Below are 60,948 nucleotides of genomic sequence, written 5' to 3'. Positions count from 1 at the left end.
AGTGTCCACTTTATATATGGTCAATTTAAGGGTGTAACCGGTATGGTCTGATCCGATTTTAAATAAAATTTAGGATCGAATATGTATGTATCAGTTTTATATTTTTAAAAATCGATTACGCACCGGTTATCATCCTAAGCCGATACTTCCAGTTTTACCGATTCTAATCCAATTCGGTCATGTTTTTGGGTTTTAATAGTATTAGTATTAGAACATAAAATATAATTAATATACTAATATATATTAGTATATTAATGTATACTAATTAATTCAAATGAAATGTAATTAATATACTAATATATATTAGTATTACTATATATTATGTATTTATCAAAAAGAATATATTGAAAATTTATTAGGTCATAAAATATTATTAATATATATATTTTATGTTTAAAACATATGATCAAATAAATTTTCATGTTTAAAAAATATAGAATCGGAACCAAATCGGTACCAACCGATTTTGAAATTAAGAGAACCGGTTCCAGACTGGACTGGTTCCACTGATTTATAAAAAAGATTTGAAATTCAAATATTATAAAAATTAAATCTTACCATATCAATTATATAAAGAGTATATAAGGAATTAAGAGAAGTTTGGATAATGAGTTGAGATGAGATAAATTGAGATGAAAATTAAAAGTTGAATAAAATATTATTTTTAATATTATTATTATTTTAAAATTTTAAAATATTAAAATATTTATTATATTTTATATAAAAATTTAAAAAATTATAATAGGATAAATTAAAAGAAAAAATATAAATGTAAGCCTACTGTTTGTGAAAGTTGACGCACACCTAATGCATTGAGTGGAAAAAAAAAAAAAAAATTTGGACGGTGTGCTGCGGCTTCCGGCTGCTCCCGAGCATTTCTCTTAAACCAAATTTACAGCACCCGACCATTTCACTTATTATGAGTCCAATAAAACAAAAAAAGTGGACAAGGGAAAGCAAAGTCCATCGTCGACATGGGGTACATTACATGCTGTCAAAAATCCATTTCGTCTTGTTCCTTCGCTATAATTTATTTTTGGAGATGGATAGATAGAGAGAGGTACACACCTTATCTTCGTACTGCTCTGCTTCCTTGCAAGGCTAACCCAAACTGCCAATGGAATATTTTTCTTTAATTGAATTTTTTCTCCATTTCTTCCCAACTCTCCCCTGCACTCAGGAATAGAGAGAGAGAGAGAGAATTTTATGAGTTTTCCACCGATTAAATTAAAGAAACTGCAAAGGTTTCTCCAAATCCTCGTTAGGCTAAGGCGCTGTTAATCTTCTGATGATGACAAGTTACAAGTTCTGATTGTGAGTGGCTGGCTAATGAAATAGTGTTTTTGCTCATCTAATCGCTGTAGAATCTGGTTTTCTTCTTTGAAATTAACTAATTACCTTTTCTTTTTTGGTTTTTTGGAGTTCGTTTTAGTTTCAGAAAGTAGAGGATGAATCACTGCGTTCCGGACTTCGAAATGGACGACGATTACTCACTCCCCTCTTCTTCTGGGGCTGCTCGTCCCAGAAAATCGTCCTTGTAAGTGGCTTTCTTTCTTTCTTTCTTCTTCTCTTTTTTTTTTTTTTTGGTATAAATTTCGATTATATCGGAATTTTTTGAACGGTTTTGACGGAGAATGGGAACTCAGGCCTGAGGACGAGATCATGGAGCTGTTGTGGCAAAACGGCCAGGTGGTGATGCAGAGCCAGAACCAGAGGTCTATGAGAAGATCTCCACCTTCCAAATACAACAACGCTGTGTTTCCCGCAGATCAATCGGCGAACAGGGAGATCCGATCCTCACAAGAGGAACAAGAATCGGCCACACACCAGCACCAGCACTTATTTATGCAAGAAGACGAAATGGCCTCGTGGCTTCACTACCCTCTCGTCGATGACGACCCTGCTTTGGACCACAATTTCTGCGCCGACCTTCTCTATCCTACGCCTAATCAGAGTAACAATATCACTAATACCAACGCCAATCTTGTAGTCCGTACGAACGACGTCACTGAACTCCGTCAGAAGGTGACAGGAGGGGCGGGGACCTCGAGGCCACCGATACCGCCGGGCCGGAGGACGGACCTGGCGGACTCTAATGTCCAGAACTTCATGCACTTCTCGAGGCCCAAGGGGAGGCTTGCTGCAGGAGTCGATAGTACGCGGCCGCCGAGTTCGAAGAGCATGGCGGTGGTGAGGGAATCGACTGTGGTGGACTCGAGCGAGACGCCGGTGGTGGGACCAGAATCTTGGACGAGAAGCGCAGCGGAGGCGTCGGACTTCGGTAATAGGGGCTGCCCGACCATGAGCTGTGATGCAGTTGCTGGTACGTCGTCTGCGGGAGCAGGAGGGAAGGAGATGATGTCGTGTGAGGTTACTTTGACATCATCATCCGGCTGTTCCAGCGCCAGCGCCGAGCCGGCTAGAAAGCCGCCAGTTGATTACAACCGCAAGCGTAAAGGAATAGAAGCCGAGGACGCCGACTGCCATTGTGAGGTCAGTTCAGTCACTACATCCCCTCTCTTTTTGTGTGTACCTGTGGACTGGCCTTGACTATCGTGCGCCGGAGTGACGTCAGTTAACTTAGACACACTCTTATTTCAAGGGATGCTACGTTCGGTGCATGGTAGAAATTTGGCCGTGAACGCGGTCTCGTCTCTCTTGTAGTTTTTTTATAAGTACACGTGGCGGCGGTGGGATGAGTATGTGTCGCCACGTGTGAGTTGAAGTACCGGAGTTTTATGCTTTTTATGGGGGGGAAAAAATATAGTGAAGGATGATTGGTGTGAGATGTAGGCTGCAGTGGCTCCTAACTGCAGGGTATCGATTATAACAAAATTCGAAAATGATTAAATTTTTTGGCGTTGACGGCGCGTATCTCGGGACTGGTTTCTCGACCCATTACCTGATTTGGCATTAAGAAATGAATGGTTTGTCGTTGGAGTGAATCCAGACCAAGAAACTCGTCATGTATATCGCCCATAAATGTGATGGTGCTGATTGCCGAGTAAATGCATATACAATCTGTCATTTTAATTACTTTTATTGAACTGTTGGGTCGCTTAGGTGAATGAACTGTGATACAACAACAACAAAAAAAAAAGGAGTAAAAGTAAGTTACTGTTTATGCATGTCACCCCCAACCATTTGAGTGTTGGAATCGTTTGTTTTAACCTATAATGGAGTGTAGGATTTGAAGTTTCATTGTGGCTGATTGGAATGATATCGACACTTATCATCATCCTCTTCGTTTCTGTGTAGTATAGAATCCTGGAAGGTTATAGTTCTTCATGGTCCAAATGGACCACTGCTTTTATATTTCTGTTTTGAAATTATGATTTCAGTATGGGAGTCCACATTCCCAAATTAATGGTCCAGTTTGGACCACTGCTTTTTCTACATCTTTCTTTGTTCCATTTCTTAATTTCCATCTTCTATCATTATCTCACAATTTCTACCATCATAAATATTAACATTCAAGTCTAGAAGACACATCGATCACAAAATCGATATGCGCATTAAATAGTGCATTGGGCATATTCCAACAATAAGTTTGGAAAAATCCCTATGATAGAAATGCCACCATATTTGTTAGTTTTTCATAGTGGGAAGGACCCTCCCTTAGGTATTAGAAGCATGATCTTATGAAATGGTTTGTAATATAATCTACTCTTGTACTAATGTTTTTCTCTAATGAAGTCACTTTAGAAAAAAAAAAAAAAAAGGAGTCTAGAAGACAACTCTTATATATCATAAGGTGGGGCACTCCATCTGGTTTGCTACAAAGAAGAACCGAGGCCAAGGCAGAGCCAGAAATTCGTCTTCGGGGGCCGAATTAATATGACGATTATTCGGTTGTGGGAAGAAATTAATATACATTACAAATGGAATAAAATATCATACTCATTAAACGCTGACAAAAGATCTTTATCAAACTTGATAATTAGTAATGTACTAATGTTAAATACTTCAATAGGAACTTAAAATGCATTATATATATATATATATATATTTTTTTTATGGAGGAGAAAAATAACCGATTGAAGTGATTAGGGGAGGATATGAGAAATACAAATGTTCTTTCTTTTTTTTTTTTTTTCTCCTCTCTAAATCTATATATATTTATGTATATATCTTCTTTTTTAGATTTTGGAGGTCAAATTTTTGGATTAAAAAAAGGAGATACTCTTTTTCTTTCAGATTTTTGTGGAAACAATGTCGTTAGAAGAGGTTATCATAGTTTTAATGAAGGTCAAGAGTTTTTTTTTTTTTTTTTTTCCTTTTTGGGGGGGAATTTTTCTCAATTTTTATTTTTAGCTAGAGGAGATTTTTTTTTTTTTGGTTTTTTTGTGGGCTTGGGGGAGGGGTCTTGACCCTACAAGCCTCAATGAAGGTAATGAAAAATTGAGATACCTTGTCAATTATTTGTTGTTTGTGCATGCTGTTTGTTTGATAACTTAAACTAGAGCATCAATGGCTTTGGGAGTTGGCTAGGCTGACTTGACATGCTATAATAACCTAACAATATTTAGGTAATTAGGTCTGTTTGTTTAAGGGTTGGCATTTTGATCTGCTTGCGGGTCATCCCACTAGATCCAGTCTAAAATGGTGTATTTGTGCATCAAATGCTAGAACCTGAAAGGAATTGGAACAAGCTCAGTGCCTGGACTTAACAATCGAGCAAGAATTTATTCCATTCTTGCAGTAGGAAATAAGCATGGGACCTTAATAATGAGCGTTTGCTATACATCTCCATCAATTATTTGTAGTTCTTATAAGCAACATATTTTCTGGCCAGAAGCTGAGCAATGTGGGAGCCAGAGGAAAGCTTTTAAATAGGCAATCAAGTGCACTACCTATTTGGTGCTGTTAGCTTCAGGAGAATCAAATTGTGATACCCGTCTAAGGGTTAGAAGAGGTGTCAGGCCAAATTAAGCCATATTTGAAAATACGGGGTGTATTTTGTGTTAATTATTGTGCATTTCATGTTTTAAAAGAACCCGGTAACTTCTTTTTCTAGTTAATGTTTTCGGATTAAATGATCTTGTACCTTCTTTTTTATTTCTTTAATCATCCTGGTTGACTTTATATATTCTGATTTTAAAAGGATGTTGAGTTTGAGTCTGTGGCTGCGAAGAAACAGGTTCATGGATCCACATCTACAAAGAGATCTCGTGCCGCTGAGGTCCACAACCTTTCTGAGAGGGTCTGTAGTTTACTATCATAATAGCATATTTGACAAAATATCCCAATTTCAAATGGTGATGTATTGCATTCGTGTGCAGAGACGTAGAGATAGGATAAATGAGAAGATGAAGGCTTTGCAAGAGCTCATACCCCGTTGCAACAAGGTCATTACACATATTTCAGGATTTTTTCCCTAATATTGAGAGACTGCCTTCTTTTTTTATACATTATGTTTATATGGTATTGACTTGTTATATATTTGTTTTCTTTCTAAATTTCAGTCAGACAAAGCTTCAATGTTGGATGAGGCGATTGAGTACTTGAAATCACTTCAGTTGCAAGTACAGGTATATTATTCTTATCTTGCTTCTTACACTTAAATGTTTCCCTAGATGGTCTAAGTGCCTTGGTGGTCATACTTTTATTTGCAAACTTCTTAAAGTATACGTGACTCTATTTTTGTTAGATTGATAATACTGTCATTGGATAATAGTGCCATAATTGGTGTGCATCCTTTTCTTTTTTCTTTTTATTTTCTATTTTTTTTTAATGTCGGGGAACCTCTCCAAGGCAGGGCCCTTCGGACCCACCTCTGCAGAGTAAATTCCGGTCCTGTGCACCGCACCCTTGGAAGTTTCCCTATACGGAACTGGTTAAATCGTTGGCTTTTCACCAGGGGGTGTGGCCCCAAATGATTGTTTGCACCCATGAGGTGTTGAACCTTGGATCTTGAAGGGAGTGATACCCCAAGACCAAGGCCTTCACCACTTGGGGCATAAATGTGCAATCTCCTCCTTCTGTCTCTATGCTTACATGAATTTTTTTCTGAGGGAATGTTCCTGTGCTCCCCAGTCCCCTGACTTGAGTTGGCTTTGTTGAAGTCATCCCGTTTGGAACTTCTACACTATTACCTCAAGCTTCAAAGAACTCAATTTGTCTAAAATGACTTGAGTTGGCAGTTGTTGTAGCCTTCAACCTTGACATAAGTCTCTTTAGTTTGTTGAAGATTAAGATACTTGTACCTTAGGTCACTAACCAGATCTTATAAGCCACTACTTGTGTGCAGACAAAAGTGAATGCACAATATTATATGAAATGGTTAGATCTTATAAGCCACTACTTGTGTGCCAGCAAAACATCGTATATCCTGATTTTGATCCTTGAATCTTCATTAGTCAATATGAGATTCTCTTTTATATTTGACCCTTCTCTAGTTGATCCGGTCTTCCAAATTCCCTTTTTTTTTCAGATAATTTACATCTTTACATATGCTTTTCAGTTCCAACTGTTGAACTGAACTCCCAAGTGCACCAGAATAAGTTTAGCAACAAGATTTTTATTAATAATAAACAATTGGAAAGAGAGACTTTTTTAATTAGGTATCATTTCTAACACAAAGTTAGCAGGAGTCGTTGATCTTTCATTAAATTTTGATCCCTCCTAACGGTAAACTTGAGCCTTCCCTCTCACAATTTCCTCCAATGTAAGATATATGGTGGTAAACATATTGCTCCATTAGTTTTGACAGTTTAATGTTACGGACCAAAATTGAGCTTTTACCTACTTTTGGGCTGGGGAAGAAAAGGTAGAGAATTGGAGTTTCTGAACATTAAACCTATCATCTTCCGCCTTTGAAAGTTGACTTGAACTTAAATTTTAAATATCCTCTGCATGAAGATTGGTTTTTATAGCTTTGCTTATGTAGAAATGGCTTGGTTCATTCTCCATACCTAGCAATTATAGAAGTCCTTCGATACAAACATGTTTTTTCCAGTACCTTATTTTATTTCATGTGGTTTCTTTCATTTGTGCAGTATTCCTTACAAAGATTACGTTGTATTCATCATATGCAGATGATGTCCATGGGTTGTGGCATGGTCCCCATGATGTTTCCTGGTGTCCAGCAGTATATGCCAGCAATGGGGATGGGAATTGGAATGGGCATGGGCATGGATATGGGCATCAATCGGTCTATGATACCGTTTCCCAATATGTTAGCTGGTTCAGCGTTGCAAACATCAGCAGCAGCAGCTCATCTGGGACCACGATACCCAATGCCAGCTTTTCATATGCCACCTGTTCCTGCACCCGATCCATCCAGAATCCAAGCAACCAACCGGCCACAACAAATGCTACACTCAATTGGCACACAGCACACAAGCCAGCCCCGGTTCCCAAATTTTGTTGATCCTTATCAGCAGTACGTTGCTACCCATCAGATGCAATTACCAATACCACAGGTATTTTAGCCACCTAATTTTACCTCTGCATTAGAGCTTGTATATGTTTATGACACTTCCTTGCCACCTTTGTATATTATACAAAATCACTTCCAGGGTTCTGTTTTCCAAAACACTGTAGGTCTACACAAGCTGATTCGAAGTTAGCATTACCAACCTGTTATCGTTCAGACTTGAGTTTCTCTTGCTTTTTGTTCTTTTAAGGATATTGGTTATTTTACCAAAATAGAGAGGAATCTGAACCCATTTGTAGCTTACCCTTTGGTATTGTTAGAACTTGATATCATTTACGTCCATTCATTTTGCAGAATCAAGCACTGGCCCAGCAAAGCACTAGCAAGCCAAACACCATGAAGGGGCCTGAAATTCCTGACAATCACCAATCAGGTAGGCTGGTTACATAAAGAATGGTTGATTTTGTAGTTAGGGCAAAGCAAAAAGGTAAAAATACAGAGCCATAGAGCGTATGTTACTTTTTACTCATGGTCTTCTGGCTTTCACTTTTAAGAAACACTAGTCATAAATTTATTAAAGGAAATAAACTTGATGTAACTAATTTTATTTATTTATTTATTATTCCAATTAAGTACTGAGTTTAATTAAGTTAAGATACCTTTAGTAATTATACAAAAAATAGAACCTTTGAAAGAGTGTCAGTGTCAGCAATTTATCTCCAAAATTTTTGTTGAACACCTTGATCTTCTCTCCACTTGCACTCTTCTAATTATATGGTAGTGATAAGAAGCCCCAGAAATATGTTACACTCCTTTAAACTTCAATAGGAAAATTAAAGGACTACTAATTTAAATAAAAATTAATAATTTAATGAGATAATATTCTTCATTCAATAATTTTAAATTAAAAAAGTATCAATTATATCAGATGTGAATATTTCATTTAATAAGTTTAACTTAATAACATATTTATTTAATCCTCATTTAATGAGGAGTGGAGGATATGGTTTCATGAGAGCAAAGCTCCATATTTTGAAAAGGAAAACACTACTCCCACCAAGGATGTACACCGATTTTAATAGGTGCTCTTAGGCACACATACAGCTTTGTGATGTTCATATGCTTTTGGAATGAATAGGCCTACTCCAAACCTTGAGTAATGTAGCAATTAAGTAAAATGGAACACACGTTTTTTTTTTTTTTTATAAGTAATAAAAGATTTTATTCTCAAGAAATAGGCATAAGCCCAAGTACACATGACGTATACAAAGAAAATACCTACTACTTTCCAAAAACGAAAGGAAAACTAAAACAGATTCTAGAAATTATCTTTCATTACAAAAGTTTAGTCCACAAACTCAAAGTACTAAAGAAAAAATCCCTAAGTTCTCCTAATGAACGTTCTTTGTTTTTGAAGCATCTCCCATTTCTTTCAAGCCATAGGCACCACATGAGACAAGAAGGAATCATCTTCCAAACATGAACAAAATTCTTGCTACCCTTCAATCCCTTCCACGCTACCAATAAATCTACCACTTCCTTGGGCATTACCCAAAGTAAACCAGTCCGATTCAAAACCTCATTCCACAAGAACCTGGCCACTTCACAATGAAGAAAGAGGTGATTAACAGATTCTCCATCCTTCTTGCACGACACACCAATCAGTAATGCACATACCTCTCCTTTTAAGATTTCCAGTTGTCAACACTTTGCCCAAGGATACCACCCAACAGAAAAAAACAACCTTGGAAGGAACTTTCCTATATCTTCAAGAAACACTTGATGGAATACACGTTTATTTTCCTATATCTTCAAGAAAGCCATAAGGTAGTCTTGAACTACGTCAGTCACGAACTATATGATCATTCAAGTTAATATTCATGATTGAATTCAATGAACAACAAGAATGATTCAATCCAAGTAACTATTCCCATCCAACCCGAGATATCATCTTGAAAATTATTTGTACAAGTCCAGAATGTGAAACCCCTATGAAAAAAAAGTAAGACTTGAAAAAATCTTTCAGGTGAGTCTCACGTTTTTCAAAGGGTTTCCATGTCCTAGACTTGTATCTAGCATGAGCAATGCTTTTTTTTTTCATCTTACATTTTGTCATTCTTAGTCATACTTATTATGTGGTATATTTTAAGCAACTGTCACATAAATGGTCGATAGAAGCGACTACTGCCACATGGAGATCATATGATGTAGGATAAAATAAAGAGGACAATTTATCGTATTACAAAGACTCTTATTTCTTTTGACTTCTTCCTTAGGGACATGATACATCAATATATATATATATAGCGAGGATCCCTTGCTGGCTGAGAATGGATGCACACAAGTTGTAGGAATCTGTGTTGTAGTTGGTGCCAGCTACTCTCTGAATGGTAATGCCTTGCCTTGTTGCATGCATCTCTACTCAAATCAAAAGGTGGATGGCATGGATGGAACCGTATAATACCACTAGTGATGGCATCTTTTTGTGGATTACAGGTCGGAAGTTTTGGTGTGATGGATTTCGTACAGGACTCTTCCCTGCTAACTTTTTGCAGCATACGAGAGATTAGAGAAGACTCCTTTCCGAGCACAGAAGTTTTCCCGGATGGTTAATACAATTATACAAATATATGCATGGCTCTTAACATGTAATGTAATTATCGATACCCACCTGTAAATTTATGACTTTTGCTGCCTTTTTCTGATCTCTTTTCTTTTTTCCCTCCCTAATATGAAAAAACTCTTAAATGTTAAATTTCGTGATTAGGAATTTCCAATGTCTAAGAAAAAAAAATATATATATATATATATATATATATATTTCCAAATATGTATACTGATATCAATCGCACATGAAGCTTTTCATAAATTATATAAAAGATATTTGTATGATAATTTATTTATTTTTGGATAAAATCTATCTGTCTCATCAAGCATGCCATTTTCTTCTTCCACTTGCAAATATTGCATACACAGGACCATTGAAGCTGGAAAGCAAAAAGTTGTCTACGAAACTATTCCATGGACTATGTTGACGCTAGCTTCTTTCTTCTTTTTATTTTATTTATTTATTTATTTTTATTATTTATGAGTTATAACCCATTAAATTAATGAGCTCTTGAGCTTTATCTGAATTTAGGATTGGCTTCATAGCATAAATTATCTTGTCCAATAGTTGTGGGGCTATTTCCTTATAGAGGATAAGGTTGACTCTCAAATAAATATTTTTGAGTAATACTATATATATTTTTAAGATGTATAAGTCTCGTATATTTTTATTAAAAAAAATAAGGTCTATTATTAAAAAATAAATTTTTTCATATTAGTCTTAAATTTATTTACCTTTTTAAAAGAAATGCACGGGATTTATGTATACAAAAATAGTATAAATAAAAGAACATCACGGTGTGTGGAGAGTGCCGGCTGATATATAGCCGGGCTCATATTGTATACAACATAAGGGTTAAATGGTATCCTAAATGACAGAAATTAATATATTACATCCATTAATTAGTAATTACAATGGATGATTATGGGTACCTGATAAGATCATTATCATTTTACTTAATTTTTTACCATCTTAATAGTCAGACTTGGAGGGAGGGATATTACTTGTCACTTTTCAATAATTTTAAAAATATAAAATATCAATCTTAGGGCAGGTTTGGGGGTGAAATGAAAATTTTGTGTTTTGTTTTAGTGTTTAAAATATTATATTTTAATATTATTATTGTATTGAGATTTGAAAAAGTTGAAATGAAATTTAAAAAAATTGATTTGTTTATTATATTTTATATGAGGATTTAAAAAATATGTAATGATGAGATGAGATGAGATGAGATGAGAATTTTGTGTCTCATCCCATCCCCCAAACTTGCCCTTAATAACTCGAAATAAAAAAAAAAAAAAAAAAAATAGTGGAAAGTGTATTTAAACCACGTTGAAAGCAAGTGGCAGTGCCATAAAGGCTCGTCACTGAGCTGTATTCATTTTCTTGAACGCGTCTCTCTCACCTTTGTAACTGACAGAAATGTCTCGTTTTCTTTTGGCTGCAGACTTCCTCTGTTTTCTGCAAATTTTAGTAATATTATGATCATTTTTATCAACAAAAAATTTAATTTTCAACTTATTTTGAGTATTATTATATCCGATAATTAAGCTGAATTAATATGTGATTAAAAATAACAAAATAATTCTGCTTAGAGCACTGACATTGAACTAGTCAAATACCAGTAAAACTTAAAGAAAAACTTTATTCATAAGCCTCATACATCACACACCACATTTTTTATTATTTTTTTAATTTTTTTCGCTCATCAAATATATGGTATATGAATGATGAGTAGAATAATTCTATTATTTTAGGAAGAATAAAATTAAAAAAATAAAAGAAATTGTGGTGTGGTATGTGGGAGCTTATGAATAGCAATGCTCAAATCCAAAATATAGCTAAGTTTTATATAAATGACTTGTATTGGACTAACTAAAAACCTTTAGTTTTGAGTTTGAGCTATAGTAATTGAATTTTCAAAGTTGGAGGCACTATTCATCTATCAAACCCATATTTTATTCTCAAATAATCAGGAAGGCTTTATTAAATTCTTTTAAAACTTTCATTGATAAACAAGGCTACATTATATCCAGTTTTCTAGAAAATATTTTTTGTAAACAAGGTTATATTATGTTGGATAATTAGGTTGATATAAAAAATAGTTGAAAAACAATAATTTTAAGTAAAAATTAAATTATTAATTAATATATAGTGTATTTATAAAATATACAAAAAATTATTATTAAAATATATAATATTATATTATTATTATTTTGATTTTAGAATTAATAGTCCAATGTAGATTAATATCTTCAATGGCTTTAACTTTGGTTTTGGCCAAAACCTTAACTTTAGACTTGACAATAGCTAGATTATTACCAATGCTCTTAATCTCATTTAGATGTTGAACTGAGTTAAACTGAGTTAAGATGAATTGAAATCTTTTTGAATAGTAATGAGTTGAGATAACAAAATAAATTTTGAAAGACCTATCTAATATGAGTTTAAATGTTAAAATAAATTTAAATGTATTTATAAAAAATTAAAAAGGTTATAGATCCCGTAAATAAAGATTTGTTAAATTAAAAAAGATTATGAATTTTAATATAAAGAAATTTTAAATTAAAATAAATTTAATAATTTAAAAATTATGTATTTAGATATTAAATTTAACTTAAAATTAGATTTATCCAAATGCGCCTTTAGACTAAAAAAAGGATCGTGCTACAGCCCCTGCTGGGGGCTCCCGCTGGGGGCTGTAGCATATATTGTATGTGCTTTTTTTTAAGTTGTTTTTTATATAATTTTTTTAATATCTTTTAATATTTTTAAAAAATAAAATAAATTTAAAACATCATTAAAAACACTTTTTTAATCAAGAAGTAAAAAAAAAGTTATTAAAAAATACTTCCTTAATCACGAAGTAAAATAAAAAATCATAAAAAAATATTTTATATTTTACTTCATGATTAAGCAAGTATTATTTAAAAATATTATAAATTTTTTTATTTTTTAAAAATATTTAAAATTATTAAAAACATCTATATAAAAAAAATTAAAAAATACACATGATAAAATACACTTGAGCCCCAGCGGGAGCTCAGCATTTTCCCTTAAAAAATAGGCAGATTTTGGAGTCATTCTGTTCACCGTACATGGTGTAATCAGACTGTCGCATCCACACGGATAAAGCTGCAAACGAGATCTTCACAGAGTGAGACAGAGAAAGAGCGTGATGGGTTCCATAAATTCTTCTAAAAAAAAAAGTCTAATATTAAAAAATATATATATATTTTTTTTACGTGCGTCCCAAATTTATCCTTTTTTTTTTTTCCAAAGGAAGTGCACTTATGAATGCAAATATAATTTCTATAAATTGTAGCATTATCATCATTTGACATATTCTTGTTTATATGATAATGTTGCTTTTAGCAAACAAGAGAACTCGATCATCAAGTCTTGAAGCCCACATAGAGACAAAGTGATAACTGGAGTCAGAAAAAATTGTAGTGATCCCAGCTAATAGATGTTATAAGTTTACACAATTTTGCTCTAATTTGCATGCAATATTTGCAACATAAAACATTAAAACTTTAAAATACTTGTTAACCAGGCCCAAAATTGAAGTATTCTCAAAACTGCACATCACATCAGAGGAGTCCTAGCCACAAACTTGTATGAAGTTAAACCAACCAAGCAAGACACGTGAGCTGCCAACCAGATTGGAAAATCTATATTGAAGCCAAAGTTAGAAGTTGATCAAACATACTGCTGGTTTTGTAGGATTTTCAACTTCCTGCAACAAATGTCATCTTCTTACTCAATTTCCCGCCGGTTGCAGCTACAGGTTGATGTTTGATAGAATCTGAGAACAGTTGAAACCGAGAAAGATGCTTAAAGTCCAGTGAATTCAGATTTCCAGATGACAATTGCACAGAAAAGCTATTCTCATAAATATGCTTATGGATGTAAGGAGGGTGCACTTAGGTGGCAACAGATGGCAATACCTTGTCAGTGAATATGCGGAACACCTCCACTTCCATAGCTTTATCAAGTTCCTAATCAAATGACACCGGTTTTAACTGACACTATCTTTCATGCTTGTTCAAACAATAATTTGAAGTAGGAATGATATCCTTATCAAACAAGAATCTAATATAGAAAAGACTGGTGTCTTCATTAAAGGATTGAGCTCCTTACATTCTCAGCATCTGGTGAACCATCAATATTGCGAATGATTTTCTGCAGGTTTTCATCCTTCAAAGCATCACGAATTTCACTGGAAGAAGCTGCACAAAGACTTCCAATTAATTTTTAACTAGTGGAAATTATCTAACCAGACATGATTTCAAAAGTGAAACTTTCTAGATAATTTCATCCATCCCAACATATTTTTTTTTTTTTTTTTTTGTTAAGCTCATACACCAGTAGGTCTTGAATACATGACCTCACCTTGTATCCCATTCTTGTGACGACATAAAAGAGGAGTCATTTAAGCCATAGTTCACTAGCACATTATAAAGTTTTTGCTCAACATACAAAAATATGTCCATACACCATCTGGTAGCTGCCCAATTAGCTGATACAGCAAAATCTTCATGATATATGGTATACCACAACAATTTAAATTCATTCCAGTGATGTCCACCAGATGTTGACCAAGAACCAAGCTATCAACGTATATTGTAACATGAGAGATACTGCCTTAAACTAGCACAAACAGACAAAGTTTTAATTATGAAAGAGACACCATGAAATATCAATAAAGAGAGCACCCCAAATGAGACAAATATTACTGATGACCATAAAAACATGACCAGATTTAAATGCAAAAAAACCAGTAGCCTTTAAAGCTTCTCCAATCTATACTCCTGTTGCAGAGCCCACATATAGATTGTCTATCCTCTTTCATTTTGCTAGTAGAATGATGCTCTAGTTATTTCACTTCAGAAATGTACTGTAGCCTATCCAACTCTCTCCTGATTCACTTTTATAATTGTTAATTCGTTCTCAGAGTTGCTTCTAGTTTCACAGACTTTGCTGCTTGCCAAATTTGATCAAAACAAGGATTAAATGATGATACGTCTCTCTTTACATTATTGACTTGCACTCTTATCTCCCACTTCCTATAATCTTGGCGCTTAGTGTGCACAGTCATAGTGGTATAAAGGCCAAATATTTATACCTCTGAGCTAGTAAAAAACTCATACCTATAGCTTCCAGTTGCAACTTTTGAAGCACATCACCTGGTTCTTCCACATTTAACGGTCTCTCTACAGGTGACTCCGGATCAGGAGCTAATGAACATGGAAAAAAAAAAAACAGAAGACAAAATAGCTCAGAGAAATGGAAACAAGCAAAGTTCAATAAACAAATGGTGAACGTGCATGTTGCTCCGTACACTTTCTCTCCGTATACTTTTTCTTTCCGTAAACTCTTTCCAACGGTGATCGTGGGCGTTTGATCGTGCGTGTTGCTTGCACGGGGAGGAAAATGGGTTGTTTGAAAGCCATTGTTATAGAATCAAAGTCATTTGAGGTGTCAAGGTATGGCCGCAGGGTGCTTCTTACTGAAAAAGGGTGGAAGTTTGTGAAAAATATGAGTTTGGAGTTAGCCACGGCACGCTGGTTCACCAAAGCTCTAGAGGATTGCTTGAAGGGTGGGAGAAAGGAGTTCTATACAGCGCATCAGGAAGGTGATAGGGGGTACATAGCATAGAGGTGCTCAGACTTCCTAGGTGCGCTCATGGTACTACTGGAGTACGGAGGCGGTAGTAGCCGAAACTGCGTGTTTATACTTGAAGACAGGGATGGAGGCAGCTGGCGGATTTTGAGGGAGGCTGGATGAGAAGGTTGCTCCGTTGGGTCGGCACCACCAACGACAACGGTAGCTCCTCTTAAGTCTTCTTCCCGGTCGTACATGGAGGCTCTCCAACAACCGAGGGCATTGGACCTGTCTCGTCAACCTGTCAGGCTGGATGTCAGGTCTGACACTTTGACTCGATTGAGATGGGCTGCACCGCTGCAACGGTCAGGAAGCGCTGCCATTTCTGTAGGGGTCTAGAGACTTGAGGGGGGTGGCAGAGGAGATGTCGGTCCAAACAAGGAAGTGGTCCTGCGGGCGATGAAGGAGATGAAGAGCCAATTGGATGAATTACAACTTAATGTAAGTTGGTTAATAAGGTGCGTTGAGGAGGAAAAAGGGGTAGGGGTGGGGGTGGGCTTGGGTTTGGTCGATGGGCCAATGAAAAGTAACAACAGGAGAATGGGCCACGTGGGTAAGCAGAATGGGCCGTCTGTGGGTAGTAAAGGAAAAGAAAAAAATATTGATGGGCCTAGACGTTGGTCTTCAACCTTTGGGCAAGTAGAACCAACAACTGCTGGGCCTGTTTAGAGGAGACATAACCTGAATGCCGTCTCCGAACGCTACAGGTCCATTGACGGATAGGTCTCAACCACCATTGTCGATGAAGAGCCAAGGAGCCCCGGCGAAGTCTCCGACATGCCGGGCTATGGAAGTTACCACTTCTTGAGCATCGATTGCTTCTGACGTGCTGGATCTAGCACAGAACAGGCCGAGGGAGGATGCCGGTGCTTCGACTGCAACACCACTATCGTCTAGACCGCCAGTGGTCGCAATCCCAATAGAGGGGGTCCTAAGAGTTGAAGCCTCTCCCATCTGGATGAAGAGATGCCTGTGATGGATGGGCTCCCAAAAAACACATGGGAAAATGATATAGTGGGCTCTTAGGGCAATCTGGTGGAGATGGCGATGATCCACAGTGCAGGTTTGACCAGTGAAGAATCCACTCAAGGCCACGCTTCAGACTCGAAGTTGCTATAGGCTATTTGTGATAGTGAGTGCTCGTTTTTTTTTTTTTGGGGGGGGGGGGGTACTGAACCAACCCCTTTATGCACACTATCCCTTAGTCCTAACCCAAAAAGTTTTATCTCAGAGTGGGTGTTCAAGAAGGTAGAGGAGATACAAGCTTGCATTGGGATTTCTTGTGTAGGCTTTGAAGAACAGTTTAGGGCCCTTCTTGTAGCCATTGAATATGGTCGAGCGAAGTCAGCCACAAAGCAAGATAGGGAACTCAAAAGGCTCACATGTACCATTACTTATGAAGCGAAGGAGGGGAGTGGCAGAAGGGATAGATTGAAAGGGTGGGGCACTCTTTGTACTCATGAAGCCTAAGAACCTTTCTTGGAATGTGCGGGGGCTTAATGATTGCAATAAGCGCCTTCGCATAAAATCCTCATTGCGGACGTGAAGGTTGATGTGGTGTGTCTTTAAGAAACAAAATTGTGGGTCATTGATAGAAGAATCATCCGTAGTTTGTGGGGGTGTTTGTATGTGGGTTGGTCATACTTGGCCTCTTTGGGAGCTTCGGACGGTGTTCTCTTTATGTGGGATAAAAGAGTGGTGGAGGTGATAGATGAGTGTGTTGAAAATTTCTCGATTGCTAGTTTATTTAAAAATGTTGTCGATAGATGGGAATGAGCTTATGTAGGCACGTATGAGCCTAATATGGATAGAGATAGGAGAAGGCTATGGGAGGAGTTGGCAGGTTTATATTATTTATGGGATTTGCCATGGTGTATGGGTGGAAATTTCAATATTACTCGCTTTCCCAGTGAGTAATCGGGGAATTATCGCAACTCTTCGGCCATGGAGGAGTTCTCTGAGTTCATCTTTGAGTTGGACCTCATGGATCCCCCCCTTATCGAGGGCGAGTTCACATGGTCAAATAGTCGGGGTTGGTCGACATTGGATGGGTTCCTTGTCTCTCATTCGTGGGAGGCCCACTTTCTAGAGTTGTTTCAAAAGCAGTTGCCCCGAGTTTGCGCGAATCATTTTCCTATTTTGTTAGACTGTGAAGGTATTCATGGGGGACGCCAGTATTACTAGTTCTTAGGGACTCCTAGTTTCGTTCTTGCAGGTAAGCTTAAGGCTTTGAAGCAAGATTTAAAGAAGTGGAACTTGGAAGTTTTTAGCAGCATTGACAACCAGAAGACTACCCTTATGAAGGAGTTATAGGAGTTAGAGGGGAGAGAATTGATGGGAGACACATCGGAGGAGGAGTTATTGAGAAAGAGTTCGGTTGTGACTGAACTGGAGAGGGTGTTGTTGATGGAGGAGACTTCGTGGCGAAAAAAATCCAGGACCCTTTGGCAAAAAGAATGTGATAAATGTACGTAGTTCTTCCATAAAGTGACTAATTCACATATGTGCAACAATGCGATTGAGACACTTTACTCAGGTACTCAAGTGCTCTCTTCCCCCTTTGAATTAGAAAATCATACTGTGCATTATTACGAGAACCTCCTCACGGAACCGGCTTATTGGAGGCCGAAGTTAGATGATTTTTTGTTTGAGTCTATTGATTCACAGAGTGCGAGTTGATTGGAAAGACCTTTTGATGAAGACGAGATTTATAAGGTCATTTGTGGTATGGCCAAAGATAAACCGCCAGGTCCGATGGCTTTTTGATGGGATTCTTTCAAGCTTATTGGGATATTGTGAAATGTGATGTTTATGCAGGTTTTCCTTAAATTTTTAGGAAGTTTGAGAAATGCCTCAATGCGACGTTCATTGTTCTCATACCGAAGAAACAGGGGGCTACGACAGTTGAGGATTTCCGCCTTATAAGCCTTGTGAGTGGAGTATACAAGATCACTTCGAAGGTTCTTGCTAATCGGCTTAGCCCGATATTGGAACAAATTATTTCTAAGCCTCAAAATGCATTTGTTCGGGGGAGATAAATCCTTGATTTGGTTCTCATTGCCAATGAGTGCTTGGATCATAGGTTGCGGGAGGGAGCTCCAGGTATTTTATGCAAGCTTGACATGGAAAAGGCATATAATCATGTAAATTGGGAATTTCTTTTATACTTGCTCGGGAGGTGTGGCTTTAGTGATAGGTGGATTTCATGGATTCGACATTGTGTCTCTACCGTTTGCTTCTCGGTGCTAGTTAATGGCACCCCAGCTGGATTTTCTAACAGTTCTTGTGGATTGAGGCAACAGGATCCATTGTCTCCTCTTCTCTTCGTTATTGTTACGAGGGCACTTGGATGAATGGTGAAGGTTGCTGTTGGAGGAGGTGATGATACCCTCCTTTTTTGTGAAACAGATCATGGTCAAATTCAAACTTTACGTGCACTTTTGTTATGTTTCAAAGCTGTGTCGGGGTTTAAGGTGAACCTTGGTAAGTCCGAGATGGTTGTGCTGGGCGTGGTGCCCAGTATCAACAACTTGGCAAGCCTTCTGGTTGATATCTTGATAGGGCATTTCCAGCTCTCTGTCGTATTGTAGCTAACAGGAAGGCTACTGTGGCGGATCTGTGGGTATTTTCCCATGGTTCTCACCAAAGGAATGTCCTATTTAACAGGGATTTTCATGATTGGAAATTGCACACCGTTTCAGAATTTTTTAGGTTGATATACTCCATGGGAAACACTACGGCACATGGGGATAGGATGTAGTGGAGATCCAATGGCAGCAAGAAGTGTACAGTCAGGGCGTATTACAAAATATTAGCATCACAAGGTAGTGTTCCCTTCCCTTGGAAGAATATTTGGAGGTCTCATGTGCCTTCTAAAGTAGCTTTATTCATATGGATTGCTGTTGGAAAGATTTTGACCACAGACAATTTGAGGAAGAGGGGGCTCATTGTGATGGAGTGGTGCAATCAGTGTAAAAAGCAGGGAGAATCAGTGGATCATTTATTATTGCATTGTGAGGTAACAAGGGTGCTGTGGGATGAGATTTTTAGAAGAATTGATGTCGCGTGGGTAATGCCATTGAGGGTGGTTGATCTACTGGCTTGTTAGAAGGAGATTCAAGGCTGTCCTCAAGTGGTGGCAGTGTGGAAGATGATCCATTGTGCATTATGTTGATGTATTTGGTCGGAAAGGAATGAGCGGTGCTTTGAAGATAGGGAGCGCACAATGGCATAACTTCATAATTTTTTTGTACACACATTATTGCTTTGGGTTTCAGCCATTGTGCTTAATGGAAACAATGCTCACGATTTCCTATCTTTAATCTATCGATCCTAGAATGTATTTAGGTGTTCTCTTGTATACTTCCTATGTACAAGGGCTATGCCTATTTCATTTGTATCAATAAAATTTACCTCATAAAAAAAAAAAAACAAAGTTCTATGAGAAAATATGTTTGACATAAAAATTATATTATAGGAGGTAGGAATTTTACCGAGTACTTGGGTTATGCCTACTTTTCTTACTAATAAAGTTCTTTTTTACTGATTAAAAAAATTATATTAATGGAGTAATGCAAAAGCAATGAAATATGATCATGGAAACTGATTGTTCCTTTCACTCCCAATTGTCCAATTAGTGGAGGAACAGCTATACATCATCATACAACTTCTAAGCAAATTAAACATGAATTTGTTTTACCATTAAGGGTGGTAGTTCAATGGTCCTTGGGTTACTCCAAAGTGGTTTGGCATGTACTAGGTCTTGGGTTCGAATCCGAATATGGATTTACCTTAGACTATTAGTATTAGCCGCCTAAAGATTTATTGAATTCCCTAGTGGGTCTGGGGTTTAAGCTAAGGCTCAAACCCGACTTGAGGAGGTGCTTGTGGCTTCCTGCTATCTAGGCCTCTCTTGTCTAGTTTCCAGTGGGTAGAGTGCTACTATGATCACTCCCACGTAGGGAAGCCATCTCCGGTCGCCCCCTCTGACGTTTTTCTTCATTAAAAAAACATAAATTTTTTTAACATACTAACAACTCTAAAACTGCCTTTGATATTATCCACTAGACACCAAAGAAAAAAGACTAGCGACCAAAAAATCTCTCACAACAAGCAGTGCACAAATGATGGTCAATTGTATGTTAACCTCAATAGGTGCCTTAGTATGGCAAATACTTTTCACAGTGCCTGAAGAAACCACCTAATGCAACATCCTAAGAATGTGGGCATCAGATATGCCATACATAGCTTTCTTCTTACTTATCAGAAAAAAAAAAAAAAAAGGATACGCCGTGCATCATTTTCTTCTTACTTATCAGGAAAAAAAAAAGAAAGATATGCCATACATCGTTTACCTCTAGCATGTTCTATCCACTCCTTCATAGGTTACTTGGTATGGACAATTTTTTTGATAAGGTACTGAAAAACCATAGAATGCAATGTCAAAGAAAGAGGGTATCAAACATACCATTCCTCATCAAGCTCGAGTAAGTTCTATCCTCTCCTTTACTACATCCTGATTTGAATGCAACAACTAAGAAAAGAGAGGCAACTGATTCCTACTCCAAATGTTGAACCCATCTGACAAACTTGAGATATCATAACGAGCCCCCTTGACATACCTAACTAAGAAAATGGGCATCCTTATCCTCAGTAAAAAGAAATGATCCGGGAATAAGTCTCCAAAGCAATCTCCCCATGATCATACATCATATGAAAACAGAACAAAGAACGATTGATAGTTTTAAACTTAAGATATGATGAAATAGGTTGCATCCCCATTATGCTTTTCGAAAGGCCTGGGCATGAGATCCCTCTCACTAAATCAAAAGACTGCTAACCCTAAATTTCTCTATGCATTTACAATTTTTTATAACTCAATCACAATCTTTTCAACAACTAAGCTCATCATCATTTCTCATAATTTGAGAACTCTAGATTGATTGTCGACATCTTCATGATAAGATTCAGAACCCTGCTTATACTAGCAGACAAAATGCAGCACGTTTTCCCAAAGTATCACATCTCCCATAGTTGTAAAAAATAATATTCTAGGGTCATAACTCTGAGCTAGTAGAAAACTCATACCTATAGCCTCCAGTTGCAACTTTTGTAGCACATTGCCTGGTTCTTCCACATTTAATGTTCTCTCTAGATGTGATTCTGGATCAGCAGCTAATGCACATGAAAAAAAGAAGATAAGATAGCTTTTAGAGAAATGGAATTAAACAAAGGTTAATAATCAAAGTTGAGATGAAAACTATACTAATGGAGTAATGCAAGAGCAACAAAATATGAGCAGAAGAATTGCACATATGCATACATTTATTTTATGAGAAATAAATTCCTTTAATGTGAAATGACTTTCAAAAGTCAGAAGGAATTTAAACACCATAAAGCTTTAATTTTGACTGTGAAGTGTATTTTCTAGCCTATGTTAAAGAAGCTTTCATTTTAGAAGTAAAGCTTATGTCTGGTAACACAATCTGTCTATTCCCCATGTGGGCTTGGTGTATTTTGGATAGATTTATAATTTTCATGGGCTTATTGGCCATTAGGGGCTCTCTAGTATGGGCTATGTGTTTTCTTGTATACGTCCAGTGTACTTGGTTACTCCTATTGTTATTAATATATATATAATATTTTTACTTATAAAAAAAAAAAAAAAAAAAGATCTTGAGGTTGAAACTTGAAAGGAATGCATTTGAAGGGAAAAAAATGGAAAAGAGGAAAAGAGGAAAAAAGGGATAAAGGGAAGGAAGTACATCATAAGAAGAGAACTGGATGTGGGGGCTAATTACCCAAAGAAATAAAGTTTTCATTTGGAAAATAAAATTCTTCAATTTCACAAAAAGCATCAGCAATTGAAAAACCAATAAGGTCTATGGGGGTGGGGGGTGGAAACTCCCTTAGTATTACACAGAAACCACAATTAATTTAATAGCCATGAACAAGATCTTATGAATCTATAATAGCAACTAGAAATTGAAAATTAAAACAGTACATTGTAAGTGCTGCACATGTAATCAGACTAATGTAACCCTCACTTGATTTTTCCTCAGAAGGAACTGGCTTAGCACATGGGATTTCTGCATCATTCATACAAGCTCATGTTAGTTCTCATTGTCAAATAATTCATTCTTTGCAGTTTAGTTTTTCATCAAGTCTTAATATTTTTTTATTACTTCTCTCAACCTTTACCCAGCAGCCTAGTAGAAGATACCCTTTTATTTCTCCATGGCGACTAATGGTATTATAGGCTCAACTCTATATAGCCTCGGACTCTACAATACAATAGTGTCACAAATCTAGGTCCCCATTTTGAAACCTAATACTTTTTTTTATTATTATTGGTAATCAAGAATTTTTATTCATAATAATCCATTTTGAATAATAATACTGCAACAAAATTGCTTCTTTGGACAACCCAAGATGACACGATTCAATCATCAACTGGGATTTTCTAATATAAAGACGCGAACCCTTGAGTGTAAGACACTGAATTTGTAAAATCAGCAACCTCCTCCAGTTCTTAAGATTTTCTGCTTAGGAACTTCCATGTCATTCATCAAGAGAGAAATGGAAGTAATACAAAAGAGTGGCATACCTTTGTGCTTCTTGAAACAAACCACGGAGCAACTGCGACCGGAAAAAAAACAAGAAAACACAGACATCAGTGAGAATTGAAAGTATTTTCCGACAAAAAGAAAAAAAAAGAAAAAAAAAAAGATGTTTAGCAGCTTCTATGGCTTACTAAGGCACTAGACAAGCGGGACACTTGTACTTCGATTGTGTTTCATTGCAGATTTCACATAGTCGGGGACCCATTTGACAGCTCCACTTCTAGCTATCAAAGTGAGCATTTTTTCCGAGGAAACAAACAGATAAAGAAGATGAAAATCAGAGCTGTAACTAAAATCATAAAAACAAAAGAACCAAAATTTTCCTTGGGTTAGAATACACATACATAATTCAAATAAATTTTTTAATAAAAAATCTTATTTTTGAAAAAAAAAAAAAAAAAAAAGATATAAATATGGCGAAGCTGGGAGACTCGAACTCTTTGTTTTACCCACTAGGTTGCCAGCGAGAGAAAACAGGCCTTCTGGTTGAGTCCCTACCCTTTGTTTTACTTTTAAAACATAAATAGAGACGTGGCAGCATCCTGACCGTCAAGGTCAATACAGAACCCCTTTTACCACTCTTGTCTCTTAGAGAAGAGAAGAAACTAATCAATCGAAACCGAGAAGGAAAGCATGGGTCAAGGAACTCCGGGTGGTCTGAATCGGCAAGGTCTACCGGGCGACCGAAAGCAGGACGGCTCCGACAAGAAGGAGAAGAAATTCGAGCCGGCGGCTCCTCCGGCCCGAGTTGGTCGCAAGCAACGCAAGCAGAAGGGCCCCGAGGCGGCGGCTAGGCTGCCGACCGTGACCCCGCTGACCAAGTGCAAGCTCCGCCTCCTCAAGCTGGAGCGCGTGAAGGACTATCTCCTGATGGAGGAGGAGTTCGTGGCGAACCAAGAGCGGCTCAAGCCGCAGGAGGAGAAGGCCGAGGAGGACAGATCCAAGGTCGACGATCTCAGGGGATCACCGATGAGCGTTGGGAACCTGGAGGAGCTCATCGACGAGAACCACGCCATCGTGTCGTCCTCGGTGGGGCCTGAGTATTATGTGGGGATCTTGTCGTTCGTGGACAAGGATCAACTCGAGCCTGGCTGCGCCATCTTGATGCATAATAAGGTAATTCATGTTTGATTTCGTTACTGATTGAGTGTTTGGTGCCGATAAAGTGGAGTATTTTTTTTTTCTTTTCAGGCGAAATAATAATCTTTAGAGAGTGAATTTTATGTTGGTTTCACTTGGCAATTCCAATTTTCTTTGGATGCATTAACTTATAAAGAGAAATGGGTACTTTAGTAGTTTATTCGTATTTAGAGTGTTTTCTTAACATATGCATGTAAAGATGTATGTAGTGGAATTTTGAAACCTGGGAGACTTTGGTTAAGTTGGTAGATGTTTCTCTAAGAACTCACTTTGCACGTATTTGACTAGAAATTGAGATAGTCTTATTGCAAAATAACATTGAACAAGAAAGAAGTTTGATACCATCCTTGTGGATGTGGCAAAAAATACAAGGTTATGATGAGAAATAAATTTCTATTTTATTAGTCAAAATAGACATGGTCGCCCACACAAAAAGGAAGGAAAAGCAAAAGTATGACCACAAACTGTCTCTTAATTGATGATAATCTTTATGCTGCTAATAAATATTTGTTTTGTAGCCATTGTTGATATTACACACTTCAGTTTGCTCCTTAAGATAATTTTTCAAATCTATGGGGTCTGAATTCTCAGAAGATTGTTCAACAATATGATTTGACAGAGCACATTAACTCTGATGACTATATAGATTGTCTTGTTGCACTCTCTGTTGGCCCCAAAATGAGAAAAATTATTTGCTTTACAGTGTCATTATCTGTATTGGTTTTTCCTGAATAGCTCTTATGCCACTGGACAAGGAAGAAAGAATCTAACCTCCTATATCTCTTGTCCCTCTCAGGTTCTTTCTGTTGTTGGGCTTCTACAGGATGAAGTTGATCCAATGGTGTCTGTAATGAAGGTTGAGAAGGCTCCCCTAGAATCATATGCTGACATAGGTGGTCTAGATGCCCAGATACAGGAGATTAAAGAGGCAGTTGAACTCCCTCTAACGCATCCTGAATTGTATGAAGATATTGGTATCAAGCCTCCTAAGGGGGTCATATTGTATGGGGAGCCTGGAACAGGCAAGACTTTGCTTGCCAAGGTGTGTACTTCCCTTTCCTTCTGCTGTATGTAATATTGTGTCAGTATCAGTTGATGATGCATTCTCCTGTTTCCTTTCTTTTTATCTACAAATTAGAATGTGATATAATATAGTGGCATCAATTGGAGAACTGATGCCCTCTTTATTTTGGGTGAGAATACCTATCAAAAAAAAATATATCGGCATCAAAGTGTTAGGACAACTCTTGCTTGTAGGACCTAATTAATGTTATGGAATTAAGGGCAGGTTTGGGAGGTGAGATGAGAATTTTGTGTTTTGTTTTAGTGTTTAAAATATTATATTTTAGTATTATAATTGTATTGGGATTTGAAAAAGTTGAATTATTTATTATATTTTGTATGGGGATTTGAAAAATGTGTAATGATGAGATGAGATGAGATGAGAATTTTGTGTCTCATCCCACCCCCCAAACCTGCCCTAAGTTGGAGATTTCTTATGATTTTTCACACATCTGGGTTTTAATATTTGACTTATATCTTATTGAAGTAAATTATATCTATATGTACAATCCTTCATTCATTGCCATAGGTTTATACATCAGTTATTATGTTATTTTCAAGAAGTTCCCTCTTATTACAATCTCCATATCTAAATGGTTAAATGTGCACACACGTGCCATTTGAGCATGCTTTCTGCTTTTCAGCTTCCTTGTAATTTGAGCTTGTAAGCTTGCTTGTGCTCTTCTCAGGCAGTAGCAAACTCAACGTCAGCAACTTTCTTACGAGTTGTTGGCAGTGAATTGATTCAAAAATACTTGGGTGATGGTCCAAAATTAGTGAGGGAACTATTCAGAGTGGCTGATGATCTCTCACCTTCAATTGTTTTCATCGATGAAATAGATGCAATTGGTACAAAGAGGTGAGTTAGTGAAATTTCTATGGTAAACAATTTTCATGGGTGCCTCTGACCAGCAGGTCCCGACAGGTATGATGCCCACTCAGGTGGAGAACGTGAAATTCAAAGGACTATGTTGGAATTGCTGAACCAATTGGATGGTTTTGATTCAAGAGGTGATGTCAAAGTGATTCTTGCAACCAACAGGATTGAAAGTCTTGACCCAGCTTTGCTTCGGCCTGGCCGAATAGATAGAAAGATAGAGTTCCCTCTTCCTGATATCAAGACAAGGAGGCGCATTTTTCAGGTACGCTTAAATGTGTGCAAACAACACTGAATATATTCCTCTTTGTCTTTTGATAATTGTATCTGCCATGTTTGCTTCATTCTTGATTAACCAAAAATTGTATTTCTGGATTGCAGATACACACTTCAAGGATGACATTGGCTGATGATGTCAACTTAGAAGAATTTGTTATGACTAAGGATGAGTTCTCTGGAGCTGATATAAAGGCAATTTGTACTGAAGCTGGCTTGCTTGCTTTAAGAGAACGCCGTATGAAGGTCAGTTATGCTTCAATTCTCTTTTACTTTTGGCAAAGGTTTTTCTTTTTTAATTGCTTGAGGTGCACTTTTAAAGACTGGAATATTGTTGTTTGTTCAGAAGTTTAACGGCAAAGTTCATACATTCATCAACTCCTTTAGAAATGTTTTTGATTGGTAAACAAAATTTTATTGATCATAAGGGATAGGCAAAAGCCTAGGTATACGGGACATATACAAGAGCATCACCTTTGCTAGTTCAACGATACAAGAAATTCATGGAAACTCATTCCATTGAAATCAATTACAACCAACCAATGGAGTAAAGTATTGAAAAACAATTTCCTAAGCTCTTCCATTGATCATTCTCAATCTTTGAAGCTTCTGTCATTCATTTCCCTCTAAATGCAACACCATAAGCATATGGGCATCTTCCATATTGTTGCAATATGAGAGTCACCCTAAAGACCTCTCCAAGAAGCTAAGAGATCAATAACCCTTCTCGGCATCACCCAAGTTATTCCCACCCGAGTGAAGAAGTCGTTCCATAATATCATGGCAATATCAAAATGAAGTAATAAATGACCAACTGACACCCCACTCTTTTTGCACATACAACACCACTCCATGACAATGAATCGACATTTCCGTAAGTTGTCAAGTGTGAGTATCTTCCCCAACAAAGCTATCCATACAAAGAAGAGTGCCTTTAGGGGGCCTTTGTCTTCCAAAATGCTCTTCTATGGGAATGAGTTGGTTGTATGCGTTGCATGGCTTGATAGAAAGAGCGGACAGTGAACTTTCCTTTCTTGGAGTGACGCCAGAAAATCTTGTCATCAACTTCTCTCCTTATGCGAGTGGAATATATGAGATCATAAGACTCTGATATTGTGTCTACTTCCCAATCATGTGCATTTCTAAAAGAAGTGATGTTCCATTGAGGAGCACCATTCGATGTAACCAAAAAGTCTGCAGTTGATGCTTCTTTCATTCTTGCTATGTCATAGACTTTTGGATAAGTTTCCTTGAGTGGCGGCCTGTCGCTACTCCATATGTCATGCCAAAATTTGATTTTGAGTCCATCACCCATCACCCACCTCAAACCGGGTATCTAAAGTGGGCATCCCATCCTCTTATTATGTGCTTCGAAAGCCCCACCTCATCTGACCCACACTTACCTCATTTGAGCACCAACCTCCCCATGCTTCACCGTACTTCGAGTCAATGATATTTCTCCACAACGTCCCCCGTTCTTGGTGGTATCTCGACAGCCATTTGCCCAACAAAACCTTCTTAAAAACCTGTAAATTCCTGATATCCAAACCTCCTTTAGAATTAGAATTATTTCATAGATACTTGCCAGTATCTTGCTTCACCAATAGTTTTCTATTATTATTATTATTATTATTATTATTATTGTTATTGTTATTTGTTTTATAAGTACGCCACCAATAGCTAGCAGTAAGCTCCAAAAAATTTGATTCAAATTTGGAGAGTCAGAGCAGAGAGATGGACTTCTTCCATCTTAGACCCCCTTTTGCTTGCAGGATACTGTATCGGATTGTCATGGTAGCTTCTCTCTCTTCCAGTGAACTAGGATTTGGCCTGTTTTGATGCTTTTAGCTTTTATTATGTCATTTCTCAACTTGGTAAGTGGGAGCTGTCATTCTATGTTTATCGTTGAAGGAAAGAAACATACCAAATAGGACATAATCAACCAATGCCAACTTCATTGTATGATTATTTTGGTAAATGCATTGATGGTTTGGAATCTGTCAAGTCCTTTCAGTAGCAACTTTTGCCGTCTTGTTTTCATGTCGTTTAAAGGAGCGTTGGTGTTTCAGTGTTGAGCTTCTCACCCATAAATAGAAGTAAAGGAAAAAAAAGGTTGCATTCGTTTATTTTAAGGTCTCCAGGAAATTATGCAAAATATATGCTTGTTTTATGGAGTTGGTTCGATCGATGGGCTCGGTTGACCTGATGTTCAACCTTTACTTATGTGCTTCAGGTAACACACGTGGATTTCAAGAAGGCAAAAGAGAAAGTGATGTTCAAGAAGAAGGAAGGGGTGCCAGAAGGACTCTACATGTGAAGATATCATTCGCACATTAATGTACAACTTTTGTATTTTGGATTCGACCCGTACTTTTATTTACAATTTCGTGTTTAAGTTATAGATTATTTTACCTCTAAAGATTGCAATCCTTTGTTGAATGAAGAATGTTCTCATTCTGGTGCTTCATTTGCGTTTTCAATTCGATGTGGGTGCTTCTTTGCAGACTGAGTTAACTGACCAATGACTTGTGGAGCTTCCTAAGATTCCACAGAGAAATAAAGAATTTTTTTTTCTTTTTTGAGAGGTAATAAGAAATCTTATTCCAAGCAATTAGGCATAACCAAATACACAAGAAGTATAGAAGTGATTATACCTAAATACAAGTTAAAGAAAAACAAAACAAAACATTACAAGTATTCACATCCCTTGCAAAGTTCTTCACCCAAAAATTTAAAAGAGCTAAAGAAAAAATCCCTTAATTTTCTCATAATACGTTCGTGATCATCGAAACACCTCTCATTTCTCTTTAACCATAAACATAAAAACAAACATAAGGGGATCATTCTCCAAATTTCTGCATTGCCTCCACAACCCGCTGATCCATTCCAACTAGCCAAAAAATCCAACACTTGCAATGGCATAACCCAAACAATGCCAGCCCTTGCAAATATCTCATTCCACAAGGCTGTCACAAACTCAAAATGGAGAAAAAGATGACTAACAGATTCACTATCTTTTTTACACATAAAACATCAATCAATTACAAATAATCCACTTTTCCTCAAATTATTTGTGGTTAAAATTTTCTCAAGTGACACCAACCAACAGAAGAATGCAACTTTACTAGGGACCTTTGTTTTCCAAATACATTTCCAGGGGTATGCTGAGTCACCATTACTATTTAATACCTTGTAATAAGATCTCATTTAAAATATGGAATTATAATCATGTATCCACATCAACATATCCTCCCTATTTTGATCGATCTTCATATCATATAACTTTGCAAAGAAATCAGCAGTTTCACACACTTCCCAGTCCTATAATTCTCTATTAAAATCCACATTCCAGTGCAGAAGATTATTAGAGATCTGATACGATTCAGCCACTGCAACCCCTTTGTTTCTAGCTATCTTAAAGAGATTAGGATAAATAGATTTGAGAGCTGAATCCCCACACAATACATCATGCCATAAAAAATATTAGTCCCTTTCCCAACTTTGAAATTAATATTATTGACAAAATCCCCCCATCCCAACTGAATGGACTTCTATAAACTCACCCAAATGTTTCTTTAACTTCGTTAGTACACAAATTCCCCCACATCCTTCCATATTTGACATCCACAATTTGCCTCCATAATGTATTACTCTCTTTGTTGTACCTCCAAAGCCACTTTCCAAGTAGAGCCTTATTGAAAAGCTTTAAATTCCTAATGCCCAAATCCCCACATGACATCAAGACACAAACTTTAATCCAGCACACCAAGTGAAATTTTCTTTCCTCCCCAATACCATCCCATAAGAAATTCCTGAAAATTTTCTCGATTCTTTTAGCTATTCCCGTAGTTAAGGGAAAAAGAGAGAAGAAATAAGTGGGAAGATTAGACAAAGTACTTTTAATCAAAGTAATTATACCCCTTTTGATAAATAAATCTTTTTCTAGCCAACTAATTTGCTATCTATCTTCTCAATGACCCCATCCCAAATAGACACTGATTTGTGAGGGGCTTCCAAAGGAAGTCTGAGATATTTCATAGGCAAAATAGTTACCTTACAACCGAAAATATTGGCTAGATCAAGAGAACTTTTTACTGTAGCCACTAAAACAATTTTAGACTTTGTTAAATTGATTATAAGCCCGAAGATAGCTTTAAAACACAACAACAAAGCTCTTAAAGCTCTAAGATGATCCTGATTGGAATCACTAAAAATTAAAGTATCATTTGCGAAGAGTAAATGAGAAACAGTGATGCAGCCCCGAGATTCATCACCCACCATAAAACCTAACACAAAGCCACCTTCAACAGCCACATCAATCATACGACTCAAAGCGTCCATAACAATGACAAATAGGAATGGAGATAATGGGTCACCTTGCCTTAAACTGCGGGTGTTGTTGAAAAATCCAACCGAAGATCCATTCACAAAAATAGAAAATCTAGCCGTCGAAATGCAATGTCTTATCCACAAGCACCATTTCTCTCCAAAACCAAATCTCCCAAGTAGAGTAGAAATTCTCAATTGACATGGTCAAAAACCTTTTCCATGTCCAATCTAACTAAAATTCCAGATTGCCCCATCCTTTTTCTGCTTTCCAAACACTCATGAGCAATTAATATTGAGTCGAGAAATAATCATCGTTATAATCTTATCCATAAGCACACTAAGGCGGTTAGCTAACACCTTAGAAATAATCTTATACAACTCATTTACCAAGCTAATAGGACGAAAATATTTTATTTCAACTTCGCCCACCTTTTTGGGAATGAGAGCGATGAAAGTTGTGTTGAAACTCTTCTCAAATTTAAGGAAGGAATGAAATTCTCCAAAAATTTTCATAATGTCATCCTTCACAATATACCAATAAGCTTGGAAAAACGCCATGGAGAAGCCATCCGGACCCGACGGCACCTTATCCATGGACATACCCCTAACCACATCAAGGAGTTAATCTTCTTCAAAGGGTCTCTCTAACCAAATTGTAGAAAATTGGTCAATAGTATCAAAAGGCAACCCATCTAACTTAGGCCTCCATGAAAATTCTTCTCGCCAAAACTTCTCATAAAAGTTCACAATAAGATCTTCAATTTCCTCCTTATCACAAATCACATTATCGCTTACATGAAGGACTTCAATAGCATTATTTCTACGATGAGAATTAGCCATTTTATAGAAAAATTTCGTGCATTTGTCTCCTTTCTTTAGCCATAAAATTATGGATTTTTGTTTCCATGAAATTTCTTCTAAAAGCGTTAATTTCTCAATTTCTGCCGGCATACATTTTTTTCTTTTCTTTTTCCTCAAAAGATAAAAGACCCGACAACTCCAATTCCTCCAAACTATGCAACTATTCCATAAGAAGTTTTATATTAATAATTGCACATTACCAAAAGTCTCCGCGTTCCATTTCTTCAAGTTTTTTTTAAGCTCTTCAAATTTTCCAGCCAATATAGAACTGGGAGTGCCAGAAAAATGATAAGAGTCCCACCAGCTTCTCACTCTTTCAACAAAACTTTCATCCTTCAATCACATGTTTTCAAATTTAAAATGTATTTTCCCACTAAATATGCCCCCACGATCTAACAAAATAGGAAAATGATCAGAAACTATACGCTACAATATTTTCTGAAATCATAATGCATGAAAATTTGCTCCATGGCCCAAGCTTCCATGAAAATTTGCCAAAACATCATAATGCATTCTTGTCGAGTCGGGTCAAGTCATCAAATTGAGCCACCACAATAATAAACTAGGCACCACAAGCCCTAGTTTTCTATTCCTCAAAAGATAAAAGACCCGACAACTCCAATTCCTCCAAACTATGCAACTGTTCCATAAGAAGTTTTCTATTAATAATTGCACATTACCAAAAGTCTCCGCGTTCCATTTCTTCAAGTCTTTTTTAAGCTCTTCAAATTTTCCAGCCAATATAGAACTGGGAGTGCCAGAAAAATGATAAGAGTCTCACCAGCTTCTCACTCTTTCAGCAAAACTTTCATCCTTCAATCACATGTTTTCAAATTTAAAATGTCTTTTCCCACTAAATATGCCCCCACGATTCAACAAAATACGAAAATGATAAGAAACTATACGCTACAATATTTTCTGAAATCATAATGCATGAAAATTTGCGCCATGGCCCAAGCCTCCATGAAAATTTGCCAAAAAATCATAATGCATTATTGTCGAATCGGGTCAAATCATCAAATTTAGCCGCCATAAGAATAAACCAGGCGCCACAAGTCCAACATATATACAAACCATCAAGATTCAAATGATTCCCATGCAATAGTTTGAAATGGAACACAATATTGACAGTCTAGCTAGCCAAACTATGCATGTAAAGTTTGCATACGATGAGCGGCTCAATATTCTAGTTCCTGGACATGATGAAGTAATTTGTCAATTAGAAGGAATCAACAATATTCTCTCAATGCTATCTGAATTTTAAAAGTTGAAATGAGAGAGGTAGATAAATAAAATAAGTTTTACAAGAATTAATTATAAATTTAATACTCTATAAAAAACAACTCAATTATAAATAATATAAAATTTCATTTTTTTTTTTAATTCTCAAATTTATCATCTAGGCCGAAAACAAGACCCTAATTGCTGAGGTAATAATATTGTGCAGGTCACGAATGTGAGACACAGTACTGTTTGATAAGCTACTTATTGATCAGGGCCTACTTTATAATTAATCTTTGTCTCAATATTTCTAGACCAAAAAGAAATTGATCAATTAAAAACTACAGCTAAGTTCTGCAGTAGTAGGAGAAGTTGGTGGCATATCTTTATTCTTTACTGCTGAAAATTGATCTCAGACACTCAATTTGAGATGCCAATGTCAGAGACCTATTAGCAGGTATAGTAAAGTCGACGCGTAGTACTCCAGCTGCCTATTTAATTAATCCTGCTGTATGCATGAACATGACTACGTACTGGCTCCCATTTAATGCTATTAATTTTTGCCATAACATGCATGATATTAAAACCTCTCACGTTCCATCGAAAAAAAAAAAAGGAAAAAAAAAAGAGATATGTGCGTGGCTGATGTTGTTGTTGGTCAAGCTGTGTCGTTATATACTGTACCCTAAAACTACGTGGAATTTGGGTCCTCGATCGAAACCTTGACCATCAATACTGAAAAAAATAATTCGAATATCGATCGGAAATATTTTAATCATAATAAAATTTTATAAAAATATACTCACAAACTGATATAATTTATATTATACGTTCAATAAATACTAATAAATTTTTGGTCTAACATTAGAATACGCTATAGTTAGCTGCTCCAAAATTGAGAAAACGCCTTTACGGTTGATTTATATGATTTTAATGATCTTTTGCAAGGTATAAGCTTTATGAGACGTTTGGATTCGCAGGACATCTCAACTCATCTCAGCTCATCTCAACTCATCTCACTACTATTCATTACTATTCAACAATTTTAATTCACAAATCTCACTATTATTCATAACTTATCTCATTACTATTCACAATCCATCTCAACTCATTTCAAGTCATCTCAAGTCATCTTCGAATCCAAACGTCTCCTAGTGAGCGTATGCATAGTACGTTTATTGCAGTTGGTTATAGGTTTTTGTTGATGGTAGGTATATATTTGACGTTAATTTACATGCTTGAGTTCGAATTGGAGAGTTTAACTTATCGAGTGGAGTTTGAAAAAAAATTAAATAAAAATCTCGAATTCAAATTTTTTGAGCCGAGCAGAGCTAAGTTCAGCAAGTCAAAAATGGGCTCAGCTCGGCTCAATTACTGCCCTATATGACCATGAAACATCTCTATAGTACTACTTGTGTGGCCTGTGATCTGTGATCAACTCTCTCTTCCCATCAAATATATGCCACCAATCCATTGATATAAATGCCTTTGCGTAAGTTTTATATTTAATTAGGCTTCTCTTTGATATACATTAATTCATGTAGATTTATTTATTTTTTCAGTTTTTTCTTTATATATCTGTTTTATAAATAAAGGTATTAATATTTATTAACCAAGTTAAAATACCACCATTAACCACTTCAGGATTAATATTAATTATAAGACTTGTTGCGGATAGTGGGTCGACCCTTTTAACATTTGAGGACAAAAAAACAAAAGGTCCAAAGCCCTAGCTACGTACGTAAGACCTTACCTCAAATGTTCATAGTACTGATCATCCAATATTCCCTTCATGTAAGATAAATATTTCTCGCTTTTAAGCTGTTCTTTTTCTTAATTTTCTTTTTTGAAAAAAGAAAGAACTTTTTTCTGTGTTCCATTAATTAATTAGCTCACATGCATGAACTCAGATTTTCAAGTTCTCGTGATATCATGAGAGCTTGAAATTAAATATATACGAGTGAAAAGATCGATTTTTTCGTGATCGGGAGTGAAAAATCATCATTTCTATCTGCACATATATATATATATATATATATATAATTCTTGGTTAAGCAATGGCCATGATCAACTTCTAGTGAGCAATGGTCCCATGCATGCATGCACCATGGTTCTACTTAATTAATTAATTGATCGATCCGGTCCTTACATGCCAATTAATTTCTTGCTAGCTAGATTAATTAATTATTTATGACGTTAATGATCCAAAATGCTAAGGCTAAGTTGAAGTTGAAGTTGAAGTTGAAGTATAAGTAATTACAGTAATGATTTGTACAAGTTTCAAATAGACAAGTATCCAGGCTACCAACCCCTTTATAAAAAGGTAGACTCCACCTTAAAAAATATAAAAAAACCTAATCTGTTTGAGTGGACAGCGGTGGACCTATGAAGGGGTAGGGAACCAATATGGCCCCCTCAAGGTCTGAAAAAAAAATACATATTAGTATAATTATATTAATCTCATCTTGTGTTGGCCCCCTCTCTAAAAAATTATTTTGGCCCCTCTACAAAATTATTTTGATTTTATAGATTAATTTTGACCTAGAAATAAAACAAAAAATATTTTATTATAGTTTTAGCTTTACTCAGCCCCTTACAATAAATTCTTGGTTCCGTCACTATGAGTGGATATACTTTTTTACAAGGAAAATGCTAAGTAACCTCCTGTCGATTTATCCGCTCATGTGTTTTAATTGTTTTTCCTTGATGGTAAAGAGATTGACTAATAGTGAATATGTGTATTTTTTGAAAAGAATATTTAAATATGTTTAAAAAATATTTAAAATAAAAAAAATAAAAACTGCACTGGGGGCACACCCAACGATATATGCTTGGCGGGCCCCTAGCATTATCCATTTTACAAAAAAACTGCAAGAAATTTATCTATTTAAAACTTGTACCTAACATTACATGTAATGTTATATATGAAAGGATATTATATATTTGGAATTTAATTTGCAAATGAACAAAGAAACAACAACAAAATGACACGCGGGCAATCGAATCATGTATTAATTAGATGAGTAATGCTACATACAGTTATGGAGTGCGCAAATACCATGCAGCCGTTTTGAAAAAGAATGAGATCCACTATTAAAAAAATAATTTCTTTTTATGTGGATCCTATATTTATTCACTTTTTTAAAAATAATTATACAGCGCTTGCACACTCACGACTGTAAGTATTAGTTTTTTAATTAGATACTCGTATTAAAATTAAAGTACTACAGATCAAGCCGCGTCAAATGCCATGCATTAAGTACCCCAAGTAATATTTAAAGAGAAATGGAAACATTTTCTTCAATACTGTTATTTTTGGTTTCTAAGATAGTTGGAAACAAAGCATCTCCAAATACAAACGTCTCTCGCTAGCTGATCTGAAAATTAAGAAGAACAAAATAGAACAAAATGCAGAACATCTCAAACAACTACAAATAGAACATCTCAGTTCTATTTGTTACCTTACCGATAGTTTACTGCCAAACAGTAAACTATCGGTAAGGTAATTAGGTAATGAACTGATCAAATCCCATGCACGCAGTACAACAACAACTTCAAGGATTTGGAAGAACGCCGCTCCCACCACCAACGCCGACACCAGACCCACTGCCGACACCTCCACCAACAGTACCACCCAATCCACCGATTCCACCTAAACCACCGCCGGTTCCACCGAGTCCACCTCCGAGCCCACCTCCGAGACCACCGCCTAGCCCACCACCGATGCCAGCAGCTCCACCCACTCCGCCAAAGGGGAGTCCATCGCTGCCGAGCCCAGAATAGCCGCCAACACCACCGTACGAAACGAAGTTCTTTTGGTCGTCGAGGCCAGCATCGCTGGGCACAATCCTAGCTGTAGCGTGGACTACAGCTAGAGCAAGAACTAGCATTACACACCACCTCATTGCCATCTCGATCTCTTATATTTTTTTTCTCTCACTCACAACTGATCTCTCTGATATATATCTCTTTCTCCTCTGTCGCTCTGTGTTAGTACCTGGAGCAGCGTCTGAGGGTCACTTTATATAGGCAAGAAAGGAGGGGTTGGGTGACAGTTGCGGGTAGTAAATGAGGTTAAATGCGTGTTCAGAGCTTTGCTGTTTTAAATTTGAAAGGACGAGAGATTTAACGCCCGATTCAGAGATATGTATAAAAGATAAGTTGAGAGGATTTAAGAAAGAATAATAAAAATTTTAGTTAAAATGAGATGAGAGGAAATAATTTTAAATTTAAATGAGCTCTAAGCTATTTCATGGGATAAAAGATCGAGTAGAACAATGTTCATAGGATTATATAAATAGTTGAAAAAAAATATTAGTATATCTATACAAAATTTATTACAAGAAAAATGAGTATTTGTGACTATTATTTTACAACGAAAAATATTACTTGAGATGGAAATAAATTTATTTTAACTGTAAATAGTTATTTTACTGGAAATAACTGGTCGTAAAATGTCATTTTTCTTGTAGAATTAAATTATAAAAATAAATTTAAATAATTATAAAATTTGATTAGATATATAAAATTTGTTTTATTATAAAATTTGTTTTATAATTTAACGCATCGTATAATTAAAATATGTCAATTCATAAATTTATTTATATAAAATTTCTACCATTTTTAAACAAAAAATATTGGAAGAAAACTTGATACAGAATTTTGGAAACCAGTGTGTGGATGGGTTGGCACTTGGCAGGATGGCCGATATAGTCGTTCAAAATGCAATATTAGACGGTTGGACCTAACGAGTAACGAGTAACGAGACCTTCCTTTAGCCGTTGAAATTACTGCTCCATTCAGAAAAGTACGTATTTTAAGTAATTTAATATTTAAACCAATTAAATAAATAAGTATTTAAAATATTTCACATTAATTTATTAATATAATTGAGAATAAAAAAATCTATAATAAAAATAACACTTATTAAAAAAAAATGAATGTTGAGATTAGTTAATTAGTACTATTTATCACACCAAAAATTTTATTTTTCTAAAAGTTTCATATTAATTAATTCCAAGGCATTGTCACTAAAGTTAGTTAGTTTATATATACATTATCTCACATATATATACACTTTGTATTTATATATGAATCCAGCTAGCCACTCAAATATTCCAATTATAACACCCACATAATGTTATTTAGGTGGCAAATATTGATCATATGCTTGTCACATCTGAAAAAATAATTGATTTGGGTATCTTCAAGTTATATATAAATGGAGTTACAATATTGGTAGAATTTGCAGAGAAATAGTATTGTTAATGGTCCTGGATTTTATTATCTCTAATCATATAATTTAAGCTTATTCAACTTATTTTTAAAGTTATTGTTTCATTTAAATAGTTGATTTATAAAGTCGCCTAATTAAAATGCACTGCAATATTAATGAGCATACATAAGTATGATATATAAAAGTAACATTATTAGTTAAATCTTTGAATTTAGAATTTCATGATGAGCATATATATAGTGCATTGTGGCCGCGAGTCAAGAACTTCTATTTGGAATGGTGAGATTAGACGAGCTAATTCAAAGCTCTCACAATTAATATTGAAGCTGTATATATCACTACAATATAATTACTTTTTAATGATGGTTGGGAAATTGTGCCAGTCCCTAGACCGTCACTAAAAGGTATTTTCTGTGACAGTTTCTGGAAACCGTCACTAAAGATAGAATGAGATTTTTTTACATTCTAACGTATGAGAAATATACGTTCAAACGTCACATATACGTTCGAACGTTATGTCTGTTTACGTTCAAACGTAAAATATTTTGGCACAACCGCTCGAATGTTATTAATTAACGTTCGAACGTAAAATGTTTGCGCCAATGTTCGAACGTTAAGTAATAACATTCAAACGTTCATTGTAAATTTAAATTAAATGACTTTAATTGAAAATTTATGTAGTTTTTATTGTGCATAATTTGTGAACAAGTCTAAAAAATTGAATTGTATATATTTATATATACACAATTTGTAATATATAAATATATATTTATGTTTATATATATTTGAAATGCAGTGATTTAGTATTAAAGTTGGAAAATATAACATCAAAGAAGATTAAAAATTGAAATTAAAAAATGATAGAAATATTCAATAATATTTTTCGTTACAAATATTAAAAATAAAATACAAAATTTGATAGAATGTAGTAAACAACAGTCAGATGATAACGTTATCCGCAAAAGTCGAATTCCGTACCTCCTTAGTCAAGATATCAACCTTGTCGTTGAGGATAGTTACACGATGGGTGAGTTCGGCAACAGATGCCGATATAGCCTCGAGCGATCGATCGATCTTATGATCGATATGCGCAGTCAGCTGTGAAATGACCGCATCAACCCAAGCAGGCCGCACATCTCCTGTAGATGTACTCGGCGTATGTTGACTACTACTCTCGACATGACCTGGCTCAGGTTGCGTCGGAGGAACTAGATCCTCTACAGGGGGTGGCTGACTTCCCCTCGCATGTCCAATTCTACGTCGATGCGTGGTCATGTCGAGGGGACTCATCTGATCTTTGACCCGCTCCTCTGGCTAGGTCGGCACTCCTCGTGCAAGTAATAGTCGGCTGATTAGGACACCGTATGGGAAATTATCAGTGGAGACGATGCTCGCCTAGTAACGGATCCTCTCAAAGATGTGCAGTAGCAAATCTATAGGATCTCCACTTGCCACTCATATCAAAAATTGTGCCCGAAGCCGACTAAATGTGGTTTTATGAGCCACGAGATCAACATTTGTTGCAACAATAAGGTACAACATGCGGAAGAAATGCAGCAGATGGTTCTGGTTGAAGGTGTTCTTTTGCTCGATCTGCATGCGGTCCCTCCCGGTGAGGATGTAGAAATCCTCGTCTCGGTCATCATCCCGAGCCACGACGCCAGTATCCTCAGCCTCTGATTGGCCTTCATCTCTGGCTGATGCTAGCTCAAATGGGCGGCCAGTAGATGATGTAGAAGTGCCTACATCCTCACAGGGTGTTGAGTGTGCAAATGTCTCAACTCCTCGACGAATCCCGAGATGCTCGCCGATGACATTTGGTGATACCTCAATGGAAACACCGCGTACAGTCACGGTGTGAGAGGATGCATCCTGAGGCATGTCACACATTCCCATATAGAATTCTTGAACCATTGAGGGGTATACCTTCCCCCTCAATGTGCAGATATTTCCCCAGCCTCTATTGAGGAAAACATCTCTCAGGTTCATCAGCTGCTAACAGAGTTCGTCGAACTCATTAATCAGGACCTCTCGCTCTACCATAACAGTACGAGCTCTGATATGGGCAGTGTCCAACGTGGCTCCTTCCCTCCCTCGTTTCCTAGTATGCAGTGAAAGAGTCATATCCTGAAAATAGAAAAGGAAAAAAAATTATTTACATTAATGTATTTTTTTGTATTAATTTTAAGCTGCTCTGCATTAACGTTCGAAGATATCAAAATAAACGTTCGAACGTTAAAGATAAAACGTTCGGACGTTTATTTATACGTTCGCACGTAAAATAATGTAAATAAATTTACATTCGAACGTTAAACATATACGTTCGAATGTAAAACATAGACGTTTGAACATAAGCAATAAATAAATATTGGCTGACGTACGTTCGGACGTTTATGTTATACGTTCGAACGTATTTGTTTTACGTGTCAACGTAAATATGAACGTCCGAACGTCGAAGCATGAATAAAGTAGAAAATCACTACGTTCGGACGTTCTAATTAAACGTCCGACTGTATGTGATTTATGTGCGAAAGTAAAATATTCACGTTCGACTGTATGTCGTTTAATAAGATTTAAAAAGTAGTACGTCCAGACATATACATTAAACGTTTAGACCGAAAATTGATGAATATGACGTCCGAATGTAAGACAATGAACGTTCGAACGTAGAAGCCGTAACGACTCTGTAATTTAAACGTCGTACGTTCGAACGTCTTGGGGAAACGTTCAAATGTTACGACGCAGAATGGCTGAGTCGACTCAGCCATTATTGAAATCTCGAAAATTTCTCTACAAGTTTCTAAATGTTGAAATGTCACCGTAGAAATGAAGTATACAGTTCAAGAAACACTTCTACGGTGACTATTCGGCCAATGGCTGGCCATGATGGCCGAAAAATGGAGTTGAAAATCTGGCCACCACTTATCCGGTTTTAAACAAAATTCAATCCAAATCTTAATAAAATACATGTTATTTGAATAAAATATGAATGCCTACCTTTTAGTGACGGTTGTGCCGGAGTTGACGGCGGCGATGACGGAGGCGTGGCGGCGTGCAACGGAGTAGACGATGGATACGTTTTGGAAATATCGTTTCGACGTTCGGTTTTGGCCTTATATACACAGAACGTTCGAACGTAATTATTATTACGTTCGAACGTTTGTCAATTTAATTTTCAAAATATTATCTATAATATATTATATTATAAATGTTTATGTTATATATTATGATGTTATATAATATTATTGACAATTAGATTAATTGGTTTTTTTGTGAGTGCTTGTTATATTTCTAAAGTTTAGCAATATGTTTATACATGTTGTTGTGATTTTATGCTTACTCTTGAAATAATTGTGATTATTGTTTGTGAATTTTGTGAATAGTTTATGAGTTTATGGTGTTTATTGATGAATTAATATGTGTATAAATATTGTTGTGAGAACATTGTAAATATTCTGTGATATGGATTTAAAATATTGTGATTATTGTTTTTGAATTTTTACTGAATATGATTAACAAGAAAATTATAAGTTTATGATCTTAATTTTAAGTAAAGATTTAAAATATTTAATATACAGATAATATGAAGTTTAATATATAACATGGAGTAAGTATATATAATATATTCATACTAATTTAGTTAGAATATGATTATTATTCAAATTATAAGTATAATATAAATTATGTCTTAACAAAATGAAAAATACAGGACTGACTAGCTAGCCAGCTTGGTGATCATGTTGTAGTTGCGTACCTTCATTTGTTGCGTTTGTAGCTATGAAGTTGGCCGTACGTATCTTCAGACATCAAGATAGGTGTCCAAAATACACATTCTGATTGTCTATATATATATATATATATACAATGTAATATATAGTTATAGATATATAAAATGTAGTATATATATTATATTATAAGTTAATATATAATAAAGAATTTAATAAGTAACAATTTAGTATATATTATATTATTATGTTCTCATTTAAAGTATTATGCTATCATACTATATAATGTAGTATATAGTTATAGATATATAAAATGTAGTATATATATTATATTATAAGTTAGTATAGTAGGAATCTTACGTTCGAACGTTTCAAGTTAACGTTTGAACGTTAAACTAAGAGGCGGGAAATTTGCCGCTCGATTAAGGTATATGTATGATTATTCAGACGTTCAGACGTTTATACAATACGTTCGAACGCTATTTGATGAAAATCACTAGAAAATTATATACATCCAAACGCCAAATCTGTTAACGTCTGAATGTTAGTTAAATTAGTGCTAGAAATTTCCCGCTCAAATATGGTAACACTTTGATGAAATGTACGTTCGGATGTTTAAGTTAAATGTTCGAATGTTCATCTGTAAATCTATGAACGTTCGAACGAAAAATTGTGATACATTCAAACATATATGAGGAAAGCGCAGGAACTTTCCCGCTAGATTTTATGTTATATCATAAGAAGGGTACGTTCGAACGTGTATTGTAAATGTCCGAATGTTCTGGGCGGGAATAATTTTAGAATATAACGTTCGAACGTACAACTTAAACGTTCAAACTTTTAAACTAATAATTTTAGAACTTAATCAGTATGCGCACGGGAGGAAGGGGATCATTTCTTCTTCTCCTGTGCGCACAACAGAGAGAGAGAGAGAGTTGAAAGTTGTTTCGGCCCGAGGCTCTTGTAGGAGAGAGAGAGAGAGAGAGAGAGAGAGAGAGAGAGAGAGAGAGAGAGAGAGAGGGTTAGAGTGAGAGAGAGTTGAGTTAGAGAGTGAGAGAGAGTTGAGTTTTGGTAAGAAAAAATTTTGATTTCTTGTCTTTTTTTTAATTTTATGATATTTATATTGTGTTTTTGTTATAGAATATTTCTAATAAATTAGTGTTGTATTTTTTTGAAGGATTGGTTGTTTTGGGAAGTTGGAAGATTTTGATTTGTAATAGGATATTGTGAGTGCTAGGTATATTTCTAAACTTTATCAATATGTTATTGTGATTTTATCCTTACTCTTAAAATATTGTAATTATTGTTTGTATAGTTTGTACATAGTTTGTGAGTTATTGTAAATATGTTGTGATATGGATTTGAAATATTGTGTTTATTATTTGTGAATAACGTTTTGAAGAAACATTATTAAAAATATATTGTCATTAGGCTTTGTTAATACATGTTTATTGCTTACTCAAGTTTAGGAATATGTTAATACATGTGGCATATTATTTTGTGAATATATTGTGAGTTATTGTGAATATATTGTGATATGGACTTGAAATATTTAAATTATTATTTGTGAATGACGTTTGAATATGTTTACATTGTTACAAATATATTATCCTTAAGCTTTGTTAATACATGTTTATTGCTAACTCAAGTTATAGAATATGTTAATACATGTGGCATGTTATTTTATGCTTACAATTGAAATATTGTGATTATTGTTTGTATAGTTTGTAAAATAGTTTGTGAGTTATTGTGAATATGTTGTGATATGGATTTGAAATATTGTGATAATAATATTTCAAATTATGTAATAACAAATAAAAGTAACTCTTTAAGAATTATAATAATTAAAATTATATTATAACTTTTGAAATTTAAGTATGATAATTAAAATAGGAAACTTTAAGGATAGTAATAATTAAATATTGATAATAATATTTGAAATTAAGTAATAACAAATAAAAGTAACTCTTTAAGAATTATAATTTTTAAAATTATATTATAACTTTTGAAATTTAAGTATAACAATTAAAATTATACTTTAAGAATGATAATAATTAAAATTATAATATAACCTTTAAAATACTCTTCAATAAAAAAAGTATTGAATCTACAAAATAAGTAGAGTTGGAATATGTAAATATACTTATTTATTATAAACTAAAGAGAAAGAAAATAAGGATCAAATAGATGTTTATATAAAAATTATATACTTATTGTCTATATAAATAAATAACTCACTCAATTAAGTATAACAATTAAGATTATAATTGTGGAATGATGATAATTAAAATTATATAATAACCTTTAAAATTATATATAACAGTTATAATCTTTAAATTTTAGTCTAATTGCTTGACTGTCATAGTCTCTCCGGCCTTGACTACTTTCCTGCGGTCTTGACATACACTAATTGAGAGTTGTCAGGACTGGAGAGTCTATGACAGTTAAGCAATTAGATTAACCTTTGAGCATAAGTATGATAATTAAAATTCAACTTTACGAATAGTAATAATTAAAATGTGATAATAATATTTGAAATTAAGTATAACAATTAAAATAACTCTTTACAAATTATAATAATTAAAATTATAGTATAACCTTTGAAATTAAGTATAACAATTAAAATTATACTTTAAGAATGATGATCTTGTACACAACGAGGGAATATGATCTTGAAGAAATGTTGGAATTTCAATTTAATTGCTTGACTGTCATAGTCTCTTCGGCCTTGAGAGTTGTCAAGGTCGGACAGTTTGTGATGGTTAAGTAATTAGACTAAAATTTAAACATTTCTTCAATATTATTCTCACTCGTTGTATACAAGATATGAAACTTAGGGTCACATAATCTTCCATCTCTCTTTAGTTTAAGAATATAACACTACTTGAAGGTAACATTGTTAATTTAAACAACATGGATATATTGTTTGTATGATTTTTTGATAGATGCGTGTGACATTGCATAAATACCCTTAAACCGGTTTGGAAATTAGTGTACATTTATGTGTCCACTGATTCTTGAATTGTCCGATATTTGAACATGTATGCTTGAAAAACTATGGGGAGGTGCTGTCGAAATTTCTACTAACGTGGAAATTAGTAGAGTGACGAGATTTTTGCAATATGGAGAATATAATCTCGAATGGGATAGGACCAACTACCTTATCAAAAAAGCAATGAGAATTGGAGCATGACATACATGTGAATTTTCAATGTACGTGTTATTAATATATAGATGTTTTTAGAAATGGACAAAAATTTGATGCGTCTGGACGATAGACTTGGAAAGGATTACGTACTCTATGCACTTAGAGTAAGAACCTTCATTGATTTTGCACAGGCCTCTGCTGATAGTCGTGGTTACATTAAGTGTTCATGTCGAGGGTGTAAAAATTTGTGTGCGATAGGATTGGAAGAAGTAGAGCGTCATATATTTGTAAACGGTATGGATCTGGGGTGTACGCGATGGGTACTACATGGTGAGCCTTCTGAAGGGTCAGCAAATGTATTGGTCGATCATCACAATAGAGCACTTCGATATACTGCATGCACAGTTCGAGATTATAGATTCTATACTTTGGACCGTGAATGTAATAGAAAGACTCAAAACTGTGGTGTGTTGGTCGAGGAGAGTCATGGAACAGATGATATTGACTATTATGGAATCATACGTGATATTATCGGATTGAAATATCTGGGTGAGTTTGTAACATATGTCTTTAAATGTGATTGGTGGGATCTAGGCGGTGGTCGGGTTTTGATACATAGGGATAATCACTTTACGAGAGTCAATACTGCATCTAAATGGTACGAAGATGATCCATTCGTATTGGCTTATCAAGCTACCCAAGTCTATTACTTGATTGATCCAATGAAAAGTGATGATGAAGATAGTGGAGAGATAACTTGGCGAGTCGTACAAAAATTTGTTCATCGAAATATATATGAAGCAGGAACGAGTGCAGATTACGAGAATAGTGGAGATGAAGATGACACTCCGATTGTTGAGGCATACCAGGAAGATGGAGAGGATATTAACTTGTTTGTTGACCTCGGTGCACTCGAGTTGCTCCCCTTGTGTAGAGATGATGTCTCACCCGTCCATCTCGACCCGTCTGTATTAAATGATCATTCAATTCAAGTAAGTGAGGAGGAAGAAGAAGAAGACGAGTCAGAAGATGAAGGCGAATCAGAATCCGGACATGAGGTGGATAAGGACGATGAAGAAGAGGTGCATAATGATGATGAAGATGTTATTGATGGAGATTCTGAAACAAGCATGGAAAATTCATCTGAAGATGAAGAATAAAAGTACTAAATATTTTATTCATATAGGTGACTATAAAATATCTTGAATTTTCATAATTTCTTCTAATTAATTTTCTTTGATATAATTAATTATTTTCAAGAATGCCGCCAAAACGACAACGAAGAAATGTGCATTCGCCAAGTCCAAGTCCTGAATCCATTGAGGACTCCCCACTCGAGGAATCCGTTCTTGAAGATCAAGCTAACACAGAAGAGAACAACAGCCAGTCGACACCTACCAGTAAGGAAATATTGTCGTTGATAATTATATATATAGTTAATACTTTTTTCTCAATAACTATATAATTATAATTATAGTATATCTATTATCATGTAGTTGATGCATCTGCACGTTGCGGTCGTGGCTATACACGTGGAATCTCTGTTGAAAAAAATAGAATGCACGGAAAACTGAAGATCACAATTCCTGATAATTCCACTGGAGGAGTGGATGATAGTGCAGCATCGCTTTCCTCCTATATTGGTACAGTAGTTCGAGCTTATGCTCCATTTTATGTGTGCTTATGGCGAGATGTTCCGAATGAGATTAAGGAGCATATTCGAAGTCGTGTGCTGGTGAGTTTACTTTTCAGTACATTTTTTTCATCTAGATTAGTATATTATTTTTTTGACCTGATTCCCTTATTAGGATGAATTCGACCTTGACTTTGGCCTTAGCGAGGATTTGAAAACCGTGAATGAGTTGATGGCTACACTATTCTGACGTCACAAAGGACGATGTCATAACCACTTCAAGAAGTTTGAGACGTTGGAAGAGGCTGCGCAATCTCCTTTTCAACAGATGAAGTTAGATGATTGGAGAAAGTGTTGTGATCTTTTCGCATCTCCAGATTATCAAGTATTTTACATTTATATCTTTTCATTATTTACATTCATATTCGTTCTATATATTATATGTATACATATTACAATTAACATTTTTAATATATTTTGTAGCACTTGAGTTCTACAAATGCACAGAATAGATCCGCTCTGACTGTCCACCATTGTGCCAGTTCAAGGTCATTCCACCGTCTTACTGAAAAAATGATAATTAAAAAATTAAAAAATTAATTTATTTTCCTGATATTCTTTCTGATAAGTACTAACATTATCTTTTTAAAATTGCTAATGTCGCTTTGTTAGAAACGTGATGATCCTGAAAACTTTTCCCTCATTCATGTCTATGCTGCTGCTCACACTAATGAGCATAGTGAGTGGATGGATCCTATTGCTGCAGATAATTATGTAAGCAGTGTTAATTTTGTTAAATAAATTATTTATATAACATTTTAATAGTTTATTTCTTATTTCTATTTCTTTTAATACGTTACTAATTATTTACGATCATTACCTTTTAAATTACAGAGAAAAATGATGGAGATGCAGTCGGCTTCTGAGAAATCCTCTCCTAGTGACATAGACATATTCACGCAAGTGCTCGGGCCGTAGTCTAGTATGGCAAGAGGTTTGGGACGATCTATCAGGCATAAATGTTCATCCTCCTCAACCTCATCGGCTTCACAAATTAATAATCTTACGGCAGATTTAGAAGCTGCACGGCGTGAGAATGAGTATATGAGGTCGAGACAGCAAGAGTTAGAGTCTCTCTTAGAACAACAGTCTCATTTAGAGACGCGTTTGCAGGACCAACAGAGAGACCAGGAGGAAAGAATACGCAGTGAAGTGCAAGAGTAAGTGCAACGGGAGATGATGATGCAAATGGAGCGTGTTATGTCGTTGCAACAGAATCCTCGTGGGCGAGGGAAAAAGAAGAAATAAATTTTATCAATATTTCTGACTAATTTTAATATCTAATTTTGTACTTTTATAAGACATTGCTACTTGTTAATTGGGTATATGATATGATACAATTGGTATTATGTTTTAAAATTTTATGAAATTAGTATTTCTGATCTGTACGTTCGAATGTAAATAAAAATCGTTCGAACGTTGGTTCACACTCTAACAAACGTTCGAACGTAAATACAATTGGATCGTTCGAACGTTAAACTATATGTTCGAACGTCCTCATGCTAAAATGAACAAACCGTTCGAACGGTAAAGCGATTAACGTTCGAACAAAGAACTTGCATTCGAACGCTCCTTCGTTTACATTCAAAATAATGTCCGAACATTAAACGCACTACGTTTGAACATTTACGTTTACGTTCGAACAAATATTCGAACGTTTATTGTAATTAACGTTCGAACGCATTAACATTCAAACGTAAATATGATACGTTCGAACGATAATCAACGAACGTCAAATTCTCTCATTCGAACGCCAATCGATCGAGTTAACGTCTGAATGTTTAATTTTACGTCCGAATGTGATTTTCTGTGATAGTTCTCAACCGTCACAAAAAAAGGAACGTTCGAATGTTGTACTGAACGGAACACTTCCAACCGTCACTAAAAAAAATTTTGATGACGGTTAAATAGTAAACCGTCACCAAATGTTTTCTGTGATGCACTTTAGGTGACGGTCGTGGTGACGGTTTCAAACCGTCACCAAATATGTTTAGTGACAGTTTGCCATTTTTTTGTGACAATTTCTTCTGTCACAAAAGACACATTCTGTTGTAGTGTATGGTATGCTACTATGCTACAACATGCTAATTTATCAAATGAGTAATGTTAAGTACAAGTTTTAAATGTACAAACATTTTGTAAAAATATGGGTCTCATCAAGAAAAAGTGAGTTTTTCGTACTTTTCTATGATGTGATCTATTTTTTTATTCGAGACTTAGGTGAGATTTGTGCATTTGGGGCTTGTATATATCATTTCTTCTCTTATCAAACTTTATATAATTGAGCCGAGTCGAGCCAAGCCAGTCTTTGAATTGTCGAACTAGGCTTGGTTAAAAAACTTCAATCTCGAGATTTTTATATAATCTTTGTTTGAGCTTGGCTTGGTGAGCTAAGACCCGGCCAACTCGAACTCGAAGTCGAACTGTTTATTTTTTATTTTTTAAATAAAATTTAATAATTAAGAAATTAGATAAATAAAAAATAGAAATAGAAATTTAATGGAATTTTTACAACTAACAAATAGAACTTGATCTATTGAAATAGGAAATGGTAAAAGTTTATAAACAAGTAATATGTAACTAGTTGATATTTATCTATAATAATAATATATTATATGTCTACATAAATTACTAAACATATACAAAATATGATAGTATATATCAACATTTCATATATATTTCTCACATACTTGTATATGAAACTATTAAATCCTATCTACTAACTCTTTTACAAATTATAAAATATAGCTATGAAGTATATTTATTATATAGACACAAGTGACTAAGCATAAATAATTAGGTTGTAGACTATATATTTAATTATAAAAGGTGTTATGCTTATATTACTAATTATTATGTATATATATAGAGTTGTATGTATATATTTATCAATATATGAATGAGTTTTAATTGAGTCAGGCTAACGAGTCGACTCGAGCCTTAATGAGTTTTAGCCGAGTTGAATTGAATTTAGTCAAGTATGTGTCATTTACTAATCGAGCGGGTATTTACTTTTATGGGACGATTTTTTTTTCAAGAGTCAAGTTTAATAAGAATTTAATCAGGCAAGTATCGAGCAGGCTATCGAACATACTGATTCATTTACCGCTCTAATCAAATATGATCAACTTCGACAAGTATGGAACTTAATTAATTAGCTCAAGCTTTCCCAGTTTTGCGAAGGGAAAAAAAATTAAATAATAAGAAAATGACACAATCGAATGCATTTAGATGCTGTTAAATAAACCATGTTGATAAAGCTTCAAATGCCATGCAATTATAAGTACCCGAAGTAAAGACAAATGGAAACATTTTCTTTAATATTCTTATTTTTGGTTTCTAATTAGACATTAGGAAACAAAACATATCCAAATACAAACATCGATCTCTCACGGCTCAGAAAAGAAAAACATAATAGAGATAAACTTCTAACATCTCACACAGCTAATCAACTAATTAACTTCCAAACAGTACTAGATCATATTATATATGGATAAGGTAATTGTTAGGTAAACTCAAATCCCATGCAGTACAAGTACATAAACAACTTCAAGGATTAATTGGAACCCCAACTCCAACACCAGGCACACCGCCAACACCACCCGCACCAGCACCACCGAAGCCACCCATTCCACCGAGTCCGCCGCCGAGCCCACCACCCATGCCAACAGCTACACCCACTCCGCCAAAGGGGAGTCCATCGTTGCCGAGCCCAGAATAGCCGCCAACTCCGCCGTATGAAATAAAGTTCTTTTGGTCGTCGAGGCCGCTGCCACCATTGCTGCTGGGCGCAGTTCTTGCTGCATTACTAGTCTGAACTATAGCTAGAACAAGAACCAGCATTGCACACCACCTAATAACTGCCATCTCGGTCGATCTCTTATATTTTTTTCTCACTAAAGCGTACTCTCTCAGATCTTTCTTTCTCTTACTTTCGCTTTTGCTGTAGGAGTATCTGAAACTAGCAGTGTCGAGGGTCGCATTATATAGGGAAAAAGAGGCGGCCGAGTGGGTGACAGTTGCTAGTACGTAGTAAATGATGTTAAATGCGAGCTCAGAGCTTCGCTGTCGATCTCAAGTCTCAAAGGCCGAGAGATCGCATGATCTTATGGAATAATATTGGAAGGAAACTTGATACAGAACATTGGAAATCAGTGTCGATGGGTTGGCAGTATGAGTACGATAGTGACGATAGTCGACTTTCCTAATTGATAAGATAAGACAGTTGGACCTAACGTACGTACGAGGCCGTCCTATAACCATTGAAATCGCTAGCTACTCCGTTCAGTATTGTTTCTAAACGTTATATCATATATGTGTTTGTATATATATAGACACACACACAATAATTTAAAAATATAACATCAACCATAAAAAAAAAAACAATTAATTTGACCATCTGTAACATTAATTGTTTTACACAATATGACACTAAAGTGGATTTGGCCAGATTTCTTATACGTACGCACATGCATGTTGGGGCTGTATGTAAGTATATAATGGTAATTTTTTTAAAAAATATTGTACTATTTATCTTGAATTTTATCATCTTTTAAATATGTTGCAAAAACAGTATTATTGACAAGGAAAATAAAAATCGTTGTAATTAGTCGTCACAAAAACTCATTTATCTTGTAGTACTATACTATGTCGTTCAGTCATATACTACTGAGCGTATTCTTAATACATATAATTATATTTTTTATTCTTTCAAATATTTTTTAAAATATTTAAAAATTTAATATATATATATATATACGCACAAATAGACACAAATACACAAATAGTAACTTGTTAATTTTTTTAGTACAAAGAATTAAAATTTTTTTAAAAAGATTGAAATATACTAACAGTCAAATCCAGAGGGCAAAACGAAGGGACAAAATAGCATTTTTCTTTATTTATTTCTCGGTCGACTTTCAGGGTACGTTTGGGTGTCGAAAAGTGTTGAGAAGTGTTGAGAATGTTTGTGAATAGTTATGAGTAGAGATTGGAGTGAGTTTGTGGGTCCCATTGAGAGTATTTTGAGTTGTTTGGATGTGTGAAGTATGTTGAGTTGTTGACTTTTGAGTAGGTAGTTGAAAAATGTGTGGGTCCCATAAATATTATAGTGATTTGATTTTTAATAATAAATATTATAATGATTTTATTATAGTGATTTTTTAATATTAATAAATATTGTAGTGATTTTATTTTACTTTTATATATAATAATGATAAATATTATAATGATTTTATTTTTAATTTATATATAATAATGATAAATATTATAATGATTTTATTTTTAATTTATATATAATAGTGATAAATATTATAATGATTTTATTTATATATATATAATAGTGATAAATATTATAGTAATGTTATTTTTTATTTATATATTATAGTGATTCTATTTTTAATTTATATATAATAGTGATAAATATTATAGTATTTTATTTTTTATTTATATATAATAGTGATTTTATTTTTATTTATATATTTTAGTGTTATATTATTATTATAATGATTTTATATATATATTATAGTGATTTTATTTTTTATTTATATATTATAATGATTTTATTTTTTATTTATATTTAATAGTGATAAATATTATAGTAATTTTATTTTTTATTTATTATATATTATAGTGATTTTATTTTTTATTTATATATTATAGTGATTTTATTTTTTATTTAATAGTATATATTATAGTGATTTTATTTTTTATTTATATATTATAGTGATTTTATTTTTTATTTATATATTATAGTGATTTTATTTTTTATTTATATATATAGTGATTTTATTTTTTATTTATATAATAGTATATATTATAGTGATTTTATTTTTTATTTATATATTATAGTGATTTTATTTTTTATTTATATATTATAATGATTTTATTTTTTATTTATATATTATAATGATTTTATTTTTTATTTATATTTAATAGTGATAAATATTATAGTAATTTTATTTTTTATTTATTATATATTATAGTGATTTTATTTTTTATTTATATATTATAGTGATTTTATTTTTTATTTATATATTATAGCGATTTTATTTTTTATTTATATATAATAGTGATAAATATTTTTTATTTATATATTATAGTTATTTTATTTTTTATTTATATATTATAGTTATTTTATTTTTTATTTATATATTATAGTGATTTTATTTTTTATTTATATATTATAGTTATTTTATTTTTTATTTATATATTATAGTGATTTTATTTTTTATTTATATATTATAATGATTTTATTTTTTATTTATATTTAATAATGATAAATATTATAATGATTTTATTTTTCATTTATATTTAATAGTTATAAATATTATAGTGATTTTATTTTTTATTTATATATTATAGTGATTTTATTTTTTATTTATATATTATAGTGATTTTATTTTTTATTTATATATTATAGTGATTTTATTTTATTTATATTTAATAGTGATAAATATTATAGCGATTTTATTTTTTATTTATATGTAATAGTGATAAGTATTATAGAATATTTGTGAATAGTTATGAGTAGAGATTGAAGTGAGTTTGTGGGTCCCATTGAGAGTATTTTAAGTTGTTTGGCATGTGAAGTATTTTCAAAAGTACGAGAATACTTGGAAAGTGTTGAGGAATGTTTGGTACCCAAACATAGCCTCAGTCGGTATGACTTGAGTTGTCCCCCTACTTTCTTAATTTAATTGTTGCATATCCCAATTTGTTTTTTTTTTTTTTTTGAAATACATCCCAATTTGTTAAATAAACCCACTAATTAATTTGAATAAAAAACTAAAAACAATATTATTATTTTATTTCTGCCACTAATAGTTTTTCTCAAGTCCAGTTAATAAAAACAACTACAAATTACAAATTAAGTCCAGTTAAGAAAAAAAAAAAAACAAATGTATTTTTTGAAATAATTATTATTTTTTTTTAAAAACCCACACTAAAATAAATAAAAGTAGAAAAACTAAAAAACTAATTTATTTACTATTTCATGAGCGGCATAATTATTAATGTTTATTGTGGTCAGATTAGAATAATATTGAAAACAATTATATGAAATAAAGCGATAATGTATGTAAGTTTGAACTTATATTAACATGATATATTGCTATTATTTAAACTAAATTAACATTTTTGCATATGGTGCAATTTATAATTACGTACCGATCGATATGTTATTCCGCGTACTATATATAATATATATATATATATATATATATATATATATATATATATCATGATGATCAGTTCATGTACTAATCATCTAGCTAGGACAATAATACACTGAACTCAATTAATTATATGGTTCTTTAATTAAACTATATATATATAAAGGGAAAATAACTAATATATATATATAAATATATGTAAGCTAGCTGGCACAATTAATTATGTTCTTCTTCAAATTGGATGAGATAATATATATTTCTTCAAATCATCAGTTAATTAAATTCATCCAATAAACATGTGAGAGGCGCATATCTATTAATTTCCAAAATAGTACCCTGCATGCGATATTAACTATTTTACCTTTAGCATTTGAAAATTAATTATATTTTATTCACATTAATCTATCCTTTTAAAAAATATTTGCATGTATCTTAATTACATGCATGCTGATGTCATCAAATGATGCTCTCGCGCACATATATAAATATATATATATATATATATATACATATTATAATAAAATGGATTGGTTCAAAGAGATTTCATCTATATATATATTGAAAGAGTGCTGCTAGGTTGCCGCCAGCCAACAGTGATCAATGGGCGTGTTGCCTAGACACAATTCATTTTTTTTTTAAAATATTTTTAACATTTTTAAAAAATAAAAAAATATCAATACACTAATAGTTAATTTCTTAATCAGTAAGCAAAAAAAAATATATATATATGAACAGTCAAAATGAGAGGGCAAAATGAGAGAGCATCTAACTAGCATTATTCATATTGAAAATATATATATATATATGTTCTAAATGAAATTATTAAAGGTTAGCATGGGATCATCAATCTTATTATTTGATATCATCACATATATACCATTTAGGAAAGTATTAGTACCATGAACTAACTTAATTGTTATGCAGTGCTTACATATATGCATCATGATCTTGGGTCCAATTCCTACACCTAGCTGTAATTGTACAAGAAGTTCAACGTACACAGACTACAACATATCATGTCTTTTGGGACGAATACTACAATATATATATATATATATATATATGTGTGTGTGTGTGTGTGTGTGTGAGATTTTCGTCTCAAAAAATTGGAGTTTTGTCTAAAAATACATTTTGGAATGAAAATAAAGTGTCTCAAAGTCAAACCAATATCATTGTCCAAAAAATATCTTTTGGAAAGAATATTTGCTCGACCATTCGAATTTGTTCGAACGACCATTTTTTTCTGGGACAAATGAATTTCGTCGTAGAAAGATGTTCGAATGCCAACAAAAAACATTCGAACGAATATTTATGTTTGAACGTATCATACATGAGTGGTCGGTCTATACTAGTCCGTTCGACCAAATAGACATGAAGGAACATTTAAACAAACAAATTGATATCGAACAAAAATTATATTTTTACTATTTTACGAATTGAGTAAGTTGTTCGAATGTATAATGAAATGATCGAACGATTTGCCAATTAATAGCCGTTCGAAAGGTTTATTGTGTTTTCAATTAACGGTTATTTGCGATGTATCCTGTTCAAACGTTTCATAGCCGTTTGAACGGTTAATTATTTATTTTAACCAAAAAATTAAAACAAAATAGCCATGATTAAATAATATTTAAAAAAATATATTAAAAATTGTTCAATACAAATAAAAGTAGTCATAAGTCTGAACTAAATAAATAAAATATTAATAATACCAATAATATTGTCATCAGCTTTATAATTAAATCCCAAAATTATGTATGCAAAACACGAAAATTAGTTATTTGGAGGCCTAAACTGTTGCATAAGCGTCTGCATTTGGAGTTGATCTTTCTTCTGAACTCTTGTTGTTCTTCTTCTTGTTGTTTGATGTGCATCTCCATGTCTGCTTGTTTCACCAATTGAGCCTCTAATTCATGCTGTCTTACAATCAGTTCTTCGATCCTGGAATTCATATTCCCTAACGCTATAGAGGTACTTGACGTTGAGGAAAAGCTAGAAGGCTTTACATAACGACCCAAACCTCTCAAATATCCTAAATATTAACTCAGAACTTATGTAAATATTGACTCCCAATTCTTTGAGCACATTAATATGATCACTGAAATTAAACATTACCAAAAAAATTATATTCGTATAATTTTATAAAATAAATTACAATATTAATTAATAGATAATGTAAACTTATTTCAAGTGGCTCTCTATCTCTGGGCAATTGTTTAACATGTACTATTGAGCTTTCTCGAGCTCTCTTCCACACAAATCATAATCACGCGTTGCACCAAGTGGATGTACTTGTTGGGAAAACATAGAAAACCCGTTTCGATGTCTTACTTGGTCAACATCAAAGTCTTTTTCCGGCCAATCAAACCTCGTGTCAACGCCTTGAAATTATTTGGAACAGAATGTATGCCACTTATCATTAATATATATTTCTACAATTGATCTTTCTGGGCGGGCCTTGTTACCCATTGTGCGTTTCAATTTTTCAAGAAATCGTTCAATGGGATATATCCATTTATACTGGACTGGTCTTGCAAGTCGAGCCTCACGTGGCAAATGAACGGCTAAGTGAACCATGACGTCGAAGAATGACGGTGGGTAAATACTCTCCAGCTTATACAATATTATAGCAATTTCTCATTCCGTACAATCCAAAGGTTCTATATTCAACGTTCTAGTACATAAATATTTAAAAAATGCACCAAACTCAGTCAAAGCCACTCGCACATCTCTCGTCAAGTACCCACGGATACCAACAGGTAATATATGTTGTAAAAATACATAACAATCATATTTTTTAGTCCAGTAATTTTTTAGTCATTTGTTCGCACACACCTTGTTAGATTCGATACATACTCGTCTGATAATTTAATCTTAACAGGAGAATGTACTTTAAAGAAATGTGACTATGACATCCATTTTTTACCCCAAATTGAGATGTTTCTGCCACTCCCAATTTTCCTCACTACACCTTCAGTTAGTAATTCATGTGTTGACCATATACTCCTACAAATAAAGGATGGAGATCGTCCCAATCTAGCCTTAAAAAACTGGCAGTTCTTCAAGTATTTTTCCTTAAAGATTTTACTTACCAATGAATTTGGTTCTTGCAGTAGCTTTCACCTTTCTTTAGCTAACATAGCCTTATTAAACTGCCGAATGTCTCAAAATCCCAACCCTCCTAGATTTTTTGTCTCACCCAACTTTTCCCACCTTGGCTAATTTATTCCTTTCCCATCCTTTTTACTACTGCAACTAAATTTGGCAAGTAAAGCATTGATATCCTTGCACAAGCTCTTTGGTAAAAGAAACACATTCATTGTGTAGGTAGGCATAGATTGGAGAACTGCTTTAATAAAAACTTCATTTCCAGTAGTAGAAAGAAAGCTAGACTGTCAGTTGTTAATCTTCTTCCATATCTTCTCCTTGATGCCTCTAAAAGTTTTATATTTAGATCTTCCAAGCATAGTTGGAAGCCCTAAATACTTACCATAATTTTTAATCACCATGCACCATAGTATTAGAATCTTGAAGAATCTGCCTCTTTATGACCTCAGTTGTGTTGGTACTGAACATGATGGAAGTCTTATGTCTATTCAAAGCTGCTTGGCCTGAAGCTACTTCATAATGATGAAGAATGCCTTAGATCTTCTGCCAACTAGATTGAGTAGCTCTACTGAAAATGACACAGTCATCTGCAAAGAGTAAATATGTGACTTGTATACCCCCTTTAGTTGTTGCCACACCTCTTATCCCTCCACATTGCTTCTTTCTACTCAATAGAGTGCTAAGCCCTTCATCACATAGGATGAAGAGGTAAGGGGACAAAGGATCCCCTTGCCTCAACCCTCTATTTGGTCTAAACTATTCTCCTTCTTTCCCATCAATTAATATTGAATATGAAACAGATTCAACACAAGCCATCAACAACCTTACCCATTTCTCATTAAAACCCATCTTCATCATCATAGCTTCCAAAAACTTCTACTCCACTCTATCATAGGCCTTAGGCATGTCGAGTTTTAAGGCGAAACAACCAATTTTTCCTTTTTTCTAGGTTTTCATGGAATGGAGAACCTCATAGGCCACCATTACATTATCTGTTATTAATTTGCCTAGTACAGAGGCACTCTGGTTGCTAGAAATTATATTAGGCAAAATACATTTTAGCCTATTTGCAAGAACCTTAGCAATCAGTTCATACAAAACATTACAAAGAGATATGCCTATAATCATTAATAGAACATGGAGATTTAACTTTAGGAATGGGAGCTATATAAGTATGATTAAGATTACTAGGCATTTCTCGTCTTGGAGATTTGAAATGCCCCATTCTTTTTAAGGCCGCATAAACCTCAACAAAAGAAAAAGGCATCTCTAACTGGACATTCATCTCCTCTGTGACCCTTCTATCAACAGCTTGAATGCAGCTTTCTATATTTGTTTCTTCAGATTCAAATGATGAATAAATGACTTGAAAGTGATCCTTGAAAGCTCTTGCTATATCTGACTCATTAACTGTTTAGCCTTCCATATCTTGGATTTTCTTAATGAAATTCTTTTTTCTCCCTTGTGTGGCACAAGCATGAAAAAATTGAGTGTTCCTATCACCAAGCTTGTACCGATGTCGTTTAGCCCTTTGTCTCCACTTTAAATCTTCTTTATGAAGTAATATCCCTAACTCCTTTTGATGCTTCTGTATTTCCTCAATATTGTATTGCTCTTCATTATCTTATAACTGACTTAACAACTCATATGTTTCTTTTATTTTGTTTTCTACGTCTAACCCTTTATGTCTGCTTCACTCACTTAAGGTGGTTCTATAATTATAGAGACTCTTTTGAATTCCACTAAGTAGGTTTGTATCAGGATGTGTCTTTTGTCAAGCATTTTGAAATCACCACAAACCAACCAAGGCAAGTGATTATTAGGTTTAAAAGATACTTATAAATCCCATGTTGGTTGTCGTTTATTGGATTATATGTCTTTTATTGGCCTTAGGGTGCCCATAGAATACAATAAACTGTCAATCTTCTATCTCCTCCGCTAATTTTATTATTGCATTAATATGACTTTGAGAGTAAGAATGAATTGATACCCCTACCTCTGACCTACAGTTGTAATTTTAGTTTCCACAATCAAAACTAAATCGGACCTCTTTTCCTTCACTAGCCATTGAAGATTTTGAATTGTTCGAGAGTTTCTAAACCTCCGACAGTTCTAACATAATGTTTTCATGGCTGTTGGCGGGACTACCTAACAACCACCGCCATTTGATCATTCTCACAATACTTTTGCACAACATTTTCACCCTTACGTTTTTTTTTTTTTTTTTTAAATCCCCATGCATCTATGTCTTCTACCACTTCATCAACTAAGCTTCTCTTCTCTGGTAAATTGGAAAAATTAGTCACGCTAAGCATACCTTTCGCTCTGGTGATCTTCTTCCATTTTCCTCTACTGTGAGTCAAACTCATGCAACCTTGTTGAGCAGTACTAAGTTGTCCTCATTCACCTTTTAAAGGGATTTCATGAGTTAAGGAAGTCTTTTTTTAATTAGTTTTTAATTTTTATTTTTTTTAAAATGTTTAAATGGATTTAAAAATGTTTGAAAATAAAAAATAAAACAGAAAGTAAAAGTGCAATTTACACTATCGGTACAATAATACAGGGGTCACCTTTCAAGTTGACTGTAGTACGTGATCTGTACCCACCTTCATACACATCATACTGTGTCTACTCTTGCTTCTTCCAGCTTCCACGGTTCCAGTACCGGCCATCCCTCACCGTCCAATCTCAGTACTCCGACCAGCTCCCATTTCAATTTTCTTCTTGCATTTCTTTATAACTCTTGACGTAGTTTGTGCGATGATAATTGCTTTGGGTTTTTTTAGTTTTTTTGTTAGGTGCTTTATATATATATATATATATATATATATATATATATATATATGAGCTTGAGGAACCACTATTTTCATGTCTGGCTGCTCCCACTTTTCGAGAGCAGTATTAATTATTAATATGAAAAATCTATTTATTATTTTTTTTATCATTATTTTCTCAACATTTTTTGATATTACATTAAATGATAAGTCTATAAGTGAAACATAATATATAAATAGTCTCTAATTAATCATTTAAAACTACATCATGAAACGATAAGAGAATGATGGTAAAAAGAATAATGATCAGTAGCATTAATATTAGTCTAATTAACATCTTTTCTTACTCGATATTATTCATGCAGAGGAAGCGGAATAGGTAAGCTTCAATAACTATATATCTAGACAAATTCAAATTAATCAACCCATATATATGGTGATGCTTTGCTCCAACAACCGTGCTCATGATAATCATTTATATATTGAACTAAACCAATTATATTTTAGTAAAATTAAATATTTATTATTTTAATTTCTACGCCGAATATATATATATATATGTATATATATGAAGTTTTGGAGAGTACATTAGAGTTTAGATTTCCTCCATCTAATGTATTTTTTATTAATAAATTTATTTATTTTTAATGATCTTTTTTTTTTTAATCAACCAAAACTCCTTTCCATTACTTTCAAACAAATCATTTACAGGCCATCCATTTCTTTCAATACAATAGCACCTGATCTGATCATTAGGTTCCTCTTCTATCCATATTTGCTCCCCTTTCATTTGAAATTAATGCCTTCAGTTCTAATACATGAGCAGCTACATTCCCTTCACGATAAGTGAACTGAGCAACTACAACATAATGTATTTTATCTCTGTCAACAACTGCCCTATCTGGCCAAGTCCAATCCTGCTTTCTCTCCTTTATAGCTTGGATCATATACATCTTTCACCCGTAGATCAGAACATATTTCAATTACCTTCCACAAAGCATAACTTTCAGCTATGAAAGGTTGGCCTATAAATAAATAAATAAAAAGAAAA

The 60,948-nt window shown here is 34.3% G+C and overlaps 5 protein-coding genes across 11 annotated transcripts; 2 read left to right on the top strand and 3 right to left on the bottom strand.

Annotated features, from left to right (window-relative positions):
* The first annotated feature begins 1,024 nt into the window (after positions 1-1,024).
* On the top strand, positions 1,025-10,150 carry LOC108990727 (transcription factor PIF1-like). Of its 4 annotated transcripts, XM_035694829.1 has the most exons (11): positions 1,047-1,060; positions 1,187-1,314; positions 1,433-1,537; positions 1,647-2,493; positions 5,105-5,203; positions 5,283-5,348; positions 5,466-5,531; positions 6,999-7,424; positions 7,733-7,811; positions 9,655-9,768; positions 9,875-10,150. In XM_035694829.1, the coding sequence occupies exons 3-10, from the start codon at positions 1,449-1,451 to the stop codon at positions 9,660-9,662; spliced, it is 1,680 nt and encodes a 559-aa protein (XP_035550722.1). In that variant the 5' UTR covers positions 1,047-1,060; positions 1,187-1,314; positions 1,433-1,448; the 3' UTR covers positions 9,663-9,768; positions 9,875-10,150. The 4 variants fall into 4 exon arrangements, with proteins under 4 accessions (XP_018820336.1, XP_035550723.1, XP_018820337.1 ...); XM_018964791.2 differs by having other exon boundaries at positions 1,025-1,314; positions 1,423-1,537; XM_018964792.2 differs by having other exon boundaries at positions 1,030-1,314; positions 7,038-7,424.
* A 3,258-nt stretch (positions 10,151-13,408) lies between these two features.
* Positions 13,409-23,777, bottom strand: LOC109020362 (zinc finger HIT domain-containing protein 3-like). Of its 4 annotated transcripts, none has more exons than XM_019002811.2 (9): positions 23,725-23,777; positions 23,407-23,499; positions 23,260-23,291; positions 22,700-22,741; positions 21,741-21,827; positions 15,140-15,226; positions 14,130-14,218; positions 13,937-13,987; positions 13,409-13,794 (listed from the first exon to the last, which is right to left on the bottom strand). In XM_019002811.2, exons 2-9 carry the CDS (start codon positions 23,478-23,480, stop codon positions 13,771-13,773), a joined length of 486 nt encoding a protein of 161 aa, XP_018858356.1. In that variant the 5' UTR covers positions 23,481-23,499; positions 23,725-23,777; the 3' UTR covers positions 13,409-13,770. The 4 variants fall into 4 exon arrangements, with proteins under 4 accessions (XP_018858356.1, XP_018820328.2, XP_035551224.1 ...); XM_018964783.2 differs by having other exon boundaries at positions 23,729-23,753; XM_035695331.1 differs by having other exon boundaries at positions 23,407-23,754.
* LOC108990723 (26S proteasome regulatory subunit 4 homolog B) lies at positions 23,713-29,132 on the top strand. The gene is made up of 6 exons (XM_018964778.2): positions 23,713-24,391; positions 25,212-25,457; positions 26,167-26,336; positions 26,403-26,619; positions 26,736-26,876; positions 28,864-29,132. Exons 1-6 carry the CDS (start codon positions 23,909-23,911, stop codon positions 28,945-28,947), a joined length of 1,341 nt encoding a protein of 446 aa, XP_018820323.1. The 5' UTR covers positions 23,713-23,908; the 3' UTR covers positions 28,948-29,132.
* A 7,178-nt stretch (positions 29,133-36,310) lies between these two features.
* LOC108991498 (glycine-rich protein 5-like) lies at positions 36,311-37,033 on the bottom strand. The gene has a single exon (XM_018965766.2). It carries the CDS (start codon positions 36,950-36,952, stop codon positions 36,596-36,598), a length of 357 nt encoding a protein of 118 aa, XP_018821311.1. The 5' UTR covers positions 36,953-37,033; the 3' UTR covers positions 36,311-36,595.
* A 13,127-nt stretch (positions 37,034-50,160) lies between these two features.
* Positions 50,161-50,783, bottom strand: LOC108981951 (glycine-rich protein 5-like). The gene has a single exon (XM_018953209.2). It carries the CDS (start codon positions 50,708-50,710, stop codon positions 50,393-50,395), a length of 318 nt encoding a protein of 105 aa, XP_018808754.2. The 5' UTR covers positions 50,711-50,783; the 3' UTR covers positions 50,161-50,392.
* Between the last annotated feature and the right edge of the window lie 10,165 nt (positions 50,784-60,948).

The sequence above is a fragment of the Juglans regia genome, chromosome 10 (assembly GCF_001411555.2).
Source record: "Juglans regia cultivar Chandler chromosome 10, Walnut 2.0, whole genome shotgun sequence".
In the NCBI taxonomy this organism is placed as follows: domain Eukaryota; kingdom Viridiplantae; phylum Streptophyta; class Magnoliopsida; order Fagales; family Juglandaceae; genus Juglans; species Juglans regia.
This window is presented reverse-complemented; position numbering and strand designations above follow the sequence as displayed.

Bases quoted from the DNA above. Each gene is read 5' to 3' on its own strand.
- LOC108981951 (XM_018953209.2), bottom strand. From the start codon at position 50,710: ATGGCAGTTATTAGGTGGTGTGCAATGCTGGTTCTTGTTCTAGCTATA.
- LOC108991498 (XM_018965766.2), bottom strand. From the start codon at position 36,952: ATGGCAATGAGGTGGTGTGTAATGCTAGTTCTTGCTCTAGCTGTAGTC.
- LOC108990727 (XM_035694830.1), top strand. From the start codon at position 1,449: ATGAATCACTGCGTTCCGGACTTCGAAATGGACGACGATTACTCACTC. The intron at 1,538-1,646 runs GTAAGTGGCTTT...ATGGGAACTCAG, and splicing joins CGTCCCAGAAAATCGTCCTT to GCCTGAGGACGAGATCATGG. The intron at 2,494-5,104 runs GTCAGTTCAGTC...TGATTTTAAAAG, and splicing joins ACGCCGACTGCCATTGTGAG to GATGTTGAGTTTGAGTCTGT.
- LOC108990723 (XM_018964778.2), top strand. From the start codon at position 23,909: ATGGGTCAAGGAACTCCGGGTGGTCTGAATCGGCAAGGTCTACCGGGC. The intron at 24,392-25,211 runs GTAATTCATGTT...TGTCCCTCTCAG, and splicing joins CCATCTTGATGCATAATAAG to GTTCTTTCTGTTGTTGGGCT. The intron at 26,337-26,402 runs GTGAGTTAGTGA...AGGTCCCGACAG, and splicing joins GATGCAATTGGTACAAAGAG to GTATGATGCCCACTCAGGTG.
- LOC109020362 (XM_019002811.2), bottom strand. From the start codon at position 23,480: ATGGGTCCCCGACTATGTGAAATCTGCAATGAAACACAATCGAAGTAC. The intron at 21,828-22,699 runs GTGAGGGTTACA...CATGTGCATTAG, and splicing joins TCCTTCTGAGGAAAAATCAA to CTGCTGATCCAGAATCACAT. The intron at 14,219-15,139 runs GTATGAGTTTTT...GTCTTTGTGCAG, and splicing joins GTTGCAACTGGAAGCTATAG to CTTCTTCCAGTGAAATTCGT.